Below are 72,089 nucleotides of genomic sequence, written 5' to 3' on the forward strand. Positions count from 1 at the left end.
CATATTTACTTATAATTAAGTAAATTTAGAAAACCAGTATTGAAAAACATGAAATTCACAGCAATATCCCTACTAGGTAACATATAAAATCTAAAAAAAAAAAAAAACACTGGATAAGAGTGAATAAGACTAAACTCACACAGCAATGACATTTCTATCCATCTCAAACCATTTTAAGTGGAAAGTAACAATGAGGAAAAGACAAACAATAGCAACATTACAAAAATAAATATTAAAGAGGATGAAACTCATAGCAATAACACTGCTAATGCAGGGCTCGACATCAAGCTTTCACATGAGCTTGCAAGTAAATAAGTAAGTAAATCAGTCATTCACTTGTCCGGGGAAAAAAGTGTTGTTTTTTTTGGCACAAATGTAATTTATTCTGAAGCAGTCTAATCGGTGCTCTATCAGGTATTACTTTAATTAGTATATTTTTGATATTTGCCTTAAATTGATTGCTGTTACATTTTTTAACTTTATAAAGGAAAATATTTTCCTAAACTGATTAAATGTAGATGTCTACATTTACGTTGAATTCTTACATGTTATCCTTACATTAAATTAGAATAATAAGATATTATGGTTGTTATTATTATTAAAATGAAATCAGTATCAACAAACTCCATCTGTCCAAATGAATAAATAGGTTATTAGATTAATGTTTTACTTTTCTGACATAGAAAATATGAAATATTGGAAAAATGCAATGATACTTTAAAATATGATATTAAACCACCAGTAGGTGGTGACAAGTCACTGTCTTAATGAGTAAATCACTGATTCAACCGATTCGATAAAATGGCTGAATCAGTTAATAAATGAAGCAAGTAACAGTTTTTATAAATGGCTCACTGAATCATTTACTCATTTAAAATTCAATAATTTAGAAACGAAAGACCGTTTTGTGTTTCTTGCAGATGCGCGACTGTTCTGCTTTGGCTTTGCTTAGAATTATTTTTGTTTGAAATGGAACAAAAACTATCCATAATGTGTCTAAAATGTAATTCAGTTAATATTACTTGTTTATTTAACTGAAGATGCATAAAATCAATATCACATTTGCAATCGAGCTGAAATTTGGAAAAACACTCCTGGTCGTGTGATGTTGCACATATTATACAGAATATTTATATTTCCTCTACCGCAGTATGTTTGTTTCTTTGTGTGTTCTTATAGTGTTGATTTCTCCTCGAGTCAGACAGACTGCATGAGCCTCAACTGACCCGACCTTGATACTGTCAATACATTATCCGTTATTAGTCACCGTTTACACTGAAAGTGATAAAATCAGAAACATTCTCGCCAAATTGTGCTGCCCTAGTTAGCTTGTTATTAAAATTTTGATTAGGTTACTTGTCCGGTCGGGCAAGTACAATTCTCTTTCACTTGCCCCTTCACAAAATCCACTTGTCCTGGACAAGCGTTAATGTCGAGCCCTGGCTAATATATAAAGAACATTTCCAGGTCAAATATTTCATCTCAAAACACTTGAAGTGCATAAGGTAGTTACAATGAAAAAAAAATCAACATTAAAAAAATATATTAAAGAGTAACTAAACCCTAAACCAACTGTTTTTAGTTAATGATCTGTAAGAATGTGGCTTTATTAGTGCTGTTCATTGATTCGAGTAACTTTTTTGACATTTGAGTATAAAGTGTTTTAATTCTACAATATATGGTGTAAAAACGTCTGAGTGCTGCCCTCTTCAGGTTGAACGGTGGCTACTGCAGTTGATTTTTCCTATTGGATGTTGCGGTGGCAAGTGACGTAAGCGGTGGCAGGTTTGTAGCTCACCACGCCCCTTGGTACGAGCTACCACGCCCTTGGCAGTATAAAACCATCTTGTTTCGTCAAAATCACTGTAGTGAGTCAGGAGCTGCAATTGCGAGTATTGAAAATGACCAGGATAGACTATTATAGCATCTATTTAGCATAGCATTTATATAGTTATTTAGATTATTTCGTGTTACCTATGTAGTTAATTAGCATAGTTGTTAGTGTAACGTTAGTATTGTTTGAAGCATAGTTAATAGCATAGTATTGCATCAGTTAGGATAGCTTCAAGTTGGTGTAGATTTATCTGTATTTAGTACACTGATCAGGATGGTACGTATGTGTAGTGTTGCTGGTTGCGACAGCACTGCTGGACTGCATAGTTTTTCAGCAGACTTGAAAATTAAACGCCAGTGGTTGCATGAACTTGGCCTGAAAGACCGCAAGTTCCCGCCTAGTGCTGGAGTGTTTAAACTGCATTTTCTGCGGGATTGCTTCTCCAACGCAATGGAGGTGGAAATGGGCTTCTCCACACAGCTCGCGCTGAAAAGCGTCGCGGTGCAGAAGTTAAGACCGCAGTTTGAGTGGCTCGAATTGATATGGCTCAGGCCACGGACACCTCGACATCCTCCACTTCAGGTGAAGGTGGGGGAGAAAAAAGTCCTCTACTTCAAATAAACGCTCTGTTGCAAAGCCATATGCGTCACTACAGTCACTCTCCATTTTAGCTACTCTGACAGCATCTGTCAATTAATCCGTCACTGCGTGTCTCAGGTTCACGCCCCACCCGCTCAGCACCGCCCTCGGTTCATCCCATCTATCTCCGCTGTGATCTGCCCACTTTTCAGCATTTTTCAAATCTTGCTAGTGGGTGGAGTCAGGCTCTGTCCAGGGGTTTAGTTACCCTTTAAAGGACATGAAAATCCCAGCAGTAACTTTGCTAGGTCAAAGAATTCCATGGACAGCAAATTAATCCTTGGTAGTCAGAATTTACACTGAACAGTGACATTTTTCCCGTGTCTTTCTTTAAAAATGAAATGATGTCTGTACATCCAGTGATTAAAGGCTGCGTTCCACTCCATTTTCCCTAATCTTGTTGCTAATTTCTTCTGAGCGTTATTCTGACACCCCTCCCCCTCTCCGCCGGAAAAACTCAAAGAATCATGAACGTATATAAGCGGCAGGCAGTAGCGTAGCCAGGAATCACAAAGTAGGTGGGCCCAGAGAAAATCAGGTGGGCACAGCCTAAAATGCATCTGTTATCAAAATAGGCCAACACAACTACAGTACACCTGCTTCTTGAATACACCACAGTTTAATGAGAGCACAAGCATGTATCATGTCATCATAAGCAGTGTTAAGAACATAACGATAAGCATTTCCACTGCGCGCGGCCACACCACACACACACGCGCATCTGACAGATGCAAAAAACACCATCATTAAATCAGCAGGACAGTAGTGGACAGTGTGTAAAAACAATGCTTGGTCTGGCTCAGCGGCCACATAAACCACGTTATATAACAACATTAACTAGGCAACTAGTGTACATAGTAAATGTAGATTGGCTTACTTGTGATGCGCTTATAACAGGAGACGACGGGGCTTTGAGTTGAACACTGCAATGACTTCGTTATAGTCCAAGGATTCAGTCAATTCTCTCTCAAATGAGAGAAGGGACAAAGAGTTCAGTCTATGTGTCAACATTGTTGCTCTGATACTAGTTTTTATCCGATTTACAGTGGTAAAGAAAGGTTCGACAGTACAGCGTGTTATTGGTAGTGTGATGAGGACTCGCAGGAGACGGTTCATTCTTGGAAAGATATCGCATGGGCATGCATCGAGCACCTCCACAACTGATGGAAATGCCCTGCCATTTGATACTTTTTTTTCTAGTTGCTGAACAAACACCTCATGTTCAGAATCATCAACAGCAATGTTAAAGTGTTCATTATTTCGTGTTCATTATTGCACATTTGTATATAGGCCTATTACATGGCTGTATGTACCTGTACACTGGCGTGTAGGTGAGGTAGATGTTAGAGAATGGAGCACTGCTGGTGATGGAGAAATGGCTGAATTAATGTAATCACAAGCAGAGCTGTTCAGCTCCTTACTACTGACTGATGGCTGAGGCTCCTGAACATCTGCATCATCTTCCTCCTGCGGCGGCCGTGGTCTTTTTGACACGAACTTTAATAAGTTGCTCTGTTTCATTTTTCATACTTAGCTAAACTTCAGTGTCCCTCTGTGAAATGTGCACCACGTCGTTGTGAAGGGGGGATGGGCTGTTCGCAATCTGACGGGGGCATTTCATAATCACCATGACAACCAAACAAGAATCAAGAAACATTAAGATTTATTTTTATAGGTCAAATATTGTGATAATTGCAACATAATTTACTCCTTCTGTTGCGATTATCACAATACTTGACCTATAAAAATAAATCTTAATGTTTCTTGATTCTTGTTTGGTTGTCATGGTGATGATGAAATGCCCGCGTAGCGCATTTCGCAGTCAGATTGCGAACAGCTCATCCCCCCTTCACAACGACGAGCACATTTCACAGAGGGACACTGAAGTTTAGCTAAGTATGTTAAACTAAAATGAAACAGAGCAACTTACTAATGTTCGTGTCAAAAATACATTATTGTTGAATATTGTTAGGCTACATTGTGAGGCCAATGACTGGATGGGCCTGACTGACAGGTGGGTGGGCCCAGGACCAATAATATGTAATCATGTAATCCCTAAAAAGTAACTGTACTCTGATTAAGAGTTTTTTAAAAAGTAGTTTACTCTAATTACAAGTACTTGAGATTAGGAATCTGATTACGTAATCCAGATTGCATGTAATCCGTTACTACTCAGCTCTGGTGCCATATTTTCAAGAATAAAGTTCAACATAATCATATTATTTAGATACTAATACAGTGGGGTATATATGCTTTTATCAGTGTTATGATAAACGTGACTTAATACAACAGTGGGACTACAGTAAAAAAGCTATTATCATTCTAAAAACACAGATGTGTTGCCATTAATGAAACTGAAAGGGTTCGTCTAACCCGAAACCCATGTGGTCGTAGTCATGTGGTGAATCTGGCCAATCATTAAACAGCTGTGTCGTCATCAGCGCTCCTGCAGTCACGCTGGAGAAACTGTGGCGGCTGAGTCAGCCAGCTGCTCTCGAAACACTCTCGCAGTAATTTGTGGCTTCGGCCCCGTCTCAAGTCGGATAAAATATCTAACCGGCATGCACTGCTTCAAGTCAGACTGCGATCAGTTTGTGCAGTACTGCGTGAAGTCGAACGCACCTTCAATTTATCGTTTCCCTCTCAAACGTGATTGGATTGTGCAGGCGCCTGTATGTCAATGTGAGAGGAAGGGGCTTTTTAGTTTTCCTTCTTTGTACGCTGACCTAAACACAGATGATTAGCTGATTTTCATTATTATTTTCTCTTCTATGCTACGTGTATATCATGGTCAGGTTCAGAGGTGTGTCAGAACATTGCTATATTGCCTTATTTGCTGGTTTAGGTTTATTTATTTGATTGATAAAAACAACAGAGAAACACACAATTGTTAGCTGAATTTTCTTTTCTGATATTACACATTAATGTAAGCTTAGCATTTGCTTTGTTCTTGAGTATGCAGTGTGTTTAACACAGCCAGGTTCAAATGTGGGTGCAAAAAATCCATGAAAACTCTAGCAGAGGTTTGTCAGAACGTTGCCATTGTGCTATTGCCTTGTGGGCAAGTGAGAAATGTTAAACAAAGCAACATGCTAAAAAGATGAAAATGACTTGATTTTACTTTCAACTCCTTTTACATTATCTAAGGTATTAACATTACCATTTTTCATAACTCTTTGTAGGACATTTCTGTACATAAATATAAGCAATATTTAGAAAATGTACTCTTGATACTCAAGTACTTTTAAAAACGAGTACAAATACTTTGTACTTTTACTCAAGTAATGAAGCTGTGTACTCTGTCCTCCTCTAGTTAGAATTGAACTGCTCTTATCATTTGATCGTGGTTGTATCTCTCTATTAGCGCTATTGGATCTTAGCGCTGCGTTCCACACTTTTGACCACAACATTCTTTTGCATAGACTAGAAAACTTTGTTGGCATTAATGGAAGGGCATTAGCATGGTTTAAATCATACTTATATGACCGCCATCAATTTTTTAGCAGTGAATGAAGATGTATCATATCGATCACAAGTGCAGTATGGAGTACCACAAGGCTCAGTACTAGGGCCGTTACTCTGCACGCTTTACATGTTACCCTTGGGAGATATCATCAGGAAACATTGTGTAAGCTTTCGCTGTTTCGCTGTTATGCTGATGATACTCAGCTCTTTATTTTATTTTTTATTCTTCGTCATCAGTTAGGAACCTAGGTGTGCTATTTGATAGCAATCTTTCCTTAGAAAGCCACATTTCTAGTATCTGTAAAACTGCATTTTTCCATCTCAAAAATATATCTAAATTATGACCTATGCTCTCAAATGTTAATCCATGCATTTATGACCTCAAAGTTAGATTATTGTAATGTTTTATTGGGTGGTTGCTCTGCATGCTTAATAAACCAATTCCAGCTAGTTCAAAATGCAGCAGCTAGAGTTCTTACTAGAACCAGGAAGTATTAGCCCGCTTCTATCAACACTGCACTGGTTACCTATTAAACACCGTATAGATTTTAAAATCTTGCTTATTACTCAAAACTCTGGCAGCTTGATAATACCTAGAATAGCAAAGTCTACTGCGGGCAGCAGATCCTTTTCCTATTTAGCGCCTAAACGCTGGAATAACCTACCTAACATTGTTTGGGAGGCAGATACACTCTTGCAGTTCAAATCTAGATTGAAGACCCATCTCTTTAGCCTGATTTACACATTTACACACTAATACGCTTCTAATATCCAAATCCATTAAATGATTTTTAGGCTGCATTAATTAGGTAAACTTGAACCGGGAGCACTTCCCATAACACCCAATGTAGAAGAATGGCATCTACACTAATATTAGTCTGTTTCTCTCTTATTCCGAGGTCACTGTAGCCACCAGATCCAGTCTGTATCAAGATCAAGTGGTCACTGCAGTCACCCGGATCCAGTATGTATCCAGACCAGATGGTGGATCAGCATCTAGAAAGGACCAATACAGCCCTGAAAGACAGCGGAGACCAGGACAACTAGACAAGCCCAGAGACAGATCCCCTGTAAAGACCTTGTCTCAGTCAACCACCGGGACAAGACCACAGGAAACAGATGATTCTTCTGCACGATCTGACTTTGCTGCAGCCTGGAATTGAACTGCTGGTTTCGTCTGGCCAGAGGAGGACTGGCCCCCCGACTGACCCTGGTTTTCTCCCAAGGTTTTTTCTCCATTCTTTCACCGATGGAGCTTTAGTTCCTTGCTGCTGTCGCCTCTGACTTGCTCAGTTGGGGTCACTTCATTTACAGCGATATCGTTGACTTGATTGCAAATGATTGCACAGATACTATTTAAACTAAACTGAGCTGAATGGTGACATAACTGAATTCAATTATGAACTGCCTTTAACTGTCATTTTGCATTATTGACACACTGTGTTCCTAATTAATGTTGTTCAGTTGCTTTGACACAATCTGTTTTGTATAAAGCGCTATATAAATAAAGGTGACTTGACTTGAAAATTTTATTTTGTATTTTTACTTAAATTGCACTGCTTTTCTCTTTAATTATGGATGTTTCTGTGCAAGTCACCCATGGAAAAAATTGGCTGCACAACAACAACAAAAAAAATTACATCAATTCTTTGTTTGAACGGGACGCTGCATATATGTTTGGGATTAAAGCAATAAATTACTAAAATGAAAAATGGCTGATAATGGGCTCACCCTCAGGTCATCCAAGATGTACAGGAGTTTGTTTCTTCATCAGCTTTAGAAAAATGTAGCATTTCATCACTTGCTTACCCAGTGAATGGGTGCCGTCAGAATGGGAGTTGTTCCATTGCGGAGCAAGTGATGAATTTGTGATGGACTGTCGAGGCATATTGGGAAAAACATTTAAAATGATAAATAATTTTCTGTGATGCAAGGACAAATAAAACTGTCCAATTGAATTAACCAGCATATAGAAAGCAATTAGTTCACAACATAAGATGCATACAAAATATCTGCAGTGCTTCTGGGAAGTGGGTGTTCAGGTGGAACCCTTGAGGCGGAGACTCCGATTGGCAGAAGAATTTATAGTGTCATGGGCAACAGATTCAACTTAATTCTTTAAAACTGAGCTTAAACCAAGTTCACAGTAGTTCTCATCAAAGGTTAAGTTAACTTCCCTACTGAAAAGGGAGCTTTTCCTTCTAGAAAGAGAAAAGGGACAGAATGACTAACAATTTTTTCTCCACATTTAGGGAGGAGACAACTCCTGGTTGTATGGTGTGTTGACAACAACCCGCTCCTTAACAACAGTAAGACAAATGAGCTCATTGTGGACTTCAGGAAAAAGGAAGGAAGCACACATGACCCCATCCACAGGATGGTTGAAAAGGTCTCCAGCTTCAAGTTCCTGGGAACTACCATCTCGGAGGACCTGTCCTGTCAGGACACCCCCCCACCCCAGACCCCAAGTGTTCATAGTTCTGCTTATAGTGTACATAGACTTATCACACAATCCAGCTGTCCGTAGTACACCTATTTGTCTATCAAACAGAGACATAATTCAAAAGCTTGGCGAAAGAGATGGGTTTTTAATCTAGATTTAAACCAAGAGGGCGTGTCAGAACATTATCAGGAAGGCTATTCCAGAGCTTGGGAGCCAAATGCGAAAAAAGCTCTACCTCTTTTAGTGGACTTTGCCATCCTAAGAACTACAAGTCCAGTCCTTTTTGCGACCTTTAGGAGTGTGATGGATTGTAGCGTGGTAGAAGGCTAGTAAGGTACACAGGAGCTAAACCATTTAGGGCCTTACAGGCAAGCAGTAATAATTTGTAACTGATATGGAACATAGATAGCCAATGCAGAGACTGTAAAATTGGGGTAATGGGGGGGGGGGGGGGGGGGGTGGTAATAGAGGACCTAGGATGGATCCTTGCGGCACTCCATATTTTCCCAGAGATAAATGAGATGACTACCCATTTAAATTAACAAATGGTAGCGAGCAGACTGGTAGGGTCTAAATAGTTTTAAGCCTGCCCTTGAATATCTGTAGTTTTGGAATCAATCTGAGCTCAGAGGTGCCAAATGCAGCACTAAGACAAAGTAAAACTACCAAGGAGATGAATCTAATCTGAGGAGCACAAACCCAGATTGTTTAAACTAGACAAGAAGAGCAGAAGCAAGAACAAGGTTGTGCATTTATTGAAAGTCAGCAATAGGGTTTCCAACCCCCATTTATTGAAGTCCAGCTAGAGTCTTCTGTCGCCCTTGAACAATTACAGGACCGAGTGAGGCCTTGCCTTCCCACTGAACGCCTATTGAAAAAGGCAAATACCCAAGTCAAGTAGAGCACATGAAGTGTCAGAAGAAATCTTAAAGCAGCTACCTACCCCCAATAGGAGCATCACTTCCCCCTTCAGGACCACATGTTGAGTCACAGCAAGCACAGACCTGGTGGTTCCCATCAGCAGCAAGCCACCTGCAACAAGAAAGGAAAATCAGACATGGCAGCTTCATCGTGTTCTTAAGCAGCATGAACATACCCATTGGAAAAGGAACAGGATTTGTGGAGAGCGTCACTGGGTGCAGAAGCAAGAGTGGCCTTCACGGTACACGTTATGTAGATCTGCAAGAGACACCGGTAAGGGTTCACAAAACCAGAGCAGATGGGAAGAGGACTCAGATTCATTCAATATAGTACGTACAGAAGGACTGGATCCTCCCTGGAACATGAAAGCCTCCAGCTGGAACCGGATTTTGTCTTCCTGGGTCTGAAGCAAGAAGTGGGAGCTGGAAGCCGTAGCCTTGGCATCCACAAGGCACCTGATAAAGAGTGGGTGAAAAGGGGTTTACAGCCAGTTGCCCGCATCAATGTTTGTGGTTAACGCTGTAGTAGGGGTTTGTAGATCGAACCAGTTCCTAGCCAGAGCACAAAAGACTGTGGGCAACATTAGCCATTAGAGTGCGCACAAGTCCACACTTAAACAACCAAAAACGGAAATGCCAAGCTACGCTTCAGACAAATTTTAAATCTCACATACCATTTACAGTAGGATGAACATTGGGACAGTCATTCTCAGCAATGCCAAAAGCACTTACCAAGAAGAGCTAAACCTATGGTCACTTGACTCAACCTAATTCTCAGGAATCGAGTGCTCACTGAACAAACTTAAACCGTTCTAGAGAAGTGACAGGACTTTACCCATGATTTTCAATGAGGGAATATCTCGGAACAGAAGTCACATCAGGTACTTGTGTGGCCACACAGTGGTCCACAAACACACGCAGGGGGACGTGGTTGTACACCTTCACAGATGCCTCAATATTAATAATGTCACCCAAGTAGTACACATTTGAAGGTCTCCGATTGGCCCAGTCATCTGCAAGAGGAAAGAACGGTTTAGGCACAGCCTCATTTCACAAGGCTTAAGATCTAAAGAAACTACACAAACCCAGCATGAGGTTCATGGAGAACACCAAGACGTCTTCGGCAACCTCCGTTGAAGCATAAGGAACCCAAGTTGGCCTCAAAGCATTACTGCTCACATTATGGAGCCTGTAGTTAAAGGAGATACCAAATCAACCGTTTTCCGGTTACAACACAAGAAACACTGCTTGAAAACATCCAGTCAGTCACTTACCTTTGATAATGGCATTGAATGCCAACAACTGCACCCTCAGTACGAGTAATCGGCGTGCCAGCAAATGCCACAGGGGTGTAGGTAAGAGCAAAGGTGTAGACTAGCTCATCCTCAGTCATCTGTAAGAGACGGAAGTGGTTACCAAATGGGTTCTGTTCAACTAAAAAATAAGGTTCAAGAAGGGTGTTTCTAGCAGCCATAGAACATCAGTTCCCAAAAGCAGCTTTTAGTTATCAGGTTTTAGAAACTGAAAGGTTCTGTGGAGGTTTAATATTCAACTAAGACTAATGAAGAACCCTTGTTTTTTATTGGTTAATTCAGTAAGACGTAACCGTTCTTACCATCAGCACACTATTGCAGTCCTGTAGTGCATATTCAAAGATGAGCACCCCAGAGGCAGAGTCGTCACCAACAACAGGACAGCCTCCCATAGACAAACCAGATGGCTGGATCAGTTGACCGTTGCTAAACATATCCTTCCTCACCTCCACATGAACACGGCTCTCACTGCATTGAACAGCCACACTACTGGGAGTCACAGGTTGCCTCAACTGGAAGTTCACCGCCAACTCACGTTGCACCTCTGGAATGATGGGAAACTTCCAGTCCAAAGGCTTGACTGGACCCTGCAACAGCTGCTTCTCCTGAAGACCAAGAGGGTCTTGCGCAAATTTTCTGTAGTCGAGACTCGGAAGCGGAGAAGCCTTTTGGAAAGGATTCAAGAACCCTTGAGAAGAAAGATCAGGAACTCTGGAAGCTGGAGCTGATTGCGACTTTGTGCTGCTGGGACTTTGACGGTGTTTCAAACTTCCCAAGGCACTCTTCAGGTCAAGCGCCACAATCACAACCAACACTAACACGCCTTGCAAGAACCCCATTCTAACAAACTTTGGCACAATGCTACAATGCACATCAGTGTTGGCTTTGCTATTTAGTAGAGCTTTGAATTAAGGTGGCTCCTCCCCTTTCAGCTTAATTGATTAACTTTGATTCTCCTCTGGGCTTGTAGAGTTTATTCATCCCAAATTTAGAAAAGTCAAGAACATCACTACCCAATAGAAAGCTAAGAACGTTTTATCTGTTTAATACAGATAAAACAGAGGTGATGATTTTTGCCCCAGACAACATTACCCTTAAGATTAGGCAGGTCCTTGGGTGTCTATCATCATCTGACTGCAGTGACATGAGAAATCTGGGTGTCATTTTTGACAGATCGATGTGTTTTAACTGTCATGTTAAGTTTGTGGTTCGTACCTGTTTTTTTCCACCTCAGGAACATTGCTAAGTTTAGATCTAATGTTTTAAAAAAAAGAGAGGGAGATGCTTGTTTATCGTTTTATTTCTAGGACCAGCAGGAGATCACACATTACTCCTGTGCTGAAGGGCCTTCATTGGCTTCCTGTTGGATATTAAATTATTACATTTAAATTAAATTTATGCATTTAGCAGACGCTTTTATCCAAAACAACTTACAGTGCATTCAGGCTATCAATTTTTACATATCATGTGTTCATGTGGATAAAGAGTGCATTTTAAAATTCTGGTCATTACTTTCAGAGCCTTGCATGGTCAAGCACCCTCTTACATCCAGGATCTATTGCATATACATACTCCATGTCGGTCTTTGAGGTCTTCAGGCCAAGATCTTTTAATTGTTCCCAGAACACATCTTAAGACAAGAGGTGACCGTGCTTTCTGTGTTGTGGCTCCAAGGCTCTGGAACTCGCTCCCTTTAGCTCTGAAAACTATGAGTTCTGTGGAATCTTTTATAAAACACTAAAAGACTCATCTTTTTGGACAAGCTTTTAATTAACAATATTATTTGTTTGTTATTGAAGTTTTATTGTTTGTTATTGAAGTTTTATGAAGTTTTATTATAAATGGAATTTATAATTTATATAATTTATATTTGTACAGTTGTTATTTTATTTTATTGTCTATTTTTATATTACTGTGCAGCACTTTATGAACCTTCCTTGTCCATGAAAGGTGCCATACAAATAAACTTTACTTACTTACTAAACTTTACTACACGTGAATCTGAGACTTTAATCTTCATTTGCTCACTAGTTTATAAGAAACACAAAATTTTGTCCATTATAGATAGTTAATGGCATCTAAAGAATTCATAAATTATTGATTAACAATCATAAATATTAATTAATAATTTTTGGTTTAGTTTTAGTGTAGTCACTATGTGTAATGGTAACATCATGTATACCTAAATATAAATGAGTAAAAAGGAAAACATTAGTAAATTGGCAAAATGGTGGGACTAAGCAGCCCGGAAGTCACCTGTAATTGTTCAGGTACAACAAGTGGGATAAAACATTATCATCCTTTTTTTTTTTTTTACTGTGAATTTTTACTTCAGTGCATGTCAATCCTTGTAATGTGTGGAGAATTCATAGTGAGAGATATTCATCAGTATTTTGCCAACAATTTATTTTTAGAAAGATTGAGGAACTAGAAATATTTTAGATGTATTCAGTCTCCACATCTAACAGTGACTGAAACTTTTTAGATGTTCTGAGACAGCACTGTGATTCTCTTAAAATCCATCCATCTTTACAATTTATTCCAGAAATACATTTTGATGCATCCACAAAACCATCACATGAAACATGACGCTCTCTTGTGGCTGCTGGGATACATTGGAGATGTAAGTGAAATAAATGAATTATTTACCTAACAAATTATACATTTAGAACAATAAAATGGGTTGATTTGCAGAATAAATTTAATTGTTAACACTTTAAAAGACATAAACAATAATGCCAAAATAACATTTTCTATGTTAGTTTGTCAGTGCTGTCATATCTGTACAATTTAGAACATTTATTTTCTGAATGAAAAATATAGTTGTTTACAATGGGATATAATTTAGCTCTGCTGACAGCTGTAACTTGTTAAATCATCTAAACCAACAACATGTTAGACCCTATTCTATCTAAGCTCCTAAAAGAGCTGGTTCCAGAAGTCATAGATCCTCTTCTGACTATTATTAATTCATCATTGTCATTAGGATATGTATTAAGCCTCTCATCAAAAAACCACAACTAGATCCCAATGAACTAGTTAATTACAGGCCCATCTCGAATTTCTCTAAATGTCGATGTCCTCTAACATCTCTAACATGACATTAAAAAACTAGGAAACAAAACACATAGCCTACCAATTATGAATAGCTGGGAAAATACTACAAGAGTGGCAAATTGCAGTAAACAATTTCAAACAGAAAGAATGAACAAATCATGGAGACATATGAAATCTTGTTTCAAAATGTAACCCTATGAAAAACTTTGCCGTTTATATCTGACAACAGTGTGACGATCACAGTAGTGCCTTTAAACACTAGGATAAAGTCAAGCTATCTAGCAATTTTAGGCTTACTTACCAGGAATGAGACTAGTGTGTGAAATAGTAAGAACAAGCATTTGTGTTGTTAGACTATGTTGTGCTCATTGTCATATATTCACGCAACTACCCAGTGTTAGAGGGGTATGCATATAATATATATATTATTATTAACAATGTTATTTGCAGTGCAATACTGTACGACTGAACAAAATGGTCTGAATCATCATTTTCACTTAAAACAAGTGATTTATTAAAGTTGTGTTTAGAGACACGTACATAAAAAAAATTGTAAACATTTTCGTACTATCAATTTTAAGCGCATATAGTTTATCGTGCTTGCAGATTATATTTTGAAGTTGTGAAGCTAAATCAATAAGTTTATTAGGATGTTTTATGCTTTCTATAGACTTATACTTTATAAATGTAGAAAATATCCGTGTTTTTTGTGTGTAGGCTAGTCAAAATTGGTCAGTCGTGACTCGTATCCAACATGAAGGATCAGTGCATAAAAATGCAACCATGAACATTGTAGCAAGTTCGTTGGAGGAAAGGAAGAGGACAAAGGGGTAGGCTGGACTGCTGACGTATTTATTTAACAAATATAAATGAAACTTCACAAACACCAAATGGTGACTTCTATTCTGACACGTTGGCACAACACTTTCGGTTTACTCTTTCCGGTTTCGGTTTCCGGTTCGGGTCAGCAGTCCGTCTCTCTCTCGCTTGCTTCCGTCTCTCCTGGCGTTTTATACTCTCTCCACGCCAATTACTGGAACAAGAAACAGGTGATGATAATTTCTGCCCAAACCACTCACTTACCGCTTGTCTCCTGATTCTCTCTCCCGCTGCAGACTTCGCTAAACCACACCCCCCCGCTACATACCCCCACCGCCCGACACAGCCCCCCCCCCCCCCCCATTTCTGGAGAGGAAGTCGGCCACCGCCATCTGAACACCCGGCCTGTGGACCACCTTGAACTTAAAAGGCTGAAGAGCTAGAAACCAACAAGTGATCCACGCGTTGGTATCCTTCATGCGGTGGAGCCACTGCAGCGGAGCGTGGTCCGAGGGACAAGCAACTTGTCAACACGCGGCATTGGATACGCGTCGAATTTCGACACAGCATTGACCTTGCGATAATCCACACAGAACCGGACTGAGCCGTCCGCTTTCGGAACTAAAACTATCGGGCTCGCCCAGTTACTGTTGGATTCTTCTATTACCCCCATGTCAAGCATTGCGCCTAATTCAGCCTGAACTACTTCTTTCTTGTGCTCAGGTAAGCGATACGGACGGCTGCGAACTACCATGCCCGGCTCGGTCTCGATATGGTACTGAATCAGGTTAGTACGGCCCGGTAGGGGCGAGAAGACGTCGGCGAACTCTGCCTGTAATTTCGTTAAATCAGTGAGTTGGGACGGCAAGAGGTGATCTCCACCTGGAGCCAGGGCGAGGGATTGTGGTTTGATATTCGCCTCTGGACCGAGATCATCCTCCCCCCCAATCACCATTGCCAACATCACTGATTCTGCCTCATTCCATTTTTTAAGGAGGTTGAGGTGGTAGATCTGACAGGTCCCGTTCCTATCGGTCCGTATTACCTCATAATCGAGATCTCCGACTTGTCGTGCGACCTCAAACGGTCCCTGCCACTTAGCCATTAATTTGGAGCTTGACGTTGGGAGTAATACAAGTACTTTCTCTCCCGGTGCAAATTTGCGTAACCTAGTTCCCCTGTTATACAGCTGGCTCTGGCGGTCCTGGGCTTGTAACAAATTCTCCATTGATAGCCGCCCCAATGTGTGGAGTTTTGTTCTCAAGTCCAGCACATACTGAATTTCGTTTTTGCCCTGAGACGGTCCCTCCTCCCAAGTTTCTCTCAGTACGTCGAGCACCCCCCGGGGCTGGCGTCCATAGAGAAGCTCGAAGGGGGAAAACCCCGTGGAGGCTTGCGGGACCTCTCGCACAGCGAATAACAAGGGCTCTAGCCACCTATCCCAATTTTTGGCGTCTTCCTGAACGAACTTACGGATCATGGATTTAAGAGTGCGATTAAATCGTTCGACCAGGCCGTCGGTTTGTGGGTGATAGACGCTAGTTCGAATCAATTTAATGCCCAACAATCCGTACAGTTCGCGTAGCGTACGTGACATAAACGCCGTGCCCTGATCGGTGAGGATTTCTTTTGGAACCCCCACCTGGGAGTTAAGACGAAACAGGGCATCCGCAACACTTTTAGCGGAAATGTTGCGGAGGGCCACCGCTTCAGGATATCGTGTTGCATAATCCACTATGACCAATACAAAGCGATGTCCTCGTGCCGATCGCTCGAATGACCCGATGAGGTCCATACAAATTCTCTCGAAGGAGACCTGCATTAAGGGAAGAGGGCGCAAAGGCGCTTTTGGGGTGGCCGGTGGGTTCACTAACTGACATTCCGGACAAGACGCGCACCACCTGCACACGTTGTCATGAATGCCCGGCCAAAAGAAACGGGTCATGAGGCGATTTAGTGTTGTTTCCTGTCCCAAATGGCCCGCCATAGGGTTAGAATGAGCCGCATGGAAAAGCATTTCCCTGCGGCTCTTCGGAATTAACAATTGGGTTGTATTCACTTTTGTCCGAGCGTCTTGGGTCACTCGATACAACCGGTCTTTTAAAATGGCAAAATACGGATAGGTGAGCGGGAGGGCAGGTTGGAGAGGTTGGCCATCGATGGAGCGGACCTGGTGAAATGCATGCTTTAATGTCTCATCCTGAGACTGCTCCAGAGGAAAGTCATCACGCTCGGAGAGAATCAGTCTCCCGATTTCGTTCGGTTCCCCTGAAGCAGACCCCAGCGGTCCCAGCTCAGTTTCTCCTACCTGTACCCGCGCGGTATCCTTCTGTGCCTTACTTCCCCAAGAGGCATCCGCACATAACGACCCCAATAAAACCGTAAACGCAGGCCAATTCGTTCCCAAAATTATCAGATGCCGGAGGTGGGGACTAACCGCCACCTCTACACTATGCTTTTGTCCCCGGAATGGAATAATAATTGGGATGACCGTATACTCCACCACATCCCCGTGTACGCACCGCACCTTAACCACGCGGCTTGTATCCAATGCCCCCGGTTGAATCAGGCTTTGATGGATTGAGGTTTGGTTGCATCCTGAATCCACCAAGGCCGGATATGTACCCCCCTTGATACTCACAGGTATTTGGTACTCGCCAGCCTGACCGGGGGTGACCTGTGGGACGCCCGGGACCCGAATCATCGTCCCCACCTCCATCACTTGACACCTGTCCACGAAATGCTCCGGGTCCCCGCAACACCAACAGGCCAGCCCAGACCTACCTGCCGCCCCAGTGGCAGGGAGTGGATTGGAGAATTGGCGCGGAGAGGGCGGAGAAACGGAAGCACTGTCCCCTCCGGCAGGCACAAGGGACTCTTGAAGTGCCCTTGGTGGACACAAGGAGGGCCGGCTGGACGGGACCTAGGGAGAGGGACAGGGTGAGAGAGAGAGGGGGAAGAGAGAGAAGGAGAGAGAGAGTTAGAGGGCACGCCACCATGTGGTCCTCCGCCATGGCCGTCTTCTTGGGCAGCCGAGCGACGAACTGCTCCAGCACCACCAGGTCGATGAGATGCTCCACGTCACCTCCCTCGGCCAGTAGCCACTTGCGGCAGGAGTCCCGGAGCTGTTGGGCCATCGCGAAGGGCCGACCGGCTTCGCCCAAGTCCAGGGACCGGAAGCACTGACGATGTTGCTCGGGCGACCGGCCGACCCGCTGGATGATGGCCCTCTTTAGGTCATCGAAGACCAGGAGGTTCGCCACCGGAAGTTGTTGCGTGGCCACCTGGGCTTCGCCGGAGAGCAGGGGAATGAGGCGCACCGGCCACTGCTCGTGGGGCCAGCCACACGCCTCCGCCGACTTCTGGAACAGCTCCAGGAAGGCCTCCGGATCGTCCTGGGACCCCATCTTGTGTAGCGGTAGGTGCGTGGGCGGCCTCGGCGCGAACCTCCCGATCGATCCAGCTCCGGAACCTCTTGCGGTCCTCCTGCTGGGCCTGGACGATGGCCTGGAAGCGCCTCTCCTGGTCGGTTCTCAGGTCCAGCAGGGCCTGGTGTTGCTTGCGGTGCAGGACCGCGAGGGAAGCGATGATGTCCGCAAGCGGCGTGGAGGACGGGCTTTGCATGGCGGCGGCGGTCCTGCTTCCTTCCCGGGTTTCGGCACCAGTGTAGCAAGTTCGTTGGAGGAAAGGAAGAGGACAAAGGGGTCGGCTGGACTGCTGACATATTCATTTAACAAATATAAATGAAACCTCACAAACACCAAATGGTGACTTCTATTCTGACACGTTGGCACAAAACTTTCGGTTTACTCTTTCCGGTTTCGGTTTCGGTTTCCGGTTCGGGTCAGCAGTCCGTCTCTCTCTCGCTTGCTTCCGTCTCTCCTGGCGTTTTATACTCTCTCCACGCCAATTACTGGAACAAGAAACAGGTGATGATAATTTCTGCCCAAACCACTCACTTACCGCTCGTCTTCTGATTCTCTCTCCCGCTGCAGACTTCGCTAAACCACGCCCCCCCCCCTGCCACAAACATCATTAACTAAAATGAATGAAAGACAATAAACATCAATGTGCATTCACAAAGATAACGTTATTTGAATGTTTAAATGATATAACATGACAGCGAGTTGTTAGAAAAGAAATGTATACTGACATCATTTCGTGATGATTAATGGATTCGATACATTGGTTCTTTAAAACAGTTCATTGACCCAATCTGTACGAAACAATCGGTTCTCGAAAATGAATAGGCCTTTGCATCACTAACATCACTTAATTGTAACATCACCACAAGGAAGATCTGTATACTTCACAAATAGTGCAGAGATGGGAGTCTTTTTATATATTGGGTATCTGAGCATGTGTATATTTAGAAGTCCATTGTTTTAGACCAGTGCAATGTATATGAGTATTGTGGGGTATTGCCCTGGTGACCATGTTTAAAGTCTGAGGTTTATGCTGGGATTTGTAGACCCGACCTAAAAGTCTGTAACATTTGAACGTGGTATTAGTTACACGTTAAATGTTAACACATATTTAGACTATGTTGTAATGGATCAGCCGTTGTTGTGTTATTTTGTGAAATAGCATCAGGATTCAGTTGTGTGTTCTTGAAACCGACAATTATCTTTGTCCTATGAAAAAGTCAAACAGTCCCATCTGCTATCTTCATATTCAGCCTGCCTTCAACATGAGATAATGAACCCATCACTACCCCATTCTGGAGAATGTGTGTTGTGTTAGACAAGGTGCTTCATGACCCGAAGAGGGATGTTTGTTGTGTTCTGTCTTCATCTCATTGAGCGTGACCAGTATTTAGGATGACCAGGAGTATTAGTCAAGTCAAGTTTATTTATATAGCAGGTATTAAACAAAATGGTAATTCAGAGTGCTTTACATTAAATGAAGTAAAATAATCATAAAAATAAAAATAAATAATCTCAACAGTAAAACAAGGAATTTAAAAAACAACTTTTAAAACGATTTAAAAAATTTATTTAAAATGAACTAAAACAGTTAAGAATAGAAAATGGTTATATATAAAATACTATGCAGCCAGTTCAGACGTTGCACGATGCTCATTCAGTAAATGTACAGCAAAACAGAAAAAAAGACTCTGTCTCCAGAATCACACCAAGATTCTTGACTTGTTTTTAGTTGTTTGACCCCTGGAGTCAAGGTATGCATTCGCCTTGAGAAATTAATCTTCTTTGTCAGATGCAGTGACTTCAGTACGTTTGAAATGTCATGTTTGTAAGGTGAAGGTAGATAACGTACAATGTCAACTGTTCGAATAATTAACAATTTAATCAAATTAACTGACAATATTTTAAATGTATTGTTTTAAATAAAGAATATAACAAGGTCTTTGAAATGTCTAAACGATACATGATATGGATAGTAAATATATTTTTAACATAAAATATATAAAATACAATTACAGCTGTTGGATATTTAGGTGATTATTGTTTGCTTTTAAATGGAGGTATATTTTGAACCATTAAACAGAGGCCCTGAAAAATGTCTTTTCTGCTCTGTGTCTGGAAATAGCAGAGGTATGTGTAAGGTTACGGCCATAGCAAAAGTCAAATAATTATGATTCACGGTTAGATTTGCTCCATATGTGAAAACAGCATGTGTGTTTACACACACTTTTTTAAGTGAAGCATAACATGCCTAATGGTAGTGAAGGGCTCAGTTCTTGAATTACAGATACATTAACTTCATCTAAACTTCACAGCCGTCTGTGCTGTGACAAGCAAACAAGCTCCTTCACATCCATTTAAAGCAAAATACATATTTTTAGTTTTGTTTTTAAACATACAGAAAGTCTTTGGCAACATGTCTCATTTTGTGTATGTGTGTGTGAGATAGAGAGAGAGCGAATTAAAATTTTGAAGATTATGTTATGCATTATTTTTTCCTTCTCGTTTTCTCATTATAATGACTTAATTTTCTCGTTATCTCGACATCACAAAAGTTGTTTACTTAGTTGTTTAGTTGATTTTTGTTCATGATATTCAGCTCCAATAAATGATTAAAAAAAAAAGAGAGAAACAGAATAAATGTTATATATCATTATTGAATCACACTGAAAAATAAGATTGCAGACGCTTGCCATCTAAATGAGTTTCTAAGAAACTAAGAATCTGTTAATGGAATCTAAGAAAAAAAAATTACTTTATAAATTTTGACAAATATAAGTTATAAATAGTACTTGACCTTCTGGGTTTATTCTTTTATTTTTCAGTTTTTAAAACAAGACATGGCATTACACATGGTTATGGTAAATACAAAAAGGTCACCTTCACATAGTGAACTGACTGTAAATACACAAGTAACATCAAGACACCGTCACTTAAATACTTAAAATACTTGACTTTTTGACCGTCAGTGAAAGAAAGGAGTGTAGAACTGAACTGGGGATAACAAGTTGGTCCCTTTTAGGTCCTTCTGGACTGGAGAAAATGCAGATAATAGAACAAAATAACCACGTGGAAGTTGTCAAGGTAGAAAAACAACAATATTCAAACCTATAGAAAAGACAGTGACAGAGTCCATCATTATCTTGGAGATCGAAGCTCTAAGTTCATTGTCCTGTGATGTACAGTAAGATGGCATTAGGAACATCCATGGTTTCATCTTTCTCCAAAACGATATCATAGGAGTTTAAGTATGACTCTCTCCTCTCATCCACCTCGGGTAAAAACAAAGACATTCATTAGATGGATTTTCCCACTTTTTTCATGTGCTGTCCTGCTTTTACTGTGGATTTACCTTATCATTGAGGTATCCGATCTTCAGGATGTTTTCTAAGTCCATGACTCCATCAGACATGTTGAGATCCCCAAGAGAGTCTCCGAGCAGGAGGACATTACAGCGGCTCTGCAGTTCCTTGAAGTGCTCAGCATTGAGCAGAGCTCCTTCTCGTTTGTTGTAGATATGAATCAGCTCTCCTTTAAATGCCTGCAAAACACCCTGCAAGCCCAATAGTTAACTTTAATAACCCAATAACTTTCAGTAGGTCGTAAATATAGCTGCATGCTGAAATTGGGCAAGCCCAAATGAGGTAAAATGAAGAGCTAAGAAGCAGTCTTTAATTACTCATTACAGACCAGGGTTCTGCAGCTCTGCTCCTGAAGAGCTTCCTTCCTGCAGACTTCACTTCCAACCCTGCTTCAACACGCCTGTCTGTAGGTGTTTCTCAATGTCAAGGAAGGATCCTCGGAAGCCAGTTTTTCGAGGATGCTACGTCATCGACATCCGTCGAAGGACTGTTCCAATGTCGAGGATCCTCGGAATTTCAACCTAGGACTGAGTCCTTCGTTCGAAGAATATCCCATACACAGGAAAGGATGCATATGTGTATCCTTCGCGCTCTTCGCTCTCTCAAAATCACCCACAATCCTATGTGCGCAGCTTTGCTATCTTGTTCAAAAATTAAAACATGTCGAACGTTAGCGAAGTCGGAGTGTATACGGTTTTGATTTACGTTACCAAACATTTGTCATAACTGTAGTAAATATAAGTAAAGTTTAACGTTTAAATGCCAGTAGGGCTGTCACTTTTAGTTCGAAAATCGATTGCACAATCGATCGGACCAACCAAAAAAGTTTCGATTTTAACCAAATATGTACACTATTAATTTTAAAAGAATTAAACAATAAAAAAATATAGATGTAACAAAACTCACAAACAAGCAGAAAAAGAATATAAAGAATTCCGAAAGTGCAGTATGCGTTGCGAAAGCTTGATATAAAATACCAGCAATTTTACGCGCCTACAAGACCCAGTGACGTCGAAAGCGACCTCTCTGCGTTCACACCAAACGCGAATATAGCGTCTGGCGCGAATCATTTCAATGTTAAGTCAATGTAAAGACAGCGACCCTGGGACATCAGTGCGGTCGGAGCACGTCTTCTCAACAGCTGGACATATAGTGAATAAAAAACGCTCTGCTCTGGACCCCGAAATGTTCATCGACTTGTTTTCCTGTCCAATAAATTTGTAATGGTCCTAGCCTTTTGGTGCATTTCCTTAAGCCTGCCTAGTGCCGTCTAGCCTAAGTGTCGGTTATGTTCAATAAAAAACACACATTGCCTGTTCTCAAGTCCATTTAAAGTTAAATTATTTTTAACAGTTGTTTGAAATGGATTGATCATTATTTAAAATAATCTTGGAGATTTTTGAATTGCCTAAATCATAAATGCAGCCGGGTTTAAGCCTGCAGTGATGTTTTTCTTTTGTCATGGCAGCCGTCCCCTCTGCATATAAATTTTTTCGAGAATGTTGCACTCCTGTTGCTGTTCTGCACGAAACTTAATGCCAATAAATAAGAAATATCGCTGACTTGTGCGTTTCCAGCGCTCTCTTTGCATTCGTCCGTTATTTGACGTTGAAAAAGGAAACTTTTTTTTTTTAGACATGGAAAATCGATTTTACAATCGATTCAATGAACACTTATGTCTTAAAAATCGAAAATGATTTTTTCACAAAAGTGACAGCCCTAAATGCCAGTACAAATTACTACCGTATTGATATTGTAAATTATACAAATACAAATGGTTAACTAAAACGGACCTGTCAATTAACAATTGGTTGCGTCATCGGCATTTCTTTTATAAATAACTAGTTAAGTTGTCCAAAGTAATTTAATGATACCATTCACAGCGTTATTCAAACGGACATTTTCACTGACGTAATGACGCAATGAGGTGCACTTGCTAGCCTGTTCCAGTTATGTGTTCTCCGAATGCAAAAGAGGAGTCTCACCTAGCCTCTGAAGGAAGTGACTTGGAAGGACCAGTCCTGCCAAGGAAGTATCCTTGACATTGAGAAACGCCTTGTAATGATCAAGTAGCCCTGAACTCTTTGATCAGATCAGCTGCTTCAGGTGAGCTTCAGTAGGGTTGGAGCTGAACTCTGCAGTACTATAGCTTTCCAGGAGTCCCCAGTTAAAGACATTTGATGATACACCATTTTACAACAATGCTAACTGATATTTAAATTTTTGCAGGTCAATATTTTTGCAATTTTGAATGTTTACGGAGTAATGCACTATTTTATAGATGGGGGGTTAAAATGACAATTTTATCTGAAATTTGGTGTCAGGACTTGGGTTTGATCTTCCTCCTGTTTTTTTCTTTCTTTGCTTCAGTTTCTTCCATGTGTTCACGAACAGCTGACATGGTTTCATTATTAGCCTATTTTCCTTGATTTCTCTGCTATATCATTGCTGTTTCTCTTTTTGCTTTTTTTGACAGTGTGTTCTCTGTGTTTCTTTGCCACTCACATGCTTTTCTTGTTTAGGTCTTGTCATTCAGTTCTGTTTTTTATTTTTTATTTCTGCCCAGTTGTGTTGTGGTTCAGTTTTCCTCCAGAACTCACTGATCGGGGACTGCTCTGTGTTTCTTATCTAATGGACTGTTACAGCTACTGGAGTTTGGATTCGCCGGGTTGTGTACTGGACTGCTTTGCTGTTATGACTATCTGCTGGACCTGTTTGATCTCATTCTACGAACTGGATTTGGTTTTTGGTGGACTGCACAGGACTCTGACCCTTGCCTGTGTGACCCTTTTCCTGTCTCCTGCTAGTCCAGAACTGGACTGGGGCTGTTTGGCTCATAATGTTTATTATTGTTATTCAATAAATAGAAGTTAAGCATTCTTCTGCTTTTGGGTCCTTCCTTCCAGAGATCGTTACATTTGGAGCCAAATTACAGGGGGGTAAAAATGACTTGAGAAAGATGGAAGCATTATTATGTTATTTTTACAGTGATATTAGTAGGTCTATTAGTTAAAATGTTTGACTAACAATTGTTGTGTCAGTATATGCCAGGTGGCTGGTGACCATTAGAAGATAGGGGGGAAAAAAAATTATCTCTCTTTTTTTTTCTTCTGCAAAGTTTGTATACCTGTAACTCAAGAAGTATTAAAGTCTGTAGTCTTAGATTGTAGTTTAACAAATTTCTTTGTGTATCTTCATTTATATGGTTTAGTTCCAAGAGATACTGGGCTCTAAATGTCTCCAAGATTAAACTGTTCAATTATACACTTATTCAGTGGTTAAAAAGCAACTGTCGGTCACTTTACATACAGTACCATGATTAATGGTTGAAAAGACAGAATTTCAGGACTGGCACGATTAAAAACATGAGGGGTGTTGATATTTTCCCACCCATGACAGAGCAAACCAGACTCCCTCTTTACCTTTTGACCTGTTCCTTATAAAAAACTAATTCCACACTACTCTCAGAATAATGAAGAGACTACATATCAAAATGCTCCCGATCACCACAAAACAATGCTATTTTGTGCTATTGTCTTTTTTATTATCTAGAATTTGTGATTTTACCATGTCCTTCTGCTGTTATCCTTTTTAATTATGTTGAGTGCGGTTTATATATATATATATTTTTATTTTATTTATTTTTTGTACAGCATACATTTATACATTTGAAATATTAGTTCTTAAATAAATTAGCCCTGGGTGTAACATAAGCATTTTAGTTAAAATGTTTGTTTAGTAATTAATTTTTTTTTTTTTTTCAAACTGTTCAAGTATTTGTTAACAACTATAATATATTCTTGTGAACATTTCTAATACCACGTTAAGAACAGCCTACCCCCAACCAAATAACGACCCAAACTGGAATGTGTTCCTGTGGCTCAGTGGTAGAGCATTGTTTCAGCAGCGCAGAAACAGCTTTTGAAGAATGGCATTAGTGTGGCAAATCGCTGTCCATGTAAACCCCCTTAACGGAGTGATGCTGTTATAAGAGGAGACGTTTATCCTATCAGAGTACTGCACTGTACTCATGCTACTACTGCACTTCAATGCTGTAATGTGTTATAGTTATAGTGTTATTATATCATGTGTACTTTTTTTCCCCTGTACATGTCAAACCCATTAATTAAGCATTCATTAGTTCATTGTAAAAAAAAAAGTCAATTATTTGTGGTCTTACAAACTGTTAAGTTTGTCCTACATATAAATGACTATTCAATATCAGAAATTGAATAGCCAAAATTAAGACGAAACGAATGTATTGAAAATCATTTGAACCATATCAGTGAATTATTTTTACAAACACATGACAAAAGATTGAAAAGAAACTTACAGACTCGTCAAAGTCCATGTAATTGGAGAAGACTTTAACATTAGGATGGAACACACCAGCTTGTCTGATTACTTCCTCTAACACATCCCCGACTCCAGCAGAGAAGATCAGCAGAGGAACAGACATCTGATGGAGATGATCAAAGAACTGCTGGTAGCCATCCCTGACAAACACATTATCAGTATTATATGTGATATCACCCACTACAATACAATCGCTTGATAGTTTTGGTAAAGATCTGACCTCAGCATGGCTTCAGACTCTCTCACAATTACAGCCAAACTATCCTTACTGATCTTCTGCTGCACAAGGAGCTCATGAGCTTTGGTCCACCTGCACACACACACACACACACACACACACACACACACAGCTAAGAATAATGAATGATTGATAACTTGCCATTGGTGTAAATACAATTAGGCAAAAAGATATAAACAGCATTACTGAAAAGTTACAACAAAAACCAAACCAAAACAAAATGCAAATGGTTCAGGTCACAGTGTAAGGTAGGTCACATTTGTTAGTTTTTTTGTTGTTGTTGTTTTTTGCTTGATTCAACTTTTACTTGAGAACTTGAGACTTGTTTTTTTTTTTTTTCTTGGCTGTTCCAACTGTTGGGGTTTGTGATTGACAACCGCATTGACAATTGACTATTCTGACTATGTCACAATTGGCAATGCAAATAAAACTGAAAGATCTTTTCACATTTGACATGACAGAATTCTAACCGAGGTGTCCACTGTGGTTGATGTGTTTGCTCCGCTCTCCTGATACTGGTGTAAGTTTGTGTGGGTAATGGAGTTATTATGTGTTTGGAATCATTGTGTCACTGGTATTCCAGAGAAAGCAGGAGAGAAGGTAAAGCCAGCCAGGTTTCCCTGAGCACTACTGCAGATCTGTCGCGTGGAGTTAACATCGCTCACAGGCTAGGACCTTGTTCTGCTGCGGAAAGATCCTCTCGTCGCATAATTGTCTTATTTTCTAAGCAGTCTCAGCGGTTACAAGTTTGGAAAGATGCTAAAACATCCGTCCATCTCAGGGAAAAGAAGATCGAGATCTATGAGGATCTTTCACAGAAAGACAAGGATCCAAGGTTTTCACTGTGGTAGAGAAGGTGAGATGGGAAGGAAAGAGAGCTGGCTTTCACAATCCCTTTGCTGTGATTGAGGGTACAAGAGTGACCACTAAGGATGTAGCCAACATATATATGGATGTAGCCATATGTTAGCAATGCTCATACAACAAGCAACTGTTACTTTTGGTGTTTAGCTTGATAAATGCGTAATAATTTTATTAGTATTATTCTTCTTAAATACTTGTATCTATTTCTTGATTTCTTATTTACTTAGTTTTTAATCTATTTATTAAATTTTTATAACATTTTATATAATGTCTTGTTTTACCACGTCTAACAGTACTGAGTGTTTTCCCCTGTATCCTGATTCCCTGTGTACAAGCTCGGACTGTTATTGTTACTCCGCCTGCCCCGACATCTGCCTGGTAACCCGTTTGGAGTTTGGATTTGTCTCTGATACCCCTGTTGCTGTTCTCTGATCTTTGCCTGTCTGACACTGCTATTTAATAAAAGCTGCAAATGGATCTCCATGCCTCTGAAACCTCATCATAGTACTCTTTTGGTCCACTCATTTAATCAAACTTAGTTCGGTTCTTTTCTTGCTTCTTTTCAATATTTGGAGTTCACATGGCTTCGAACACTTTTGAGAAACTAATTTAGTGGGAATATATTACAGTTGGGATCAGATAAGCTTGGCTCATTTGAATTTATTAGTGATTTCACTTAACCAACAAACTGTGATTCTTGGAAATATATATGGGTACAATAATTATTGGATAATTTTTATTATTTTGTTTTACAAATTAGATGAGAAGCTTACATATTAGTCTAATAAATTTCCTAATGCATTTTTCATTCAGCAACAGCCATATCACCCTGCAGCCCAAGACTGGTTGTCCACTGAAGCTAAGCAGGGTTGAGCTGATCAGTACCTGGATACCTCTCTGAGGACACACATACAAACTTTAATTGAGGACAGTAAGAATGTTAGGGCTCTAGATACGGCTTTGGATGCGTCTAGCTCAGGGATTCCTGTACATTGTTCGGTTCCGGAAACAGAGCCCCAGCAGCAGGGCAACTGGGTGACGATGAGGCAGCGTAGTCGTGGGTCAAAACACCGCTCTTCTGTTCCGATCAAAACATTAAACAGGTTCTCCCCACTCAGTGATGCACCCACTGAGAAACCTGATGAAAGTGCTCTAGTTATTGGTGATTCTATTGTACGGAACGTGAATATAGAGACACCAGCCACCATAGTCAAATGTTTACCGGGAGCCAGAGCGCCTGACATCTTGGCAAATTTAAAAGTGCTGGCTAATGCTAAACGTAAATACAGTAAGATTGTTATTCATGCCGGCGCTAATGATGTTCGACTTCGCCAGTCGGAGATCACTAAAAATAACATTAAAGAGGTGTGTGAACTTGCAAGCACGATGTCAGACACTGTAATATGCTCTGGTCCCCTCCCTGCTTACCGTGGTGATGAGATGCATAGCAGATTGTCATCACTCAATGGCTGGATGTCTAAGTGGTGCCCACAGAATAACATAGGTTTCATAGACAATTGGACGAGCTTTTGGGGCAGACCTGACCTGTTTAAAAGAGATGGTCTTCATCCCTCCTGGGGTGGCGCCACTCTTCTCTCTAGAAATATGGCAAATAGTCTTAGTGTTTATACTTGACTAACTGGGGCCCAGGTCAGGAAGCAGACAGACTGGCTAAACCGACCGTCTGCTAGCTGCCTCCCATCACAGAGGTCAGTTAATTCTCAGCACATAGAGACTTTTTCACCTAGATATCACACTATTGAGACTGTGTCTGTTCCCCGAACTAGAAAATACAAAAAACGTCCAAACCAAGTTAAGATTAACAATTTAATTGAGGTTCAACGAATAAAGAATATGTACGGATAAACAAATGATAAAGCTTGGCTTATTGAATATCAAATCCCTTTCTATGAAAACACTTTTTGTAAATAATATGATCACTGATCATAATATAGATGTACTCTGTTTGACAGAAACCTGGCTAAAACCTGATGATTACATTATTTTAAATCTCAGAGTCTCAGGGCTCTGAACAGGTTCAAAGAAAGAAAACCAGAAACGAATGAAATTTTGACAGAAGCAGAACCAGAAATGAAATAAAATGTTATAGTTCTGGCTTCCGGTGCGGTGCTACAACAAGATGGACGCATAATAACGAGCTCCTCAAGTCGGTTTGGGAAAAGTACCTCCTGTCAATATAAATTACACTGAGATCGTTTTAATTTAAGTATGAACGGAGGGAGAAAGCTAAGGAGTCAGATGATGAATAAAAATGCGAGTGATACGCAACAAAACCCAGAAGTGATTGAGTCTACTGTACACGAGGAAAACGACGACAACGGAGGTGAAGCTAGCACCGCTATGCTAGGGGAAGCTAGCACTGACCAGAAAGCTCTGCTTCAATCTTTAACGATGCTTCGTACAGAGCTAAAAGATTTTAAACAAGGAATGAGACGGGACCTGGACGAATTTAAAAACGACGTGAAGAAAGTTTTGAAAGACGACCTCTCGCAGTTTAAAGGTGAAGTTATGCAGGAGCTTCAGAGTCATAACGCCAACATAGCTGAGACACAAACTCGAATAGCTGACATGGAGTCGGCCTGCTTGGAGATGAAAGAAACGCTACTGGCGGTGGTGAAAGAAAACACGCAGATGCGGGACAAAGTTGTCGATCTCGAGAGCCGCTCAAGAAGAAATAATATAAGGATTTACAGGGTGCCGGAGGAAAAAGAAGGAAGATCTGTCACTGAGTTTGTTAACGAGTTGTTTAAACGCCACCTGACCCTGCCAGAGGGTCTCGAGCTCCGTGTCCAGCGGGCACACAGAGCATTGATTCCAAAGCCCGCAGCTGCCTCTTCCCCGAGATCAATAATCGTTAATTTTTTGGAGTTTCAAGTCAAAGAGTTGGTCCTGAGGAAAGCGTGGAAACAGAAGATCGAGATTAACGGGAAAAGACTTTACTTTGATAACGACTATGCAACAGACGTCATGGAGAGGCGCAAGATGTACGGACCTATCAAAGCGGCTCTGAGGGAGAAGGGGATCCGGTATCAGACACCCTACACGAAGATGCGGGTGTACTGGGATTCCGGTCTGGTGATATACAGCACAGCCGATGAGGCAGCACAGGGCCTGAATCGATGCGGATTCAGGGTGGAGGTGGTGACCAAAGCGAACACCGTCGCGGCAGCGGAGGAGCGACTGAATGCAGCGTTGCCATGGAAACGCACCACCAACACTTCAGACAGTGCAGCTCAGCGTGCAAGGGAGAGGCTGACGGAGTTCAGACGAGACTCACACCAAGAGAACTGCAATGGATGACAAGATAAAGGCTACGTCGCCGGGTGAACTCGAATATCATTATCCTTTTTTGTTAAAAACAATATTACTTTTGCACTAAAGAATATTAGTCTGTTACGCACAAATCTGGGTCATATTAGATTAAATGACTCACGACTTAAGTTTATAGATCAGTTGAACCGACAAGAGGGAGTGTTTTGCAGCAAGCAAAAAATGTTGGACAATTCTAGTATTTGTGGGTTTTCTCTCACAGCTAGGGAGGGCCCCCACTACAGTGAGGCACACAGCCCTCCTCCCACCAACAGGGACCACAAGGGATGGATAAGTACATCTCCATTTTGGAAGTCACATTGTTCAGAGTTTAACTGTTGTTCTTTGGTTTTGTTCTATATGTTCAGTGTTGGATTGCCGCTCAAACTCGTTAGAAATGGCAGAGTATAATACTAAAATACTGACGTTGAATGTTAATGGTCTAAATAATCCTGTGAAGCGTAAGAAGATAATGACCAAATTAAAGAAGGATAAGCCACAGATTATTTTTCTACAAGAAACGCATCTGTCTAGTCTGGAGAGCGAGAAACTTAAGAGGTTTGGATATACCAACTCATTTTATAGCTCATACCGTCATGGATGTAGAAGAGGTGTGATCACACTTATATCCAACACAGTGAAATTTGAATGTATTAAAAAAATTAGTGATAAAGAAGGGAGATTTATTTTTGTGAAAGGAAAACTCGAGAACGAAATGGTGACACTGGTTAACGTGTATGCTCCACCCAATAGTGCAAAACAATTCTTTAAAACCCTATTTGATACCATGATTTTAGAAATGGATGGAGTATTAATATGTGGTGGTGACTTTAATATTGTGATGAACAGTAAACTTGACACGACAAATAAAAATAAGCATAGCAACCCGGTTATGAGAATGGTCAAGAGAACACTTAAAGAATTTGGGATAGTTGATGTATGGAGGGAGTTACATCCTTCTAAAAGAGACTACACACACTATTCTCCCCCTAACAACAGCTATGCTAGAATCGATTACTTTTTCATGAATAAGAATGATTTAAATAGGGTAAAGAAATGTGAAATTCAACAAGCAGATGTGTCTGATCACTGTGCGGTTCTCCTTACAGTTAATTTGAAAGTACAAGAGAAAAATACGTTATGGAGGCTAAACGTAGGAATGTTAAATAACAAGTCAAATGTGGAGGAACTAAAGAAAGACATCATAATCTATCGAAATGAAAATGACAATGGAGAGGTTACCCCAGTTATTTTATGGGATGCTCTCAAAGCAGTTATAAGGGGAAAACTGGTTGCTAAGACGGCAGCAATTAAAAAAAAACAGAGAGGAGGCCTACAAAAAGGAGAAGGAAAAGCTATTTATAACCGAACAACAACACAAGACTACACAAGACCCCTCACTACTTCCAAAAATTAAAGAATTTAGGGATAATATAGATAAAATACTAATCACAGAAATTGAAAAGAAGACCAGATTTCTAAAACAATCCTATTATGAAGTGGGACCAAGGGCAGCCAAATTACTGGCAAAACAATTGAAAAAACAGCAAGCAGATCGGACAATTCACAAGATAAGGGATACAAATACGAATCAAATAATTTGTGACTCCAAAGAGATTGGAACTCAGTTTATGAACTACTATAGAGATTTATACAGTCAGCCTCCCTCCGCGAATATCGACCAAATGAAAGCTTTTCTTAAGAAACTGGACTTACCATCAATTGGAAAAAATCAGAATGACCATCTGACTTCACCCATTACAAAAGCAGAGATAGAGAAAGCAATAAACAAACTAAAAACAAACAAATCTCCCGGCAGTGACGGTCTACCATCCGAGTGGTATAAAACATTTAATGAACAGCTTATACCTCTACTCGAAAAATCATTCAACTATACACTTGAACATGGTGAAATGCCTCCTTCCTGGAATGAAGCGGTAATATCAGTGATCCCCAAGAAAAAACAACAGTGAGACTTGTTCAGACTATAGACCCATATCACTACTCAATGTTGACTATAAATTGTATTATCTCAATTATCGCCAAAAGATATGAATATTTTATCAGTGACATTATAGATGAAGACCAGACTGGCTTTATTAAGGGACGTCAAGCCCAAGATAACACAAGGAGAACTTTATATATTATCAACCATATTCTAGAAAAGGGAAAATGTGCAGCCTTAATAAGCCTTGATGCAGAGAAGGCTTTTGATAGCGTAAATTGGACTTTTCTATATCAGGTACTTGAGAAATTTGGACTTAACGACAAAGCTGTCAGATGTATTAAAACGCTTTATCAAAACCCGACCGCAAGGATAAGAATAAATGGCAGTCTAACTGAGAGCATACATTTAGGACGATCTACCAGACAGGGCTGCTGTCTTTCTCCAACCTTGTTTGCAATCTTCATAGAGCCCCTGGCACAAGCAATCAGGCAAAATAGTAATCTTAAAGGAATAGAGGTTGGGGAAGAGGAACATATCATTGGACTTTTTGCCGATGATGTGGTCTGTTTTTTAGAGGACCCAGACACATGCATTCCCATACTAATCAACCAACTCGAAACATTTGGCTCTTATTCTGGATACAAACTTAATTTGACCAAAACACAGATTTTAACATTTAACTATTTACCTTCCAAAATCATACAACAAAAATATCATCTGAACTGGAAAGCAACAAAAATGAAATATCTTGGGGTTACTTTAACACAAAACACTGATGATCTATATGAACATAATTATGTCAAACTAGATAAGGAAATTAAGAGTGATTTTGACAGGTGGGCTCTCCTTCCGCTAGACATTGGTTCACGAATAGAGACCATAAAAATGAGTGTTCTACCCAGACTTCTTTACCTCTTTCAGTCACTACCCATTGAGATACTCGAAAAACAATTCAGACTGTGGGACAAAATCATGTCAAGGTTTATATGGAATGGCCGCAGACCGAGAATCAAATTTGAAACATTACAGATAAAAAAGGACAAGGGGGGTTTGGCACTGCCATATCTTAAGGGATATTTTCATGCTGCACAAATTAGGCATGTAATTTGTTGGTGTGACAAAGATTATATAGCCAAATGGAAGGATTTAGAAAAATCGGTACAAGGAAGAGAAATTCAAAGTCTTATTGGAGACAGAGAAGAAGCAATGAGTGTAATTAAACAGGTGAATACAGTCACTCAGTTTACCTTAAAAATATGGTTTAATCTGGTACGAAAATACAAATTGGAGAAAGAGCTCGGACTGCTTCGGAGGATAGCTTATGACAAGGGTTTCATCCCTGGTTCCCTTGACCAAAGATTCAAACAATGGATTCCTAATGGATTAACAGCAATTTGTACACTAATTAAAAATGAGAATTTCATGAGCTTTCAGGAGATTAAACAAAAATATGATCTAAGTAACCAAGATCATTTCAGATATTTGCAGATAAGGGACTTTTTCAATAAAAAAATAAAACCCAGTGTAAATTTGGACAAAAATCCAACAATCAAAAGCATAACTGAAGCCTACAATGCAAAGAAATTTAGAATAATCTCTACAATTTATGGACATATAATGGAGGCAAGAGGGAGTACAAAGATGTATGTAAAATTGAAGTGGCAGAGTTGAGAGAGAGTTGGGAGAGAGTTGGGAGTGAACATATCTGATGATGAATGGTCATATATTTGGAAAACACAGCAATCAACAACATCATCGCGTGTCTGGAGGTTACATTGCTGGAAAAATTTAATTAGATTTTTTATAACACCCAAAATTAGGAATAAACATACTTCATTACCACAGCCATGTTGGAGAAGCTGTGGAGATGTAAACGTGAATCATTCGCATGTGTTCTGGCTCTGTCCTAAGATCGCAAAATTTTGGGAAGATGTTCACTTGGTTATAGTTCTGGGTTATGCTGTACCCAAGTCCTGTACATTATCATATCTTGGTGTCATTACGGGAAATGTGTTGAAAGAAGATAGATACATATTGAAAATTATGTTAGCAGCCTGTAAAAAGGCAATTACAAGAAAATGGTACAAGATTGACCCACCATTACAGGACGATTGGATGACAGTTATGGACGAAATACATATTATGGAACAACTGACCTACAGAATAAGGACTCAAGAGGATCAATACTGCCAAAAGTGGGAGAAATGGACTGAATACATACAATCGACAGAACAAAGACCATCACATTAACATTGAGAAAGGATAAAACTGTAGAAGCATGGTGATCCAACATGTTCTTTTTCATTCCTTTGTTTGTCTGTTTTTTTTCTTCTTTTTTTTTGTTTTGTTTTGTTTTGTTACCCCCTACCCCATCTGTATAATGTTTAAAGAAAAACAATAAAAAGAAAGTATCAAAAAAATGTTATAGTTCTGAAGAGAATCGAAAATTTGAACCGGCCAATAACTGGTTAATAACGTTATTTTATCCTTCCATTTAATATTTGACATTTGCTGTCAACCAATCACAAATTGCAGAAATACATATGCAAATGTGATGCTGAAGCCAACCAGTGAAATGTCCGCTCAGCTGTGAGCTCATCATAGGCAAGTCTCAATGGCAATGCACCGCCCTTAGAGTTTATCTGAAGATAGTGTAAGATGAATTCAACAGATCACACCTACAGCGCTTCTGTGTATGAAGAAAACAGAAAAACTATAGGCTTACATAAAAAGGAATATAGGTATATACACTAAATATATATTCACTTAAATCATATTGACAGATTAATGAAACAAAAGAAAAAATTTGCTAAATTACGGTTCATTGTGACACAGGTGTTCCAAAGTTTTCGGAAAGGAAAACGAAACAGTCGAGAGTAGTTTTCTTTTATTTTGCAAAAGCTTTACAGTTTTAATTATTTTGCAAAGTCTTGACAGCTTTGAATAATGTCTTGCTGTCAGTGTTGGTATGAACATCGGGCCGATGGCCTTACGACAGCCTTACGATGGCCTTATGTGCACAATTTTGCTATATTGAAGCCTGTTCATTATCAAAATCAAATACATTTAAAGAAACAAATAAAAACTGTTCCGTTGTAACAAAATTTGTTGCATTCAGCGTAACCGCTCCTCACTGTGTTTATATAGCCGATGTGAAGGATGATGTTTTATGTTGATGAAAGTACAAACACTATAATAAATAATATTTTAGCATCCAGATAGGTTGGGAATATGGAAACAATTGGATTCATGCTGAATGAGAGTGGTAGGCATCAGCTTCACTTTAAATTAATTTGTTTTTGGATTGACGTTTTTATAGCCTAAACTTTAGAGCATTAGTTTTGGAAAGAAACTAATAACTTAGACTACTAGAGGCATTTAAGCCTTTACTATTTCAGAAATTAGTAGGGCTAATAAAATGCGACGTGAGTCGTAACTTATGTTTTTTTTTTCAATCTCAAAACGCAATCTTATACAACTTTTTTTTTTTACAATGTAGCAAACATTTTTAAATATCTTAAAAACACTTTGATGTCTTTAAAGTGTTGATTGATTTAAAAAAAAAAAATTTTTTTAGTAGCCTACATTTGGCCAAAATCTAGAAGAGATGATGCTGTATTGGCTGTGACTAAGCGCAGCGGGTTACTGGCTAACGTTATCAGATGTCTCCTTTTTCCTTTTGAGTAAAGAAAATTATATGTACTTTATTATTATCAGGCAAATTATAGGCAAAGAATTTTTTTTTTTTTAATTACGTTATTAACCGGTATTTCTTCCACCCGAACCAATTTCGCAACAGTAATAATATCAGAGGAACACAAGAAAAGAAACGTTAAAATATCGATTCTGCTATGAGTGAACAGATTTTTTTCCATTTTCAAGCTCTTATGAGTCTACCCCCCAATATTACTTTTATAAACATGAGCCACGTCCAAAAGGCAAAGGGGGAGGTATTGGTTCAATTTATAACAATATTTTGAGTTTTTCTCAGAGGGCAGGCTTCAAGTATAACTCGTTTGAAGTAATGGTACTTCATATAACATTATCCAAAGAAACAAATGTTAATTATAAATCCCCTGTTATGTTTGTACTGGCTACTGTATACAGGCCACCAGGGCACCATACAGACTTTATTAAAGAGTTTGGTGATTTTACATCCGAGTTAGTTCTGGCTGCAGATAAAGTTTTAATAGTTGGTGATTTTAATATCCATGTTGATAATGAAAAAGATGCATCGGGATCAGCATTTATAGACATTCTGAACTCTATTGGTGTTAGACAACACGTTTCAGGACCTACTCATTGTCGAAATCATACTCTAGATTTAATACGGTCACATTAATTTAATGTTAATGATGTTGAAATTATTCAGCCAAGTGATGATATCTCAGATCATTATCTAGTCTCGTATAAACTTCATATAGCTAAAACTGTTAATTCTACTTCTTGTTACAAGTATAGAAGAACCATAACTTCTACCACAAAAGACTGCTTTTTAAGTTATCTTCCTGATGTATCCAAATTCCTTAGCATATCCAAAACCTCAGAACAACTTGATGATGTAACAGAAACTATGGACTCTCTCTTTTCTAGCACTTTTAATACAGTTGCTCCTTTACGCTTAAGGAAGGTTAAGGAAAACAGTTTGACACCATGGTATAATGAGCATACTCGCACCCTAAAGAGAGCAGCACGAAAAAATGGAGCGCAGCTGGAGGAAAACAAAACTAGAGGTATTTCGTATTGCTTGGCGGGAAAGTAACATATCCTACAGAAAAGCATTAAAAACTGCTAGATTGGATTATTTTTCATCTCTTTTAGAAGAAAACAAACATAACCCCAGGTATTTATTCAATACAGTGGCTAAATTAATGGAAAAAATATGCCTCAACAAGTGTTGACATTTCCTAACACCACAGCAGTAATGACTTTATGAACTACTTTACTTCTAAAATCGATACTATTAGAGATAAAATTGCAACCATTCAGCCGTCAGCTACAGTATCACATCAGACAGTGCACTATAGACCCCCTGAGGAACAGTTCCACTCATTCTCTACCATAGGAGAGGAAGAATTGTATAAACTTGTTAAATCATCTAAACCAACAACATGTATGTTAGACCCTATACCATCTAAGCTCCTAAAAGAGGTGCTTCCAGAAGTCATAGATCCTCTTCTGACTATTAGTAATTCCTCATTGTCATTAGGATATGTCCCCAAAACCTTCAAACTGGCTGTTATTAAGCCTCTCCAGGGGCAGATTTACCGGGGTGGCAGTTTGGTAGCAACGAATTAAAAGTTATGGCCAATTTGAAAATATACGAGCGCTAATCTCCAATGTCCGACTGCAGTGAATGCAGCAGCACGAGAGGACGCCAGAGCGGCAAGAGACTATAGACAGTATGCAAGAGACTGATTTGTTTGTAAAACTTTCTCAGTGCACGCGAAGCAAGGGAACCATGAGACACAGGAGGAAAGAGGTAAAAATGGATTATCTATCAAGAAATGAAACTTTAATGAAAGCACAGACTTTGAGATGATAAATAACTAACGTTACAGTGGTGTAGTCTACTACGTGATGTTACCCACTTTTAAAAAGCGTGAGGATAAGTAACAACTTCGTTTTGTGTCAGAACTTTCACACTTTCATTCATAAATTCAGCCCGTCTGTGATTGCAAAGCGGATTGAATCGCATAATTCAGTCACAAATGGAACACAACATTCTCTTAAATAGACTAGAAAACTTTTCTGGCATTAATCGAAGTGCATTAGCATGGTTTAAATCGTACAGAAGAAACAGTCAATCAATAGACAAAGACAGCAATTTGTAAGCGTTTTGCCTCGTTTTCTCATTAGACTACTGCGTGATCGTCGTTGTTAGGAAAGTTTGGTTTAATTACTGTGTGTACCTATTGCTTGGACAACTTTTGCCCACTGTTGTCTAGACCAGCACGCACCACCCCATCTGCCCCTTGGCTGTCCGTGGTTCTCCGTGAACATCGCTCTAAACTCAGGGCTGCAGAGAGGAAATGGCAGAAATCAAGAAACTCTTCCGACCACAGTGTATCAGTCCTCAGTGTGTGAATCAGTATTTCCTCTCTTCCTTCTCTGCAAATGTCTTCACTGCTAAAACATCCTACTACCACAACATAATTAACAAAATTTACAACTGTTGTGATGCCCAGACATTCTTCAAAACTTTCTCTTCTCTTCTTAATCTGCCTCCACCTGCTCCTCCATTGACTCTTACAGCGGAAAACTTTGCAGATTTCTTCACAAATAAGACAAGAACCATCTGTGACCAATTCTCCACACCGCAGACTGAGGATAACTTTACAATGACCAATGCACACTCTCACTCCTTCTCCCCACTCTCAGAGATGGACATTTCCAAACTGTCCACTTGATCCGATCCCCACTCACCTCCTTCAAGTGATCTCTTCTTCAGTCATACCTTCGCTTACTCACATTATCAACTCCTCTCTTCACTCTGGAACATTTCCCTCAGCATTCAAGCAGGCTCGGGTAAGCCCACTGCTCAAGAAACCATCTCTAAATCCAGCGTTTCTTGAAAACTACAGACCGGTATCCCTTCTTCCATTCATTGCAAAGACACTTGAGCGAGCTGTGTTCAACCAGCTTTCTATGTTCCTTGTACAGAACAACCTCCTGGACAGCAACCAATCTGGCTTCAAAAGTGGCCACTCAACTGAGACTGCTCTGTCATTCAGAAGCATGGCTTTTCTTATCACTGCTACGTTGAAGACACCAAACTCTACTTCTCATTCCAACCAGATGACCCAACATTAGCTGCTCGCATTTCAGCCTGTCTGAGTGACATCTCTAGCTGGATGAATGACCATCACCTTCAGCTTAACCTTACGAAGACAGAACTCCTGGTGATTCCAGCTAACCCAGTCCTTCATCACAACTTCTCTATAAAGCTGGGCTTATCAACCATTACTCCTTCGAGGACAGCCAGAAACCTAGGAGTTGTGATGGATCAGCAGTTAAGCTTCACAGACCACATTGTTACAATGACCCGGTCCTGTAGATTTGCCTTATACAACATTAGGAAGATTAGACCCTTCCTGTCAGAGCAAGCCACCCAACTTCTTGTCCAAACTCTTGTTCTCTCCAGACTGGACTATTGTAATGCTCTCCTGGCTCTTCCTGCATGTACTGTCAAGCCTCTGCAACTGATCCAGAATACAGCAGCGAGGGTTGTCTTCAATGAGCCAAAAAAAGCTCACGTTACTCCTCTCCTCATCAGATTACACTGGCTACCAGCAGCCATTCGCATCAGATTCAAGGTACTGATGCTTGCCTACAAAACGACCACTGGCACTGCACCAACATACCTAAACTCACTAGTTCAATCTTATGTGCCCTCCAGAAGTTTGCGCTCTGCAAGTGAACGACACCTTGTGGTGCCATCCCAAAGAAGTTCAAAATCACTCTCACGGACCTTTTCCTGGACTGTGCCGAGCTGGTGGAATGACCTCCCAATCTCAATTCATACAGCTGAGTCTTTACTCATTTTCAAGAAACATCTAAAGACTTATCTTTTCCACCACCACTTAACCAACTAATACTAGGACTTTTTTGTCTTTCATATAAATATATATATATATATATAAAGACCTGGCTATGCGTTCTGTACTAGACTAACTGAGACTTGTCATGGCACTTGTATACTGTTGCTCTCTTGTTGATCTGATTGATTCTTTTGTTCTCATTTGTAAGTCGCTTTGGATTAAGGCGTCTGCTAAATGATTAAATGTAAATGTAAATGTACTTATATGACCGCCATCAATTCGTAGCAGTGAATGAAGATGTATCCTATCGATCACAAGTGCAGTATGGAGTACCTCAAGGCTCAGTACCAGGGCCGCTACTCTTCACGCTTTATATGTTACCCTTGGGAGATATCATCAGGAAACACAGTGTTAACTTTCACTGTTATGCTGATGATACTCAGCTCTATATTTCTTCACGGCCTGGAGAAACATACTAATTTGAAAAATTAATGGAATGCATAGTCGATATAAAAACTGGATGACGAGTAATTTCTTCCGGCTAAATTCAGAAAAAAACGAAGGTGTTAATTATAGGACCTAAAAACTCTGCATGTAATAATCTAGAACACTGTCTAAGACTTGATGGCTGGCTTGCTTAGTTGGGGTCACTTCATCTACAGTGATATCGTTGACTTGATTGCAAATGAATGCACACACACTATTTAAACTGAACAGAGATCACATCACTGAATTCAATGATGAACTGCCTTTAACTGTCATTTTGCATTATTGACACACTGTTTTCCTAATGAATGTTGTTCAGTTGCTTTGACGCAATGTATTTTGTTTAAGCGCTATATAAATAATATATATAGGTGACTTGACTTGATACTTTGGTGCATTCCTACATACACTTTCAACCTGTTTAACAAATTATGGTCAGTCTTGGACCCCCATAGGAATCACATGATCTTGAGAGATAAGTTGTGCAATTATAAGATTTATCTCACCATTCAACCATGAGCGGCAACTTCTCTTCAACTGAGCGTCTGGAATCAATCTCTATAGGGTAGTAAGTGTCCAGAAGATTCTTCAGCTGCAGAAAAACAATCCTCAAAAATTGTCCTGGTCATCAAAAAGAAAGCTTTACAAAGCTTAGTTAAGTTAATATAATTATTGTCTATGAAACCCGCACACAGAATAAACAGTGTTTGTGATAAAAACATTTATGCAAATTAGGCACTGCAAATAGAACAGAAATAAAACAGATTAGCTATTTGTTAGATCTGCAGTTTTTACAAAAACCCATGAGCTGACAAATAAACAGATATTTTGGTACAGGTAACAGAAAAATAACACATTGTTCAATTACTCAAAGTGGTTGAAAATCTGTGAATTTTACATCAAACACAGTTGCACAAAGTCAACACTAAATCCAAGTTCAAAATATTAATTACCGAAAACATCTGCTTTCTCACCTCGGCTTTGCACTCTTCACTGATCAGTTTGCTATTGTCCATAATATCTGAAAGCATATAATTTATAACTCATTTAACAACACAAGAACAACCTACACAAAAGAAAATCTTTTTAAGAATGGTTTATTTTCTGAAGATTATTTACAGCTTACACTGTTCAATAGCATTAATGTTAAATTTGATTTACATATACAGTGTTAACAGAAAGGAAAGCGAGGCAAAATGTGCTACTGTAAACTCTCACAACCTTCAGTGATAGTTCACCCAAAAATGAAAATTACCCGTGATTTCATCCCAGGTGTATATTACTTTATTCTTTTCAAAATCAACTAAACAATTCAGCATTCACACTGAATGCATTTTTAAAAATGTTTTAATTTTTCAAACAGCTGACCAAAGACATCTGACTCAATGTTTATTGATGTAAAGAATTTAAATGAATAAATTTAACAATGCAGCTTTGCACAGATAGTTTTACAGTGTGAACAGTATAACATCTAAACCACCCAGCATGCTGTCAACACCAAAAAATACTTAACCTCAATAGGGCTGTAGCTATCGAATATTTTAGTAATCAAGTCAAAAATTCCATCGATTAATCGAGTAATCGGATAAAATGTGTTTTTGTTTAATTAAAGTGCTATATTAATTATGCAAGAGAAAATAAGACTCCTGGGTCTCTTAAAATTTTTCCTTTTTAGAAAAAAAATATTTGTATTTTTTAAATGCATAGAATGCAATGCATACATCAAAAATAAAGATTTAATTATTACCCATTGTTTCTCTGTCTGTACTTGTACTGTGAACAATGACAAGAAAGTTGACAGATGAATTAAGTGCATTTAAGTGCCAATCAGTTGGGGTTTTAAATAAAGCATTTTCTGAGATGCACATTAAACACTAAACGCATAAAACATTATTTTAATTTATCTTTTAATTATTGAAAATGAAGCAAACTTAACTTTTTGGTACTAACCCGCGATAACTAAACTAAACGGGACTTTTATTTTGACGGGTTGACGTACCTTTACAGTTGTGTGTATGTGATGACGCTAGTTTTACTCAAATCAAACGGTCAAATGCTCATGAAGTGACTGTCAGAGCAGTTCTGGAGATGTTCCTCATGTGTTCACATCCTCATTTAGTGAGACAACAGATGCTGAAATCACTGAGAGCATCACGCGCGCTTCTGTGTGTTAATAAAGGAAGAATGGCTTCTGCTCCATTCATTAACACAGACACGCAGAACATGCAGGATTCATATTTAAACAGACTGTTCTGGCTTAATATTTACAGATATTAGTCCATATCGTGATTTGATGTAAGTGCACTGACATATTTTTGATTAATTCAATAAAAATGTGTCTCCTTCCGCTTTGTGGGTGACGGAAACGAAAATGATTGCAAAAGAACCTGACGTGAGATTTAAAATCAATTAAAAGAGGCTCGATCATTTTTTGTAATCGAGCTAGTCTAGTTACTTGAGAAATCATTTCAGCCCTAAACCTCACTAATTGGCTAATTAATTGGTGGACAACTAGCTCAGCAAAACTGCAATATTCAAGATTTGTGTACTTACTATGGGAGGTAGGACAGCGTTTGCCATTGTAAGAGAACCTGGTGAGAGTCATATCGAAATCTGAGATTACCTACAACATAAACAACAAAAATTCAATGTCATTACATGAGAGCACCCAAGCATTGTACTCAACAGAAAACACACACAAACTTGAAGATGTAGCATGTTCATACAGTCCGACACTATACATGTAGTATTCACAGTATTTTAAACAAGTCTGCTGTATTTTAAAATGTGGGCAACTGAGAAATTCTGACAATTGTGACAATATACACTAATGCTCAAGTCTCTGGGTCAGTGATATTTATGTTCTGCATGGTCTAATGAGCAGTCTAGTGGTGGAGATGTCTTCATCAGGTTGTGCTAGGTCACAGCACAGTGGGAAAGGAGCCAGAACAGCCAGAAGCTAACAGGAGGGAAAAAAGTGCAAAGTGACTGATCTACTGAAGAACCAAGAGAATCCTACAATCTGGGACACACAGATGAGGTTCTTAATGTCCCTTCCTTCATGTACCAGACACTCAGAATGGGGTGTCCATTTTGTCCCTTTTTTTACAGGTTGGGTACTTGCAAAAAAAAAAAAAATATGTTAAAAACATTTGATCTTTTATCTCAGTCCTGTTGCATCTTGAAATCCTAATCATTATTATGACAATCCTGACCTAAACTTGACTCATGCTCAAAGGGGAAATATGAATAATCAATCATAACTAGTTATGATTCATTATAAATATTAAGATCAGTTGGCTTAGGAAAAATGGTAAAAGCTTAAGCAGTTAAGAGAAGAGAAATAAAGACATGAAGCTATGGTACAATTTGATATTCAGCAGATCCACAGCTTGAAGAAAACATCAGTTTCTTAGTTCAAACACACCTTTGTGATAGGTGCATATGATACTTAATGTATCAATTAATACATTTACATTTCATCATTTAGCAGATGCTTTTATCAAAAGTGATTTACATACGAGAACAATAGAAGCAATCAGACCAACAAGAGAACAACAACAGTATAGAAGAGCCATGACAAGTCTCAATTTGTTGGTTAATTTTTCAACGAATTTGTGCAATTTGCTTATTGGTAATAAACATTTAAACTGTTATTCATTGTATTTTATGTTGACCGACTGGAATAGAGAGTGTAGTAGTAGAGTTCAGAGGGACAGGCCGAAGATTTTTGGGATAGGCCTGCCTTCGACATACACTGCGTGCTCTCCGAGTGTTCGTAGTGATAGTAGAGATCTGAAAGCACAAAGTGAGTACAAGTGACCTAAAGAAGTATTTGAGGACAAGCTGTCCAAAAGTAAAGAAAGGGGAGAAATGCAATACTCAAGTGCCCCGTCGGTGTCGTTGCTCGCTGGAGTCACGCAGGTAGAGTCGATGGTCTTTACACTCGTCACTTTACACTGGGGAGTCCCACAATAGACAAATGCAAAAACAGCACGTATTTACCACGGTAAAAAACACCGTAAATTAAACAACGATGATCGCGCAGTAGTCTAATGAGAAAGAGAGGCAGAACACTTATAAACTGTTGTCCTTATCTGTTACTCGACTGTTTCTTAATAAGACTAAGTTTATACTTGCATGTCTCGACTGTTTGAAAAAGAGTCCTGATGCACTTTGGGGCTCCAGTTGGTCCTTGCCGAAGTGAGTTTATGAGACTGATTCGAATCAGAGGATCCTGATGAATGGAAAGTCAATGCAGAAGGCCTTGTGCAAACTCAGGGTGGTTTTTAATGCTCTTAGCTCAGGGTCTTCTCCTGCAATACCTGAATCTAAAAGAACCGCCCGCTTGAGTGAGGAGCGGCCAGGGGCTTGCGTCAACCATTACAGTATCATTCCTGTATGTGATGCAGTGCATCTAAGAGCTGAAGATCACGGGCATCCAGTGTGGTTTTCCGGTCTTGACCCTTACACACAGAGATTGTTCCAGATTCTCTGAATCTTTGGATGGTATTATGCACTGTAGATGATGATAACTTCAGACTCTTTGCAATTTGTCTCTGAGAAACTCCTTTCTGATATCGCTCCACTATGTTTCGCCGCAGCATTGGGGGAATTGGTGATCCTCTGCCCATCTTGACTTCTGAGAGACACTGCCACTCCGTGGGGCTCTTTTTATTCCCAATCATGTTCCCAATTGACCTAATAAGTTGCAAATTGGTCCTCCAGCTGTTCCTTATATGTACATTTACCTTTCCCGGCCTCTTATTGCTACCGGCCCCAACTTTTTTGGAAAGTGTAGCTCTCATGAAATCCAAAATGAGCCAATATTTGGCATGACATTTCAAAATGTCATTTGATATGTTATCTATATTCTATTGTGAATAAAATATAAGTTTATGAGCTTCATGAAAAATGCAAAAATAATATCTACAGCGCATTTTCAGCACATTTACAGATCCCAGAGATATTTGAGCGAGCACAGGACAGTTTCAGCGAGAGGAGAGACACGTTTTCGGGCAGCGTATATCTGAGCGTGCGTCCAGTTTTGTGCAAGAGCAAAGAAAATTTGCACGTGAGATTTGTGCTCACGCATTGTATTAATGTGCTTTCGCGGAACAATAATGCGCTCTCCACATTTGTCAGTAAAATAACGCCATATATTTTTCTTATTTTATTATGCTCTTTCATAAGGTTACAATACAAAGGTCTATGTAGCAACGTAACTTGTGTGATATCCCCACGGGTCAGGTCAAGGCATGTAAAGAAATGTTACTTTATTTGCCAAATAATTTCAGAAAAGCGTGAACCACGGGTTGGAAAAAAAGAACCCCTACTCCACACACCACGCCACAGTATTATCAACCACCACATACACCTCCAGAAATAAACATGGCCAAATAACTTCTTGTGCTCGCTGCTAGCTGTTAGCCACTCATAGTTGCAATCTTTGAATTGGGGCACAAAACCTTTGTTAGCAAACTAGAGGGGGTGCTGTCATGGAACGTCAAAATCTGATTGGCTGATGATTCTGTCACTAATGCTCGTTACAAATCAGATTCAAGGTCTTTGAACTAAAGGGAAGCAGACTTCTGTAGGATATTCCAGTTCAACCTAAACAAAACTAATCATAGGCTATTTTGTGGACATTACACAAATGCAAATGATACCTAATTAATAATAATAATACAATTTTTATTTTTTTCTGTAGGGCAAGCAGAGAAGGCCCTGCTGACCCTGTGGTTGTGGATGAAACAGCTCAATATGAGAGCCAATGCAAATGCAACGACATGTGAAATAAAACATCATGACTGAGTGAAGGAAATAGTGGTGATGAGCACAGAATGGTAACAAAACTCTAGGTGTAGTAACCTTAGTGTGCAAAATCTATTAGCAATGTCTTAGATAACTATATATATATATATTTTTTTTTTAGCTTACAGATCTCAGTTTAAATGATTCAAAAAGGGAATTTGTGAGCAATATTTGCTTCATTTCTTCATATTATATTATATTGTATTATAATAAAAAATTTAACTGTCATGCGTGAATTTTCTTCTTTTTTTTTTTTTGCTCCGCGACAAAAAAAAAAAACTTGCGGGAACATTGCCTAACCTGTAAGACTTTTTTCTGTGGAACATAGAAGAAGATAATTGGTTACCTAACATGTGTTCCTGTGGCTCAGTGGTAGAGCATTGCATTAGCAGCACTAAAGGTTGTGGGTTCGATTCCCAGGGAATTAACTGAAGTCGCTTTGGATAAAAGCGTCTGCTAAATGCATAAATGTAATGTAAACGGTTATCAACATTCTTCAATTGTGTTTCACAGAAGAGAGATCATACAGGTTTCAAATGACATGAGGGTGAATTCACTAGCACAAAATCAGTGCTTTGCGGTCAAGTGCATTTATATATTAATAATAATTTCATATTTCAAGTGTTCATATTTTTTAATTAATTTAATTTGTCATATTGCCATGTAGTGGCTGTTCAGTTCACGTAATATACGGTCCACCATTCTGTTTTTCTTCTACGCTTTTCCTGAGACACGTTTATGTATCTCATATAAGTAATACAAAGTTCATAATTTGTACTTCAAGTACACTTCTATTCAAATTAATGTAGAAGAGTTATTTTATGAAGAGAAATGCCTAGCTGCTTGCCTGGACATTATACCTAATTTGTGATCAGTGTTGAAAATGGTTTTTATGCATGTTTTTTATGCATTTATGGAAAAGGATGAAAAAGTCTGAATTTCCTTTAAATTAAAATAAAGAAAAGTCATGCCTTGAAACATTACATAAATTTATTGGAGACCAATTTCTGAAGTGAACTTGATCTGTCCCTTTGCAGAGAAGCACATCGTGAGGACAGTGAATACTTTACTCCCCTAACCCAGCAAAACAGATGGGAATTTTATGGACATAATGAAGACTGGATATTAGAGTATAATGAATGTGTTAGGAATGTGCTTGTTGTCTTCTCAACTGTGTGTTGCTTTAGGAGCCCATTTGTTCAGACAGATTACCTGAAGTGTGCCTGCTCCAGCGCTCCTCATGGAGCTCAATACCTGCTCCACTCTCTCGGGCTCCTTCATTCTCACTGAACTCTGTGATAACTCAGGAATCTGTGCATACAGAACATCTGTTAGGTTTTACTGTGCTTTCCACGTTCACAAAGGATCAATGCATTCACAGGTTTCATTTTCTACACTGGATTTGCGGTAAATATAGTTTTGTTTCTGTCTTCTGAAACATCCCGTTACTATCTCGGAGGGCGAAATCGTTAGGATTGAACTGTCAGATTGGGAACAAATTCAGTCTTTCTGCAAACCCGTTCGTCCGATGAGATCAAAAGTGTGATTTATTCGCGAAACTGACATAATAGTTTACAATAGTTTAGATACAAACTGTAACAGTAATGCTGTCATAACTTACCATGTTAAGACCTTTTATACAGTCTATGGTTAAGACCAGAAGTTAACTTGATTATAAATTTAAAAAGCCAAATAAAACACAATATCCACAATGACTAGGAACAGCCACACTTCCTCTTCTTTAGTTTTGGCGGTTTGTAAACGAACTAAGAAAGAGGTGCCACCTGCTGGACTGGAGTGTGAACACAAGTCTGGATAAACAAGAGACGGAAACCCTATATATATATACACATATATAAGCAATTACATTTTATAATCTAATTAATTACATGATGTGGTTATTAATTCATCTAAATAATTGCACATCAAATTTGGAGAAATTACTCTGAAAATATTATTTAAAGTCAGTGTAGTGCAAAGAATCAAACAGAGATTATAAAAAGTAGGTTTTGTTTGATAAATTAATTACATTATTATCGGTCTGTGCAGTGCTGCTTCAAAGCCAACGCATGCCAATGGTTCATTGTGCAAAATGGTTCACCAAAGTCGTTCAAAACGTGGGTTAAGAAATGAAATGCGCTGTGGGTTCCTTCTTAATGAACTGTTATAAGAGGAGTATCACACTTGCACTCACGTGATATTGCACTTAGCCTACAGCTCGTGTGATGTTTCTTAACTATGTGATGTAAATATGAGACAAAATCTCAAACAGGAGGATTTTGCCCCAAATCTTGAGTTTTAGAGATGTTCTCTGGCTCCATCATGCAGTAAGTTGTTTCCCTGCCTCATATTAGTCATCAATCGACTGTATCCTGAAATGTGTTAATAATTCTAACGCATTATTTTTCTCCATAATTAATTAATCCAATTAACTTGTTAAATTACCAGTGAAATTATATATATATATATATATATATATATAAATATAAATACCTAATACTATTCTAAGATCTTCATATTCGTGTTAGGAGACCTGTCTTTTTCAGATATAAAATGAACTGTACATACTGTATGTTTCCCTTTTTCCTGTTCCAGGTATATTTTCATATGCATGACAATCTATTATTATATGTTTTACTGATTCAGGTTGGTTACAGTGTGTACATAAACCATTTGTGTGTTTAGCTGTTAAACTCTTATTGAGCCCTGTTCTGAGACGTGTCATGACTGTTTCCTCCCTCCGAGTTTTACCCATTTCTCTTCCTACACAAAACTTTGCTTTGAATATTATAAAAATGTCTTCCTGTATCATTAATATCCCAGTATTCCTGCCATAGGTTTTCTGTGTGCATCTTTATTATAGTCTTGACTTCAGTTTTAATTAACGTAACCTGTAGATCTATTGTTTGAGATTTGAGAGATTGTTTTGCTAAAAGATCTACCTCTTCATTTCCTTTCACATGTGCAGGAACCCAGATAAGTGATACATTCATAGCTTTATTATGTCATCTAGCGATTAGATAATATATTTCATTTAAAATGTCATGTCTACATGATTTCCCGGATCCAATACTCATAAACTAGGAGATGCTAATACTACATCATTTTCATTTCTTTGTTCTATCCACTGTAAACCTAATATTTCTGCTGTTCCTTTTGTTCCTCACATTATGGGATGTATACTGTAGCACCAGGGATCTTTGAACTATCTGTAACTTAAATTATTTATTGATGAAATGCAACTCCATATAGTTTTTTAACTATACACCCAAAAGGAATAAGTTTAGATCGTTTCGGGTAGATTTCTTCACGCGCACTTACTCGACACATCAGGGCAGTCGACGCTAAACAGTGCGCACGTGTTCCAGCGTCACCGAAGCGCGTGCCGGAGCCCACGGACTGTGACGTCACGACGGGAACACTCGGAACTCCTCAGCTGTCAGGATAGTTTACTGCCGTCTCGTTTTCCTTATCTGACCGTGATATCATTAATGAAGATTCAGAGTCTCCGTCACGTTCATGTTTGCGCAGGCTAAGTGTGCTATTTCATCGTGAACAATGATTTTAGAGAGAATACCTCCAAGAATATGCTCTGTATTCATGCACAGGGTAAGTGTTGTGTAGTACTGTGCATAAACTATATGATAAGCATGCTTTTATGGGTGTTCAGCACACATTCACGTTTAAAAGGGTGATTGTTAGAAACACTAACAATAAAAACAGAAACACACAGATGCAGACTTCTGTGCGTGGGTACACAGTGATATGAGAGAAGTGATTTGTCAGTTCCTCACGTGGAGTCATCACGTGTCCCGTCGTCCAGGCCGCTCTGAGACCGGCGCACTCCTCGTCGGTGCCGCCGCAGCCGGTGCCTCCGCTCCCGCTGACGCTGAGGCGCTACCTCACGGCCCTGGAGCCGCTCCTGCCGCCCGACGAGCTCGAGCACACCCGCAGGATCGTGCAGAAGTTCGGCTGCCCTGGAGGACTGGGCGAGAGACTGCAGCGAGAGCTGCTGAACCGAGCCAAGCACTCACACAACTGGGTGAGAACACCTGGACAGGCTTTAGTACTGTGGTACTTCTTGTTGGCAGTGTTTAACGCAGAAATGCCTGGTGTGTGTGTGTGTTTTCGCAGATTTCAGACTGGTGGGTGCAGTGGGCACATCTGGAGTGCAGGCAGCCCTTGGCAGTGCATTCGAACCCTGCCATCTCTCTGCCCAAACGAGACTTCACTGACTGGAGAGGCCAACTAGTGTATGTGACCGCCAAAATAACCGAAATGTCCTCTTTCCTTTCATATGACTCATTGCACAGTAATATCAGCACATTAAACAAGCTGTAGTCTACATATGTGTGATGTCTACATTGTTTCTCGTGCAGGTTTGCATCGAAGCTCATTGCAGGAGTGTTGGACTTCAAAGCTCAGGTGGACAGGTCTGGATAATATTAACCTTTAACTGATGCTGGGCTGCATGTCTCAGTCAAGCAGTGCCAAACACTGGAACTTAATAGCATGATATTATTTCTAAATATATCATGCTGTGTCTGTCAATGTGCCTCCTATCTCTGTTTCTTGTTCTTGCTCATCCAGTGGGAGGCTGGCTCCGGAGTACATGCGCGGACAGCCGTTGTGTATGGAGCTGTTTCCTCAGTTGTTCTCCTCCTGTCGAATCCCAGGCCCCAAACATGACCATGTGGTTCACTACAGACGTCCACGCCGTGGCCCAGCGCACATTACAGTGGTCAGGAACTACCAGGTGACCCAGATTACTTAGAAAGTTATCCTAGTAAGATGATATGATCAAAATATTGGATTGTTTCTGTCGCATGTGTAGGCGGGAGCACCAAGCCAACGGTGCTGTCTGTCGTAGTTGGCCAGATTCAGCTTCCCAGAGCATGAGCCAGTAATGATCTACAGTTATTTCCTCTCAGGCAGGCGCAGGACACACATGCTAGTTTGCAGTCTGTGCAGTGTGATCAAGCTCAGCGGTTTGCTCCAGACTCACGAGGCGACAGCACCGTCGACCGCTAGCTTTCGTTGCTGCTAGTTCTTTGAAGTTTGCTTGGTGTTTCCTGGGCTTTAGAGGGCCCTTGGGCTTGAGTCGGCCCTACAGTACCTACAGTTCTCTACAGATAAAACACATAAGTAAACTATGCTTTGATGGTCAAAGAATAAAAGAAATATTCAATATGCTTAGCCTAGTCCAAGTTTAGCTCTTGGACAGTTTTGGGGACTCATCTTTGTTTATCAATCAAGAACCATATATTAAACTTTTTTTTTTTTTTTACTGTGAACTCAAACAGAAACTCCTGAAGTTTGTATTTTTGTGTTTTCTTTGGATAGTTATACTTGGGTGTTTTACATTTTAATTGTTGTCTAAATCTAACATTGCCTATGCAGGTAATAGCCATATATTACAATATGAATTTTATATCTTTTTAGGAATGCATACACAAAAGTTCAGGGAGTAAAGGTAATAAAAAGATTTTTTTTTAATATATATATATTAAGGTTATAATTTCATTTCATTTTTCTTAAAAAAAAAATATCTTTTCACTTTTTTTCTATACTACATACACCATAATGGCAAAGCAAACAATAGATCTGTGACTTTTTTTTATTGAAAAGAAATACCTGAAATACGTACATTGCGTAAGTATTCACACCCATAGCTCAGTGCTCAGTTAAAGCACCTTTATTCAAATCTTTTCAGGTATGACGCGACAAACTTTGCACATCTGCATTTGACAATTATCGGTTTAATGATCTTTTTTACTGTATATGATGAAAGAAATGTTACTCTGCCAAATCTCTCCTATATTCATCATTGATCTGTTTAACCATCAGCCACACATCGCTGTTTCTGTGAGTGCTCTCATTGAGCAAACCTTGCTCCTTAAGTTGAGGTACACCAACTGTTTCACTGATTCTGGAAGTTTGTGAGGAGATAATGAAAACTAATACATCACATGTTTCATTTTGGGTTCTTGTAATAAATTCTTTAAAACAAACAAACACACATGCATGTATATCTGGGTGATTAATGCGTGGTTGTGTGTAGTTTTTCCAGCTGGATGTTTATAACAGTGATGGAACACCATTGACCGAGAGTCAGATCCATGCTCAGCTGTTGCGCATCCGCTCTCAGTCGTGGAAGACCGATAAGGAACCGATGGGGATCTTGACCAGCGAGCATCGGCACACCTGGGGTCAGGCTTACACACGCTTGCTCAGAGGTGAACCTGACCTGAGTCCACTCACATGACCCATTCTGGATTCTGAGACGATTAAACTTCACCTTTTACCATTCAGCTCAACTGTCCAGAGTTTCATGCTTGATTTAAACTTTTTGTGTTTGTTTTTTTCTCTCTTCAGATAAAATCAATAAAGAATCTGTGAGGCTGATTGAGAAATCGATCTTTACATTGTGTTTGGACTCTCCGGTTATGAGGATTTCTGATGAGAAGTAAGAGTTGTTTCTACATTGATTGATTGATTGATTGTGGATGATACTGAGATGATGATGATGATGATGATGATGATGATGGGGTGATGTGGTGCTAAGGATGTTTGATGTTGGTTTGGTAGGTATTCTAGTAAAATGGCAGCGCAGATTTTGCATGGAGGAGGGACTTACTCAAACAGTGGCAATCGCTGGTTTGACAAGACCCTACAGGTGAGCCCAGGCCTGCTCATTTAGACTAACACTGGCTGCTGTTCATAACTAAAGCAAACCCTGATGGCATAAAAGCACGTAGCATTGGTGTCTGTGGTGTAAAGTTGTAGTAAATTGCAGCTCTTTCTTGGATGTTGGCTTTGTGAAGTTCTCGGTTGTCAGTTTTTGTGCGAACAGGTTAATATTGAGGTTTGCTGTCACTTTCCCAATCCTTTTTTAGTCCCTGGCAGTCAACCAACTTCAGTTAAGGTTACAGATGCTCCTGATTATCCCATGATTATCATCTTTGCACATCTGATTTATCAGTTTTCCCCCATGGCTTGTATTAAATACTGCTGAAAACACCTTACTACATGGACATAGAAACTAGAGTATATACAGTAGACACTAAAACAAATAAAAGATATTATGTGAATCCTGATAATAATGGGTGCTCACATTATTTTGACCAACCCCTGTATAAAGTAGTGCTTATATTGAATAAAGATAATCATATAAAAAAATATGCATTATTATTGTTCTAATCATAATCATATTATGTTTGCATTTCCACGTTTTTGTCAAGTAAAAAGTGCTGTTGCAGTGATTTATGCTGTGAGTGTCATTCACACAAATTGTTTTTTTTTTTTGGGGCTTGAATTCAGCACTGAGTAAATCATGATTATTCGCATTGAAGTACTTCAGTTTCAGCTTTTCTTAATTGTCATTGTTATCTGTTTTAACTCATTTCCCCCTCTGCTCTGTGCTCAGTTTGTTGTTGGTGAGGATGGGTCTTGGGGTCTCTTGTATGAACATGCGACAGCCGAAGGTCCACCTATATCCACATTGTTGGATCACGTACTAGAATACTGGTATTTACACACAGACGCAAACTTTTCTATACATTTCTGATATCTGCATTACTTTTTTTGGGCAGTATCTCACTAGCCCAACAGCTATCACACTGTTTTTGATGATTTCTCGCCCTCACCTGGTGGAGGTTTGTGAGGAGAGGTGCATGTGCTTCAGTGAAATGAGGCCGACATCTCTATTGACCTTGTTTTTCTCTGTTAGTAAGAAAGCGGACAGAACGCGAGCTCCTTTGATTCCTCTGCCCATGCCCAAGAAACTCTACTTCTACATCAACTCTGAGATCAAATGGGATCTAGAGATGGCCAAGCAGAATCTGGACATGTGAGTCCAAACGCTGTTACTGTTTTGGGCTGATTTTAAGATCTGGTTTAGCTGTGCTAGCTGGGAGGTAGAGCTGCACGATTCTCGATAAACTGAAAATCACAATTTCTTTTGTGTGACCAAATATTATTGCTGCAGTCTATTTAAATGTGTTTAATTAATTTGAATGAATAGCTTTAACATACACTACCAGTCCAAACGTTTTTTTTCATGTTTTTTAAAGAAGTCTCTTCTGCTCAACAAGCCTACGTTCATTTTATCCAAAATACAGCAAAAGTAGTAATATTGTGAAATATTTCTACAATTTAAAATAACTTTTCTATTGAAATATATTCTCGTTAGGAGTGTTGTGGTACCACTCATATTGTTATTGCAGGGCTTTTCTGTTGCTTTAACAGTTTACAGCAGCATTGCTAACTTTATCTAGGTTCCCATATCCCAAAGGCACAAGATCTTGCTTTTTTTTTTTTTGCATCATGAACAAATGCATTATGGCACGTCAAGTTAAAAGTTCAGTATTTGAAAAACAGACAGCACTGTGTTAGGTAGGTTCTTCTAACATGTCAGAAAAACCAAACATTTTGGATCCAATCTCAGTACCAGATTCCCGTCATAAGACATCTGCTTTTTCTGGTATCCCAGTGCAGTTAACATAGTTTTGTTTTCTATCCAAAGCAGTTCAAGTTCTGTCCTATACCCAAAACCTGTTTGATATCCAAAAATGTCATCAGCTAAGAGACACGAGTATAGCAAAAAGCACGGTTTAAACTAAGCAGAGTCTAAAAAGCCAAAGCCAAGTCTAACATACGTTAACATATGCAGTTTGGATGTGTTGATGGCTATAATGTGTGAAAACCTGCAAGTCTAGCCGTTGTTAAGGTAGTGTGCAGTGGATTTTAACTGGTCAGCCAACACTGCCCCCTGTTCTGGTTGGTGTTGTACAACTACAACCCAGTTTTACCAGGATTGATTGAGTATTGTGTTTTCTTTGCAAATTTGAGATAATGACATTATCTCTTCGTCCAGTCTGAGATGTTGAAAGGCAGGCAAGAAATATGAGTTGAGATGGTGGGGTCTGTGCATTGTTTGTGTACAGTAGACGACACAGGAAACAGATGATTCTTCTGCACAATCTGACTTTGCTGCAGCCTGGAATTGAACTACTGGTTTCGTCTGGTCAGAGGAGAACTGGCCCCCCAGCTGAGCCTGGTTTCTCCCAAGGTTTTTTTCTCCATTCTGTCACCGATGGAGTTTCGGTTCCTTGCCGCTGTCGCCTCTGGCTTGCTTAGTTGGGGTCACTTCATCTACAGCGATATCGTTGACTTGACACTATTTAACTGAACAGAGAACCAGAGATGCATAAAGTACTAGAGACCCAGACTTGAGTAAAAGTACAAGTGCTCTATCAAAAAAATTACTTGAGTATAAGTTGAAGTGCTCTTTAAGCACCACACTTAAGTAGAAGTACTAAAGTATTCAACATTTTTTGTACTTAAGTATTGCAAGTAGTCTATTTGAAAATTTACTACTCAAGTACTGAAAGTAAAAGTACAAGTATTGTGTTATGTAGTTATTAAAGTAGTCAAAAGTTTGAACATATTGTTTTTACTATTTCAAATGATTAAACTAAAGGACAATCACAATTCCTTTGACTGTAACTTTTTATAAACAAAAACAGATTAAAGGGTTAGTTCGCCCAATTTGCAAAATTATGTCATTAATAACTTATCCTCATGTTGTTTCAAACCCGTGAGACCTCCGTTTATTTTTGGAACACAGTTTAAGATATTTTAGATTTAGTCCGAGAGCTTTCTGTCCCTCCATGTAACCGGATCTTTTTGAAACAGTTCACCAAATCAAACTGAATCGTTTTAAACGGTTCGCGTCTCCAATACGCATTAATCCACAAATGACTTAAGCTGTTGACTTGTTTAATGTGGCTGACACTCCCTCTGAGTTCAAACAAACCAATATCCCGGAGTAATTCATTTACTCAAACAGTACACTGACTGAACTGCTGTGAAGAGAGAACTGAAGATGAACACCGAGCCGAGCCAGATAACGAACAACAGACTAACTCGTTCACAAGTCAAGAACACTGATCTATATATATAACATATTATAGATCAGTGGTCAAGAACCGTTTCTGTCAGACGTGTCAGATTCGAGAACCGTGGAGCTGATGATACTGCGCATGTGTGATTCAGCGTGAAAGCAAACCGACACACAGAGCGTCTGAACCGAACTGATTCTTTTGGTGATTGATTCTGAACTGATTCTGTGCTAATGTTATGAGCCCAGGTTAACCGAAGGCTTGCAGTCAACGCCAATGACGCCATTGCGTTGAGCGCAAAAGAACCGGTGAACTGTTTTCTTCAACTGGTTTATTGAATCGAACTGTCAGAAAGAACTACTGGTGATCCGAAAACCGATGCAACCGGTTCTTGACTCGCGAACGAGTCATTATCTGGCTCGGCTCGGTGTTCATCTCTCTCTTCACAGCAGTTCAGTCAGCACGCGCAGTCTTCTCAATCGCTTGATTCGCTCAATGATGTGCCAGCTTCATCAAACCTGCCATCTACAGTTCTGTTTGTAATGGAATGATTCGTAACATTTTTATAATTGTAACGAGTAACGATGCAGCACATTAAAAAAATATCGGAGTAAAAGTATTAAACTCATCGAAAATATGTACTGAAGTAAAAGTGGAAGTAGGAGAAAAAAATAATACTCTAGTAAAGTACAGATACCGCCTTTTAGTACTTAAGTACAGTAGTGAAGTAGTTCTACTTCGTTACTATACATCTCTGCAGAGATGACATCACTGCATTCAATGATGAACTGCCTTTAACTGAAAATTGAGTCCTTAATATTGTCCTTTTCCATTATTGACACTATTTTCCTATTTAATACTGGAAAGTTGCTTTGACAGAATCTGTACTGTTAAATTCTCCCCTTAGTCTCATCAACGATTTGGACATCAAATGTTTTAATTTCCAGCGCTTTGGAAAAGAGTTTGTCAAACAGCTCAAGCTGAGTCCAAACTCCTTCACCCAGGTGGCGATTCAGCTGGCCTACTACCGGTGAGGCGTGTAGAAAACACTCTGTCATCATCCAGTAACGCCAGGTAATCAAGATGAAGAAGTAAAGGTGTGTGTTTGTGTGCTAGGGTCCACAGTGAAGTGTGTGCAGCCTGTGACATCGCCTCTCTGAGGATGTTCAGCGGAGGACGAACAGACTACATCCGCTCTCCAACCAATCAGATGCTGAGCTTCATACGGGCCTTTGATGATGATGCGGTTCCTGTGAGTACCACCTGAGATGTCACATTTATAAGTAACACTGATCATTAAACACGTGTGTGTGTGTGTGTGTGTGTGTGTGTGTGTTTTAGAGAGAAGCCAAGGTGCAGCTGCTGAGAGAGGCGGTTGATGCCTACAGCATCCTCACAGAGCAGGTGAATATCATGGAGACTTCTGACTCTGTCCAGATCCGTGTTTATGTTGACTGTATAATGAGTGTCATCTTTGATCAGTCGCTGAAGGGGCAGGGTATAGACTGCCACCTGCTGGGTCTCAAACTTCAAGCCATCGAGGAGGGACTGAGCGTGCCCCGAATCTTCATGGACACGGCCTATGGACTTGCCACTCACTGGAAACTCAGAACAGGACAGGTAACTTTTAGTTAGATTCAAACAAGAGCTTAGGCCTTAAGCATCATTCCCAGGTCATAACCATTTTGGCATGAGTGTTGGCACAATAATGATATAACGCAATGCAAACATTTCATTCTGGTTTGAAAACCAAAACTGAAGAAACATCTTGGCAGTTGTTGTAGGGCTCATGTCTCTTCATTTATTCCCATAATAGAATAGTTTTGAACTCACTTTGTTCTCCACACTTGCTTCCCACCCTCGGCTTTTCCAAGTCTTTCCACCATGATTTAAATGGTTCAGTTTACACAGCAGAAGATCATAAAGAAAGTTAAAAGCACTGGCATGTTGCGTCTTCCTCACAGGTGCCCACCAATACAGACAGTGTGATGTGTTTTGGACCGCTGGTTCCAGATGGATATGCAGTCTGTTACAATCCACAGCAAGATCACGTCCACTTCTCCATCACTGCCTTCAACTGCTGTGAGGAAACCAACGCGGAGAAGCTGGCTCTCACATTGGAACGAGCGCTTCGTGATCTCCAGGAGTTATTTCAGCCCACTGTTTAGCACCGTCTAGACATTCAGAGATGGTTTACAACTATACTCCAGGAACACAGCCTTTCATATGTGCTGAACAGAATGTACTCCTGGAAGTGCTAGGCTTTGTTAAACGAGTGGTCTTCATAGAGGTTTGCATGGAGTACAGTGCATTAGAGCACCTGAGGTACAGGTGAACATGTATGATGGACCATTTGCTGAGAAGAAATGTATGATTGCTATTTTTGGTATATTTGAAGAACAGCCATGAAAACTTAAAGCAGTAATCTAATGTTATACCAAAATTAAAGGCACTTGAAATATGAAATTGTCTCATGTTGTGCATTTGGGATCCCTCTACAGCTTTTTATTTTTAAAGAGTATTGGGTTTCAAAAAAGTGTATTTGTGTGAAATCGCTGATTTTGTTTCAAAATCTGTTATTGGTACTATTGAAACATACAGGAGATGTCTGTTGCTCATTATGCTCTGGTAATAAATTGAGTACACTAATAACAAATGAGTTTTCTTTTGCCCGAGTTCTCCCAATGTCCACTCATTCAAGTAAATAAATGTGTTTGACTACATCAAGTTGTTAAGGAGTTTTGTTTGAAGAAAGTTGCAAACTATTTCACATGGAAACAATTACCGTATCTCATGAGCTTTATGTTTCTCTCCAATACCATAGCTCATACCATAACCATATCCGAATACAATTATTAAACCCTTTAGAATATAAAATTGTGCTGACTAGTTTTGGTTCAGTATTAACATCATGCTAACTATTGCCATAGGGTTGTCATCATAGCAATGCTTCCCCACATATTATTATTATTTTTTAACTGTGTTTCCATTGTTATATGTAGCAGTGGGTGGTAATAGACAATAAATGTACAGTTACCTTTCGAGGCCTAGACGCTACAAGGGAAACACATTTCTCCCAAAAACACTAAAGACGCTCAACGTTTCACCTGACTTTGGAATGTTTTTACACTTGGGTCCATCCTAAACGTCTGCACAGACAACATGACAGTGTTGTCAGATACAAGTTGCTAAAGTGGTTTTGTTCTTGCGCTAGCGACAAGCCTGTTGATGTGGGCAGACTAACATCTCCTCTGTATATCTCCCCAGCCATCTCAAACTCTGCACAGGCATGCTGTCGAGGCAAGGGGTGCCCCAAGGAGAATGGAGATATAATATTAAGCATATTATACTTGAAGCCTGCCCTCTGAGAAATCCTGAAAACGTTGTTATAAATTAAAGCAACACCTCCCCCTTTGCCTTTTAGATGCGGCTCATGTTTATAACAGTAATCTTGGGGGGTGGACTCATTTAAAATAATGTAATCATCAGGTTTTAGCCAGGTTTCTGTCAAACAGAGCACATCTAGATTATGATCAGTGATCATATTATTTACAAAAATATGGAATTGATGTTGATGGTGTTGAAATTATTCAGCCAAGTGATGATATCTCAGATCATTATTTAGTTCTGTGCAAACTTCATATAGCCAAAATTGTAAATTCTACTTGTTACAAGTATGGAAGAACCATCACTTCTAACACAAAAGACTGCTTTTTAAGTTATCTTCCTGATGTATCCAAGTTCCTTAGCATATCCAAAACTTCAGAACTTGATGATGTAACAGAAACTATGGACTCTCTCTTTTCTAGCACTTTAAATACAGTTGCTCCTTTACGCTTAAGGAAGGTTAAGGAAAACAGTTTGACACCATGGTATAATGAGCATACTCGCACCCTAAAGAGAGCAGCCCGAAAAATGGAGCGCAGCTGGAGGAAAACAAAACTAGAGGTATTTCGTATTGCTTGGCGGGAAAGTAACATATCCTACAGAAAAGCATTAAAAACTGCTAGATCCGATTACTTTTCTTCTCTTTTAGAAGAAAACAAACATAACCCCAGGTATTTATTCAATACAGTGGCTAAATTAACGAAAAATAAAGCCTCAACAAGTGTTGACATTTCCCAACACCACAGCAGTAATGACTTTATGAACTACTTTACTTCTAAAATCGATACTATTAGAGATAAAATTGCAACCATTCAGCCGTCAGCTACAGTATCACATCAGACAGTGCACTATAGACCCCCTGAGGAACAGTTCCACTCATTCTCTACTATAGGAGAGGAAGAATTGTATAAACTTGTTAAATCATCTAAACCAACAACATGTATGTTAGACCCTATACCATCTAAGCTCCTAAAAGAGGTGCTTCCAGAAGTCATAGATCCTCTCCTGACTATTATTAATTCCTCATTGTCATTAGGATATGTCCCCAAAACCTTCAAACTGGCTGTTATTAAGCCTCTCATCAAAAAACCACAGCTTGACCCCAAAGAACTAGTTAATTATAGACCAATCTCGAATCTCCCTTTTCTGTCCAAGATACTAGAAAAGGTGGTATCCTCACAATTATATTCCTTCTTAGAGAAAAATGGTATATGTGAGGATTTCCAGTCAGGATTTAGACCGTATCATAGTTCTGAGACTGCTCTCCTTAGAGTTACAAATGATCTGCTCTTATCATCTGATCGTGGGTGTATCTCTCTATTAGTTTTATTGGATCTAATAGAGAGATTGGAATTGACCACAACATTCTTTTGCATAGACTTGAACACTTTGTTGACATTAATGGAAGTGCATTAGCATGGTTTAAATCGTACTTATATGACCGCCATCAGTTCGTAGCAGTGAATGAAGATGTATCCTATCGATCACAAGTGCAGTATGGAGTACCTCAAGGCTCAGTACTAGGGCCGCTACTCTTCACGCTTTATATGTTACCCTTGGGAGATATCATCAGGAAACATGGTGTTAGTTTTCACTGTTATGCTGATGATACTCAACTCTATATTTCTTCGCAGCCCGGTGAAACACACCAATTTGAAAAACTAATGGATTGCATAGTCGATATAAAAAACTGGATGACGAGTAATTTCTTACTGCTAAATTCTGAAAAAACAGAGGTGTTAATTATAGGACCTAAAAACTCCGCTTGTAATAACCTAGAACACTGTCTAAGACTTGATGGTTGCTCTGTCAATTCTTCGTCATCAGTTAGGAACCTAGGTGTGCTATTTGATCGCAATCTTTCCTTAGAAAGCCACGTTTCTAGTATTTGTAAAACTGCATTTTTCCACCTCAAAAATATATCTAAATTACGGCCTATGCTCTCAATGTCAAATGCAGAAATGTTAATCATGCATTTATGACCTCAAGGTTAGATTATTGTAATGCTTTATTGGGTGGTTGTTCTGCACGCTTAGTAAACAAACTACAGCTAGTCCAAAATGCAGCAGCAAGAGTTCTTACTAGAACCAGGAAGTATGACCATATTAGCCCGGTCCTGTCAACACTGCACTGGCTCCCTATCAAGCATCGTATAGATTTTAAAATATTGCTTATTACCTATAAAGCCCTGAATGGTTTAGCACCTCAGTATTTGAATGAGCTCCTTTTACATTATAATCCTCTACGTCCGTTACGTTCTCAAAACTCAGGCAATTTGATAATACCTAGAATATCAAAATCAACTGCGGGCGGCAGATCCTTTTCCTATTTGGCGCCTAAACTCTGGAATAACCTACCTAACATTGTTCGGGAGGCAGACACACTCTTGCAGTTTAAATCTAGATTAAAGACCCATCTCTATAACCTGGCATACACATAACATACTAATATGCTTTTATTATCCAAATCCGTTAAAGGATTTTTAGGCTGCATTAATTAGGTAAACCGGAACTGGAAACACTTCCCATAACACCCTATGTACTTGCTACATCATTAGAAGAATGGCATCTACGCTAATATTTGTCTGTTTCTCTCTTAATCCGAGGTCACCGTAGCCACCAGATCCAGTCTGTATCCAGATCAGAGGGTCACTGCAGTAACCCGGATCCAGTACGTATCCAGACCAGATGGTGGATCAGCACCTAGAAAGGACCTCTACATCCCTGAAAGACAGCGGAGACCAGGACAACTAGAGCCCCAGATACAGATCCCCTGTAAAGACCTAGTCTCAGAGGAGCACCAGGACAAGACCACAGGAAACAGATGATTCTTCTGCACAATCTGACTTTGCTGCAGCCTGGAATTGAACTACTGGTTTCGTCTGGTCAGAGGAGAACTGGCCCCCCAACTGAGCCTGGTTTCTCCTAAGGTTTTTTTTCTCCATTCTGTCACTGATGGAGTTTCGGTTCCTTGCCGCTGTCGCCTCTGGCTTGCTTAGTTGGGGACACTTCATCTACAGCGATATCGTTGACTTGATTGCAAATAAATGCACAGACACTATTTAATTGAACAGAGATGACATAACTGAATTCAATGATGAACTGCCTTTAACTATCATTTTGCATTATTGACACTGTTTTCCTAATGAATGTTGTTCAGTTGCTTTGACGCAATGTATTTTGTTTAAAGCGCTATATAAATAAAGGTGACTTTGACTTTGACAAAAAGTGTTTTCGTAGAAAGGGATCTGATATTCAATAAGCCAAGCTTTATCATTTGTTTATCCGTATTACATATCCTTTATTTGTTGAACCTCGATTAAATTGTTAATCTTAACTTGGTTTGGACGTTTTTTGTATTTTCTAGTTCGGGGAACAGACACAGTCTCTATAGTGTGATGTCTAGGTGAAAGAGTCTCTATGTGCTGAGAATTAGCTCACCTCTGTGACGTGATATTCTGGCGGAAGTGAGTAAAAACCAGATTAGCTTCCCAATTGCAGTCATTTTGTCCTTTTAACAAGAACATTTGGATGGCGGCTGTATGCTTTCTATGCTCAAGATGTATGTGGCGGCTATATCAGCTTTTCACACTGAGTTCGCTAAGCAGTCAGTCAAGAAAAATAATCTGTGATAAAATTTTTACAGGCACAAAATGTTAAACCCTCACTCTTAAAAGGGCTCTTGATTAAGATGGGGCTTTTGCTCATGCTGATGTTCAACTTCACCAGGCGGAGATCACAAAAAAAAAAAAACTCATGAAAGAGGTGTGTGAACTTGCAAGTTCTATGTCAGACACTGTAATATGCTCTGGTCCTCTCCCTACTAACCGTGGTGACGAGATACATAGCAGACTTTCGTCATTCAATTACTGACCTGTTGAAAAGAGATGGGGGGGACTATGTGTCGCATGGTTTTAATAAATCTTGCAGCTTTCAAGTTTCAAGTTTTCAAGAAGGAAATTCCTGCATTTATTCAACATAGCTTGTAGGTTTGAATAATAAACTAAATCCACACAAAGTCTAAGATTAAATCAGTCATTTGAATCCATGACCTCTCTCAGTGCGCGCTTCTCATCAGCGCACCAGTGACCTGCACGCTGCGATACAAGACTCACTCACATTTCAGGACAGATGACATACTGTCACTTGACTAATCGGGTCATTGTTGCATTGTCACAAAAATGTTTAATAATTTGCACACCTTTTTAAGAATTTTAAGCCATTTGGTACTCACGCGCTCCAAAGGCTGTATTATGTGCCCTCACAGTCACATCCAAAGCTCGTGCGTATAAAGCTGACTCGCGAGTATTATATAAGAGTTATTTTCCGTAGTTTGAATTTAAGCAACCAAATACACACAATATGATGTCTGATGGATGTTGACAAATAAAACCGTTTCATGGCACACTCCACTAAAATACAGGGGGAAAAATAAAGAATAGGGGAAACAAATCAATAATTAAACAACACTGCATCGTCAGTGTTGGTGTTGTATCAGACACTTCCAATTAACATCAGGCTATATGAAAAAAAAGCTCAAATGGAATTAACAAGGTCTTTGGCCAGCGAATGAGGAGATCTGTGTTTTGTCCGCCTCTGAGGAAAGTGCAGCGCATTATATGCCATTATCACCTTTTACAGGTTAGGATATAACATTTATATATATATATATATATATATATATATATATATATATATATATATATATTTTTTTTTTTTTTTTGCTGTTTAATACACTTGGCCAAAATCTCATGATATAAACGATTAAGCACTTACGCACAGGATATTTTAAGCGTGCAAAAGTATATTGGCTAGATGGCAAAAAAAATACTTCTCCAGTCTTCAAACACACAAAAACAATAGCCTTTACAGACATAGTGTTTGAGTAAAGAAATTCTGTACTATTCAAAGTTATTTGTTTACCCTTGCTTTGCAAATAAGCAGGGATCTGTCACCTCCAGGCTGTGTGCGGCGCTGAGTCTGAGTGGAGGCGGGGTGAAGTGAAGAGATCGCGAGAGCTTGAGGATCCAATGGCGTTACGAAGTTTTACAAGCTCCTTTAAATACTTATCATTGGTTAAGTATTTCTAAAACCCTGTGATTTAAAATAATAATAACAAATTATAATAGAGATATGAATTTTGGATAGTTTTTCACGGCACATATCTCTGTCTGCCATACTGAAACACCGCCCCTGGAGGAGGGGGATCCGCCAAAATGAGGTGCTAGATCCGATTTCGCAGGTGCCGGATCCGTATATCTGGCTTGTTCCGGCACAAATTAAGCCCTGGCGCACTACTAACAGTCCCACCACGTCTACTCCGTGTGTTTCTCTGCATAGGCCTAGTGCACCCAGGACGCTATCTTCCCAGATGTCCTTCACTCTGGCGCCGGGAGACCACGGACCTTGGGTGCATCTACAGTGGAGGACGTGAGCCAGGCCCCGGGCGACAACTTCTCCCCCTCTGCTCTTCGAGATCTTTACACGGAACCGCTTCGCTCCCCTCCGCGAGACAGGACGCGATGCTGTGATCATCGGAGACTCCATCGTCTGACACGTCTGTGCTACATTAGCCAAAGTTAAAGTGCACACTCACTGTTTCCCTGGTGCTCGTGTTCTCGATGTTTCTGCGCAGAGACCCTTGATCCTGAAGGCAGGCGAGACCCCCAGAGCGGTCGTACTTCACACCGGGGTTAACGACACCATGCTGCTCCCCGAATTGTGAGGTGAAAATATATATTTAATGTTGGATCTAGAAATTTTTTTTTCGTGATTAAACCAGACAATTTTTAAAGCTTGGGCTCATAAATATTAGATCACTCAGATCCAATAGCAGTTATTGTAAATGAAATGATAACAGATAATAGTTCTGTCATTCAGAAACATGGCTTTTCATATCATTGCTATGCTGATGACACTGAACTCATCACCTTCAACTCAACCTGGCCAAGACAGAACTGCTTGTGATTCCAGCAAACCCAGCGTTTCATCACAATTTCACTATCAAGTTAGGCACATCTGTCCAGGCTGGACTATTGCAATGCTCTCTTGGCAGGTCTTCCAGCCAGTTCTATCAAACCTTTACAATTAATCCAGAATGCGGCAGCAAGATTAATTTCTAATGAGTCAAAAAAAGAATACGTCACACCTCTGTTTATCAATTTGCGCGGGCTACCAATAGCTGCTCACATAAAATTCAAGGCATTGATGTTTGTCTACAAAACTACCACTGGCTCTGCACCCATTTACCTAAATTTATTACTTCAGACTTATGTGCCTCTAGAAGCTTGCGTTCTGCAAGTGAACTTCACTTGATTGTGCCATCCAAAGAAGCACAAAATCACTTTTACAGACTCTAAAATTAAATGTTCCCTTATTCCGAGTCCTTAGCCATCTACAAGAATCGGCTTAAAACCTCTAGCATTAGCTTGCTCTATTCATTTTCTATTCTATCTGTTTTCTTTCTTTTTATTTATTATATTATTTAAAAGCCCTTGCGCCGCGTACTGTGTTAAGCTAATTGAGACTGAGACTGCTCTCCTTAGAGCTACAAATGACCTGCTTTTATCATCTGATCATGGTTGTATCTCTCTATTAGTTTTATTGGATTTTAGTGCTGCGTTTGACACAATTGACCACAACATTCTTTTGCATAGACTTGAATACTTTGTTGGCATTAGCATGGTTTAAATCGTACTTATATGACCACCATCAGTTCGTAGCAGTGAATGAAGATGTATCATATCGATCACAACCCTAAGATTATTGTAATGCTTTATTGGATGGTTGGCTCCCTATCAAACATCGTATAGATTTTAAAATGTTGCTTATTACTTATAAAACCCTGTATGGTTTAGCACCTCAGTATTTGAATGAGCTCCTTTTACATTATAATCCTCTCATAATGTTCTCAAAACTCAGGGAATTTGATAATACCTAGAATATCAAAATCAACTGCGGGCGGCAGATCCTTTTCCTATTTGGCGCCCAAACTCTAGAATAACCTACCTAACATTGTTCGGGAGGCAGACACACTCTTGCAGTTTAAATCTAGATTAAAGACCCATCTCTTTAACCTGGCTAACATATAACATACTAATATGCTTTTAATATCCAAATCCATTTAAGGATTTTTAGGCTGCATTAAATAGGTAAACCGGAACCGGAAACACTTCCCATAACACCCTATGTACTTGCTACATCATTAGAAGAATGGCATCTACGCTAATATTAGTCTGTTTCTCTCTTATTCCGAGGTCACCGTGGCCACCAGATCCAGTCTGTGTCCAGATCAGAGGGTCACTGCAGTCACCCGGATCCAGTACGTATCCAGACCAGATGCTGGATCAGCACCTAGAAAGGACATCTACATCCCTGAAAGACAGCGGAGACCAGGACAACTAGAGCCCCAGATACAGATCCCCTGTAAAGACCTTGTCTCAGAGGAGCACCAGGACAAGACCACAGGAAACAGATGATTCTTCTGCACAATCTGACTTTGCTGCAGTCTGGAATTGAACTACTGGTTTCGTCTGGTCAGAGGAGAACTGGCCCCCCAACTGAGCCTGGTTTCTCCCAAGGTTTTTTTCTCCATTCTGTCACCGATGGAGTTTCGGTTCCTTGCCGCTGTCGCCTCTGGCTTGCTTAGTTGGGGTCACTTCATCTACAGCGATATCGTTGACTTGATTGCAAATAAATGCAATCATACAATCAGTCATTGTTTTTCTGTGATATCACATCCAAGATGGCCGCCGCACGCATGGCAGTACGCACGATTGTTAGTTTGATGTGAATAGTGAATGTTTGGAGAGGAAGTTTTAGCTGTTATTGATTTTTTTGTTTTAATTTTCGTATTTGAGTAGATGCAAAATAGATTATTTTGCGCAGCACTCTTTTGATTTAAGTGAGTAGTGGAATATTTTACATTTAAAAAGGGGCTGTGGAATTCCCTCACTGATAACGGGAGAAGGATTATCTGTCTGGCTTTGTCTGGGACCACTCAGGATCTGCGGGGAACAAACTCTGCTTTGTTGTGTCATACATTGCATTGCTGGATGTGGTTTTTCCCTTCCTCGTGAAGTCGATTGCAACATCATTAGCTACTTCGGAGAGTGCGGAGTAGTGCAAAATGGCGTTTGTAACAGCAGCCTTTTTTCTGCTGATTGTAATGGATTACACGGGGAATAAAAAGGCACTGGTGGTTCATTCTCAAAAGGTATGGACAAACTTTTACATCTCATCTGAAGGAACGTTCTCGGACATTGGTCTTATTATGGAACTGCATCACTCATCATCACTAAGGGCTATTGACTCTGTTCGCTTGGATTATAAGGACTACTTTGTTGTCATGAATCGCATCTTGATTCCTAGTGCCTACAATGATTCAGGATGTACACCTAGGAAAAGGAAGTGCTTGGTTCTTATTTTATTGTTAATCTCAGGAAATGTACATCCTAATCCTGGCCCTATCATTAATAGTCTTAGTACTCCTGAAGATTTTAAATCTAGGACGGGGCTTGGTTTTATTCACTTAAATGTTTGTAGTTTGTTACCAAAAATGGACTTGGTTAGGGCATGGGCTATTCAAACAGATGCAGATGTCCTATTAATTTCTGAAACCTGGCTTAAAAAAACTATCTTAGATAAGGACATTGTGATTAATGGCTATAGAGTTTTCCGTTGTGATCGTTTAAAGAAGGGGGGTGGTGTTGCAATTTATGTTAAGACTAAATTTAACACCAGGATTTTAGCTTCACAGTCTACTGTTAAACAATTTGAGATTTTGGTGTTAAATCTTGAAATAGCTAAAGGTCAGCATATTACTGTTATTGGTTGTTATAGACCCCCTTCCGCTGTTGCCGATGCTTTATCAAATTTGATGAAATTTTTAAATGAATTTGATTGCAGTGATATGGTTTTAGTGGGAGATTTAAATTGGGATTGGTTCTCCTCTGTGTCTGATGATTTTAAAAATCATTGTAATGGTTTAAATTTTACACAGATAATAAATACTCCTACTAGACCTAATGTTAGAAATCCTAATAAAGCTACTCTTATTGACGTGTTTTTGACAAACACACCTCATAAATATTCAAATGTTGGTGTGTTTGCTAATGATTTGAGTGATCACTGTGTTATTGCAGCAGTACGAAATACAAAACTCTCTAAGACTAAACCTAGAATAATTTTTAAAAGAAATTTGAAGCACTTCTGTGAGCAAGCGTTTTTGCATGATTTGTCTTGCTTTGAATGGGATAGAATTGCACTGATTGATAATGTGGAGCTTGCTTGGAAATATTTTTATGATGGTTTTAGTAGAATTGTGGATAAGCATGCTCCCTTCCGGAGGTTAAGAGTAAAGGGACGGGATAACCCATGGTTTACTCCGGAGTTGGCTAATCTTCTTCGGCAGAGAAACCAAGCCTGGGCTAAAGCAAGGCAATCTGGGACAGATTCAGACTGGCTTAGTTTTAGACAGCCGCGCAACCGCTGCACATTTTGTATCAAAAAAGCAAAATCAGATTTTTATTTAGCAGCTACAACAGAGAACCTAAACAATCCCCGTAAATTCTGGAAAGCATTGAAATCGGTATGCTCCATGAATGCTTACAATGAGTTACCTCCGTATATTATCAAGGATAAAGCCGTTATATCAGATAAGCCTGCAATGTTGGATTGTTTTAATAAGCACTTTGTGGAAGCTGGTTCCTTGTTTGAGCATCAGCTCCTTGTAGGAAATTCAAACGTGACAAACTGTTTTAATTCATCAGTACCACCAACGAAATCTGTGGCAGGTAAAGAGGTATTTTGTCTAAAGCCTTTCACTGTCGCAGATGTGCAATCAGCTCTTGTTGCTTTGGAGCCTAGTAAATCCCCGGGCCCTGACAGGCTAGAGCCTTATTTTTTGCGAATAGCTGCTAATTTTATTGCTAAACCAATTTCAATTATTTTTAATCTCACTTTAGTCTGCAATGAGATTCCATTAATTTGGAAATCGGCCTATGTACTCCCTCTTTTGAAGGGTGGTGATTCTGCACATTTGGATAATTATAGACCGATCTCTAAGTTACCAATTTTAGCTAAAGTTTTAGAAACTCTGGTTGGTGATCAGTTAAAGGATTATTTGGTTTCCAACCACATTTTGTCTGACTTACAGTCTGGGTTTCGAAGGCAGCATAGTACTACTACAGCAACAATGAAGGTCATTAATGACTTTATTGAAGCAGTGGACTGTAAGAACAACTGTGTAGCTCTTTTTATAGATTTATCTAAAGCATTTGATACAGTGGATCATTGCATTTTATTGGAAAAGCTACATAATATTGTTTTTTCTGACCATACTATAGATTGGTTTACCAATTATTTGACTGATAGAACTCAGTGTGTTTACTCGGACAATCTCAAATCAGCAACACTGACTGTATTTAGTGGTGTACCGCAAGGATCAGTTTTGGGTCCAATTTTATTTACTATTTATATTAATAACTTGGGTCAAGACATCCCACAAGCTCATTTTCATTTTTATGCGGATGATACCGTTATTTATTGTAAGGCTGCAACTTTACACCAAGTTTTTTCACATTTACAAACCGCTTTTAATCTTGTTCAGGCACAATTGTATCATCTTAAACTAGTTTTAAATGTTGAGAAAACTAAGACTATGCTCTTTTCAAAATCTAAGAAGTCCCTTGAAAGTCTCCCAAATATTTTTACTATACATGGAGAGCAGATTGAACAAGTCAAATTGTATAAGTACTTGGGTATATTAATTGATGATCAGCTCTCTTTTAAGTTGCACATTGAAAAATTGGTACAGAAGCTCAAATTAAAAATAGGATTTTATTTTAGAAACAAAGCCTGTTTTTCTTGGAAAACCAGGAAGAGATTGGTTGCTGCTACATTTCTCACTGCACTTGATTATGGTGATCTGCTCTATAGAAATGCGCCTGATAAATGTTTATCTTTATTGGATACTGTCTTTCATAGTGCACTAAGATTTGTGACTGGATGTAAAGCATCAACACATCATTGTACTTTGTATAAAATGACAAATTGGCCTTCATTATCAATGAGGAGGCACATTCATTGGCTTATGTTTATTTATAAGTCTATGTTGGATATGCTCCCTTCTTATCTTTGCACTTATATGTCTCGTAGCAGCTGTTCCTACAATTTGCGCTCTGGTAATTTGTATTTGTTGTCTGTACCTACGGTCCGTACAGAGCTTGGTAAAGAGGCCTTTAGTTATGCAGCCCCTTCCACATGGAACACATTGCAGATTGATTTGAAGTTGCAAAATCTGATTTCTTTTGGTCAATTTAAACACTACATGAAATCTTTAGAAATAGATGCTATAAATCGTTGTCACTGCTTTTAATATGTATTTTTAAGTAGTCTAATGTTGTCTAATTTTTAAGTAGTGTAATGCACACTGTTTATTTTTATGTATGTGTGTTGGTTGTTCATATTTGTTACTGTGCGCTGTCAATGCACTGTCATCTTGGCCAGGTCTCTCTTGGAAAAGAGGTTTTAAATCTCAATGAGATCCCCTGGTTAAATAAAGGTTAAATAAAAATAAAAAAAAATGCACAGACACTATTTAAACTGAACAGAGATGACATCACTGAAGTCAATGATGAATTGCCTTTAACTATCATTTTGCATTATTGACACACTGTTTTCCTAATGAATGTTGTTCAGTTGCTTTGTTAAACAATGTATTTTGTTTAAAGCGCTATATAAATAAAGGTGGCTTGACTTGATTTGTTATAGCACTTATATATCATTGCTCTTTTTGTTGTTTTTGATTGCTTCCACTGTCCTCATTTCTAAGTCGCTTTGGATAAAAGCGTCTGTTAAATGAATAAATGTAAATATTATAGACAAAAGAATAATGATAAGCAGTAGTTCAGACTCATTTGTTTGGCATTTCATTTATTGTAACCGCAGCAGTATGGTGCAACATTTACTTGAAACACATGTATTTGGTACTACCTTATATCTTTACTTTTTACCTTTCTTTTTTTTTTATTGATTTTGAAAACTTGTCTCGAATGTTTCTCTACGTCGCATTTTTGGGTCATCTACACCAAACTTCATTGCAATATCTTTCTAGGAATGAAATGCTTTCTCTGAATCTTTAAAGTCTCTCTGCGAGTGACTGTATTGGTGCGAATATACAGGTGCATCTCAATAAATTAGAATTTAACAAAAACCCACCAAGTTACTATCTCGACAAATTAGAATACTTCCTAAGACCAATGCAAAAAATTTAAAAACACCCTGATAGCACAGGTACATCTCGGAGACGTCTATTTGATGTGTGCATTTACATCTGCAAGACATATTTTTTAGTGTTTGCTCATCTGCAATACGTCTATAGGACATTTCTTTTAGATGTTAAATAGATGTCTATTAGATGTCTATAAGATTTTTATAATTTGGAATGTATGCAAAACTGACATCTGAAAGACGTCTGTCAGATATTTGTAGACACCAGATGCTTTCCAGATCAACAGATCTTTAACAGACATCTTGCAGACGAACATGTGCTATCTGGGCATTTTAAGTGAACTGTTGGCCTTCTGGAAAGTATGTTCATTTACTGTACATGTACTCAATTCTTGGTAGAGGCTCCTTTTGCTCTAATTACTGCCTCAATTCAGCGTGGCATGGAGGTGTTCAGTTTGTGTTACTGCTGTGGCGGTATGGAAGCCCAGGTTTATTTGACAGTGGCCTTCAGCCACTTTTTTTGTCTCTTGTTTCTTATTTTCCCTCTTGACAATAGCCCATAGATTCTCTCTGGGGTTCAGGTCTGGTGAGTTTGCCGACCAGTCAAGCACAACAACACCATGGTCATTTAACCAACCTTTGGTGCTTTTGGCAGTGTGGGCAGGTGCCAAATCCCGCTGGAAAATTATATCAGCATCTTCAAAAAGCTGGTCAGC

At 39.4% G+C, this 72,089-nt stretch overlaps 3 protein-coding genes across 3 annotated transcripts; 1 reads left to right on the forward strand and 2 right to left on the reverse strand.

Annotated features, from left to right (window-relative positions):
- Positions 1-9,120: 9,120 nt before the first annotated feature.
- Positions 9,121-11,484, reverse strand: LOC132104558 (zona pellucida sperm-binding protein 3-like). The gene is made up of 8 exons (XM_059510119.1): positions 10,917-11,484; positions 10,576-10,694; positions 10,387-10,490; positions 10,137-10,314; positions 9,640-9,757; positions 9,478-9,560; positions 9,325-9,413; positions 9,121-9,249 (listed from the first exon to the last, which is right to left on the reverse strand). Exons 1-8 carry the CDS (start codon positions 11,451-11,453, stop codon positions 9,170-9,172), a joined length of 1,308 nt encoding a protein of 435 aa, XP_059366102.1. The 5' UTR covers positions 11,454-11,484; the 3' UTR covers positions 9,121-9,169.
- Positions 11,485-20,958: 9,474 nt separating this feature from the next.
- Positions 20,959-47,584, reverse strand: LOC132104560 (cytosolic 5'-nucleotidase 3-like). Its single transcript, XM_059510121.1, has 9 exons — positions 47,476-47,584; positions 47,067-47,165; positions 42,594-42,663; positions 41,015-41,061; positions 40,547-40,632; positions 25,854-25,943; positions 25,611-25,773; positions 21,268-21,468; positions 20,959-21,187 (listed from the first exon to the last, which is right to left on the reverse strand). The coding sequence occupies exons 1-9, from the start codon at positions 47,476-47,478 to the stop codon at positions 21,080-21,082; spliced, it is 867 nt and encodes a 288-aa protein (XP_059366104.1). The 5' UTR covers positions 47,479-47,584; the 3' UTR covers positions 20,959-21,079.
- Positions 47,585-49,287: 1,703 nt separating this feature from the next.
- LOC132104555 (carnitine O-acetyltransferase-like) lies at positions 49,288-57,948 on the forward strand. The gene is made up of 15 exons (XM_059510115.1): positions 49,288-49,463; positions 49,678-49,896; positions 49,989-50,107; positions 50,234-50,287; positions 50,445-50,610; positions 51,916-52,090; positions 52,230-52,320; positions 52,443-52,530; positions 53,281-53,381; positions 53,584-53,703; positions 56,664-56,786; positions 56,873-57,008; positions 57,098-57,160; positions 57,239-57,376; positions 57,721-57,948. The coding sequence occupies exons 1-15, from the start codon at positions 49,413-49,415 to the stop codon at positions 57,922-57,924; spliced, it is 1,848 nt and encodes a 615-aa protein (XP_059366098.1). The 5' UTR covers positions 49,288-49,412; the 3' UTR covers positions 57,925-57,948.
- The last annotated feature ends 14,141 nt before the right edge of the window (positions 57,949-72,089 follow it).

The sequence above is a fragment of the Carassius carassius genome, chromosome 25 (assembly GCF_963082965.1).
Source record: "Carassius carassius chromosome 25, fCarCar2.1, whole genome shotgun sequence".
Taxonomy (NCBI): Eukaryota; Metazoa; Chordata; class Actinopteri; order Cypriniformes; family Cyprinidae; genus Carassius; species Carassius carassius.

What these genes read in the sequence shown, in the direction of transcription:
- LOC132104558 (XM_059510119.1), bottom strand. Translation starts at nt 11,453, where the DNA reads ATGGGGTTCTTGCAAGGCGTGTTAGTGTTGGTTGTGATTGTGGCGCTT. An exon ending in CTCCATGAACCTCATGCTGG is followed by an intron (nt 10,315 to 10,386) that starts GTTTGTGTAGTT and finishes TTCCTCTTGCAG; the next exon opens with ATGACTGGGCCAATCGGAGA. An exon ending in TCCTGTTCCTTTTCCAATGG is followed by an intron (nt 9,414 to 9,477) that starts GTATGTTCATGC and finishes TTCTTGTTGCAG; the next exon opens with GTGGCTTGCTGCTGATGGGA.
- LOC132104560 (XM_059510121.1), bottom strand. An exon ending in TTGCCGCTCATGGTTGAATG is followed by an intron (nt 25,944 to 40,546) that starts GTGAGATAAATC and finishes GTGTGTGTGCAG; the next exon opens with GTGGACCAAAGCTCATGAGC. An exon ending in GAGTCTGAAGCCATGCTGAG is followed by an intron (nt 25,774 to 25,853) that starts GTCAGATCTTTA and finishes TGTGTTTGTCAG; the next exon opens with GGATGGCTACCAGCAGTTCT.
- LOC132104555 (XM_059510115.1), top strand. Translation starts at nt 49,413, where the DNA reads ATGATTTTAGAGAGAATACCTCCAAGAATATGCTCTGTATTCATGCAC. An exon ending in TTCAAAGCTCAGGTGGACAG is followed by an intron (nt 50,288 to 50,444) that starts GTCTGGATAATA and finishes TTGCTCATCCAG; the next exon opens with TGGGAGGCTGGCTCCGGAGT. An exon ending in GGAAACTCAGAACAGGACAG is followed by an intron (nt 57,377 to 57,720) that starts GTAACTTTTAGT and finishes TCTTCCTCACAG; the next exon opens with GTGCCCACCAATACAGACAG.